Source organism: Talpa europaea, assembly GCF_964194135.1.
Source record: "Talpa europaea genome assembly, chromosome: 2".
In the NCBI taxonomy this organism is placed as follows: Eukaryota; Metazoa; Chordata; class Mammalia; order Eulipotyphla; family Talpidae; genus Talpa; species Talpa europaea.
In genome coordinates this window covers 105,421,377-105,493,465 of record NC_140068.1, presented here as the reverse complement: position 1 = coordinate 105,493,465, position 72,089 = coordinate 105,421,377, and positions in this window count along the sequence as shown.

The following is a 72,089-nucleotide window of genomic DNA, read 5'->3' as shown; positions in this document are numbered from 1 at the left end:
TATGGCCTTTATGATATTGAGGTATGTTCTTTGTATCCCGAGAATTTCAAGGTCCTTTATCATAAATGGGTGTTGTACTTTGTTGAAACCTTTCTTGGCATCCATTGATATTATCATATAGTTTTTATATTTCTTTTTGTTAATGTGTTGGATTATATTGATTGATTTTTGGATGTTGAACCATTCTCGTGTCCCAGGAATAAATCCTACTTGGTCATGGTGGATTATCTTATGGATACATTGCTGGATTCTGTTAGGAAAATTCTATTGAGGATTTCTGCATTAGTGTTCATTAGAGAGATTGGCCTGTATATTTTTGTGTGTGTGTGTTGTCCTTGTTTTGTTTTAGTATTAGTGTAATGTTGGCTTCATCGAATGTGTTTGGTACTATCCTGTCCTTCTCAATTTTTTGAAAAAGTATGCGATGGATAGTCACTAGTTCATTTCTGAATGTTTGGTAGAATTCATTTGTAAATCCATCTGGTACGGGGCTTTTTTTTTTTTTGCAAAGGGTTTTGATTATCATTTCAATTTCACTGCTTATAATTGGTCTGTTTAGGTGTTCTATTTCTTCTTTACCTAGCTTTGGGTGATTGTAAAGTTGTAGGAATTTGTCCATTTCTTCTAGATTGTTGAATTTGTTTGCATATAACTGTTCATAGTAGTTTCTGATTATTCTTTTGATTTCTGCTGTGTCTGTTGTGATTTTTCTTCTTTCATTTGTGATCCTATTTAATTGTGCTTTCTCACGTTTTTCCTTTGTGAGCCTGGCTAGGGATTTGTCTATTTTATTTATTTTTTCAAAGAACCAACTTTTGGTTTCATTAATCTTTGGGATTTTTATTTTTAGTATTTATTTCATTTATTTCTGCTTTGATTTTTATTACTTCCTTTCTTCTACTGGTTTTAGGGATTTTTTTGTTGTTCTTTTTCTAGTTCTTTGAGATGTGAGATTAGATTGTTTCTTTGAGTTCTTTCTTGTTTCTTGATGTGAGCCTGTATTGCTACGGATTTTCCTCTTATTACTGCTTTTGCTGTATCCTATACCCTTAGGAAATTGGTGTTTCCTTGTCATTCATCTCAAAGCATTTTTAAATTTCTTTGATCTCTTCATTAGTCCAGTAGTATTCCAGTAGTGTGGGTTTTAATCTTCATGAAGTAGGAGGGCTCCTTGCCTTCTTTTCATGGTTTATTTCTAGTTTGATGCCTTCATGGTCAGAGAAGATGGTTGGTGTGATTTCAGTCTTGGTTTATCTGTTGATGTTTCTGTCCCAAAATGTGGTGTACCCTGGAGAATGATCCATGTGCACTTGAGAAAAATGTGTACTCAGATTTTGGGGGGGTTAGTGTTCTATAGATGTCTGTTAAGTCCATAAGATCTAGATCCTTATTTAGAGCTTTAGTGTCCTTACTTATTTTTGGTCTCGTTGATCTATCCATTGTTGACAGTGGTGTGTTGAAGTCTCCTACTACATATGTGTTTTCTTGGATGTTTGTTTTCAGAGATGACAATAGTTGTCTGATATATTTCGGTGTTCCTTCGTTTGGTGAGTAGATGTTAAAGAGTGTTATGTCTTCTTGAAGTATTGTCCCCTTGATCATAATGTAGTGACCATCTGGGTCTCTTTTTACCTTTTTGAGTTTGAAATCTGTTTTATCTCATATAGGTAAAGCCATTCCTGCATTCTTTTTTTGTCCATTTGCTTGTAGGATTGTTTTCCATCCTTTTACTATTCTATTTTTATCTTTTGTAGGTAGATGCTTTTCCTGGAGACAGCAAAGGCTGAGTTTTATTTCTTAATCCAGCCTGCGACTCTGAGTCTTTTTATTGAAGAGTTTAGTCCATTTACCTTTAGGGTTAATATTGATATGTTAGCATTTGTATTTGCCATTTTTTTTAAATAATAAATTTTATTTTTATATTCCCCATACAATTGCAGCCCCCCATTCTGACCCCAATCCCTCCCCTCCCACCCCCGCGCCCCAAAAAGTGTCTCTGGTTCATAGTTTTTTGTTGATTTTGATTTTCACTTTCTTATAGTTATTCATTTTCCTGGTCCCTTATTTAAGTTTTCTAGATTCCTGCTATGAGTGAGACCATCTGGTATTTTTCTTTTTCTTTTTGGCTTATTTCGCTGAGCATGATCCCTTCCAGCGCCATCCATGTTGCTGCAAATTGCATGTGTTTATCTTTTTTGAATGCTGAGTAATATTCCATGGTATACATGTACCATATCTTCTTCATCCAGTCATCTATTTTTGGGCATTTGGGTTTTTTCCAAAGCTTAGCTATGGTAAACAGTGCTGCTATAAACATAGGGGTGAAGGTGTTCTTTGGAATTGATGTTTCTGTGTCCTTTGGGTAAATACCTAGGAGTGGAATTGCTGGATCATATGGAAGCTCTATGTTTAGTAGGCCCAGAAATCTCCACACAGCTCCCCATAGTGGTTGGACCAGTTTGCACTCCCACCAACAGTGCTGGAGAGTTCCTGTTTCTCCACACCCTCGCCAACATTTGTTGTTGCTAGTTTTTTTAATATGTGCCATTCTCACTGGTGTAAGATGGTATCTCATGGTAATTTTGATTTGCATTTCCCTGATGACAAGTGATGTTGAACATTTTTTCATATGCCTGTTGGCCATTTGCATTTCCTCTTCAGAGAAGTTTCTTTTTAGCTCTTCTGCCCATTTTTTGACTGGATTATTTTCTTTGTTGTTGTTGAGTCTCATCAGCTCTTTGCAGATTTTTGTGATCAGTCCTTTATCATTAGTGTTGGGTGCAAAAATGTTCTCCCAGTTGGTGGGGTTTCTCTTTGTTTTTGTTATTGTCTCTTTTGCTGTGCAGAAGCTCTTTAATTTGTTGTAGTCCCAGTTGTTTATCTTTGCCTTCACTATCACTGCTTTGGGTGATGTGTCTGTAAAGATGTCTTGGATGTGCAAGTCACGTAGTGTTTCGCCTATATTTCCTTCTATGTATTTTATGGTTTCAGGTCTTATGTCTAGTTCTTTAATCCATTTTGAGTTGATTTTTGTGTATGGTGTGAGGTAGTGGTCAAGCTTCATTCTTTTGCATGTAGCGACCCAGTTTTCCCAGCACCATTTATTGAACAAACTTTCTTTGCTCCAATGCATAGTCTTTGCTCCTTTGTCAAAGATTAGTTGACCATAAATCTGTGGGTTTATTTCTGGATTTTCTATTCGATTCCATTGGTCTGTATGTCTGTTCTTGTTCCAATACCATGCAGTTTTGATGATTATGGCTTTGTAGTAGAGTTTGAAGTCTGGGAGTGTGATGCCTCCATTCCCTTCTTTTTTTTCAGGAGAGCTTTGGCTATTCGGGGTTTTTTGTGATTCCATATGAATTTCATCAATAATTGTTCTATTTCTTTGAAGAATGACATTGAAATTTTGATTGGAATAGCATTGAATCTGTATATTGCTTTTGGAAGGATGGCCATTTTAATAATGTTTATTCTTCCAATCCATGAGCAGGGGATGTCTCTCCATTTCTTTGTGTCTTCTTCTATTTCTTTTAACAGTGTTTTATAGTTTTCTTTGTATAGGTCCTTTACCTCTTTTGTTAGATTTATTCCCAAATATTTGATTTTTTTTTGTTTCAATAAAAAAAGGGATGGTTTTTTTGATTTCTTCTTCTTCAGATTTATTGTTTGTGTATAGGAAGGCTACTGACTTTTGCGTGTTGATTTTGTATCCTGCCACTTTACTGAACTGATTGATGAGTTGAATTAGTTTTTCTGTGGAGTTTTTGGGGTTCTCTATGTATATTATCATATCATCTGCAAATAGTGATAGTTTGACTTCTTCTTTTCCTATTTGGATTCCTTGGATGTCTTTCTCTTGTCTTATTGCTCTGGCTAGGACTTCCAGTATTATATTGAAAAGCAGTGGTGAGAGTGGACATCCTTGTCTTGTTCCAGATCTTAATGGCAATGCATTCAGCTATTTACCATTGAGAATGATACTGGCTGTTGGCTTGTCATAGATGGCCTTTATGATGTTGAGGTATGTTCCTTGTATCCCAAGAATTTCAAGGGCTTTTATCATGAATGGGTGTTGCACTTTGTCGAAAGCTTTCTCAGCATCTATTGATATTATCATATGGTTTTTTTATTTCTTTTTGTTGATGTGTTGGATAACGTTGATTGATTTTCGGATGTTAAACCATCCTTGTGTCCCTGGCATGAATCCTACTTTGTCGTGGTGAATTATCTTATGGATACATTGTTGGATTCTGATAGCTAAAATTTTATTGAGGATTTTTTTTTTAATTTTTTTTTATAAATTTTATTGTTATATTCCCCATACAATTGCAGCCCCCCATTCTGACCCCAATCCCTCCCCTCCCGCCCCCGCCCCCCTAAAAGTGTCTCTGGTTCATAGTTTTTTGTTGATTTTGATTTTCACTTTCTTATAGTTATTCATTTTCCTGGTCCCTTATTTAAGTTTTCTAGATTCCTGCTATGAGTGAGACCATCCGGTATTTTTCTTTTTCTTTTTGGCTTATTTCGCTGAGCATGATCCCTTCCAGCGCCATCCATGTTGCTGCAAATTGCATGTGTTTATCTTTTTTGAATGCTGAGTAATATTCCATGGTATATATGTACCACATCTTCTTGATCCAGTCATCTATTTTTGGGCATTTGGGTTGTTTCCAAAGCTTAGCTATTGTAAACAGTGCTGCTATAAACATAGGGGTGCAGGTGTTCTTTGGAATTGATGTTTCTGTGTCCTTTGGGTAAATACCTAGGAGTGGAATTGCTGGATCATATGGAAGCTCTATGTTTCGTAGGTCCAGAAATCTCCACACAGATTTCCACAGTGGTTGGACCAGTTTGCACTCCCACCAACAGTGCAGAAGAGTTCCTTTTTCTCCACACCCTCGCCAACATTTGTTGTTGCTAGTTTTTTTAATATGTGCCATTCTCACTGGTGTAAGATGGTATCTCATGGTAGTTTTGATTTGCATTTCCCTGATGACAAGTGATGTTGAACATTTTTTCATATGCCTGTTGGCCATTTGCATTTCCTCTTCAGAGAAGTTTCTTTTAAGCTCTTCTGCCCATTTTTTGACTGGATTATTTTCTTTGTTGTTGTTGAGTCTCATCAGCTCTTTGCAGATTTTTGTGATCAGTCCTTTATCATTAGTGTTGGGTGCAAAAATGTTCTCCCAGTTGGTGGGGTTTCTCTTTGTTTTTGTTATTGTCTCTTTTGCTGTACAAAAGCTCTTTAATTTGATGTAGTCCCAGCTGTTTATCTTTGCCTTCACTATCACTGCTTTGGGTGATGTGTCTGTAAAGATGTCTTTGATGTGCAAATCACGTAGTGTTTCGCCTATATTTCCTTCTCTATATTTTATGGTTTCAGGTCTTATGTCTAGTTCTTTAATCCATTTTGAGTTGATTTTTGTGTATGGTGTGAGGTAGTGGTCAAGCTTCATTCTTTTGCATGTAGCGACCCAGTTTTCCCAGCACCATTTATTGAACAAACTTTCTTTGCTCCAATGCATAGTCTTTGCTCCTCTGTCAAAGATTAGTTGACCATAAATCTGTGGGTTTATTTCTGGATTTTCTATTCAATTCCATTGGTCTGTATGTCTGTTCTTGTTCCATTACCATGCAGTTTTGATGATTATGGCTTTGTAGTATAGTTTGAAGTCTGGGAGTGTGATGCCTCCATTCCCTTCTTTTTTTTTCAGGAGAGCTTTGGCTATTCGGGGTTTTTTGTGATTCCATATGAATTTCATCAATAATTGTTCTATTTCTTTGAAGAATGACATTGAAATTTTGATTGGAATAGCATTGAATCTGTATATTGCTTTTGGAAGGATGGCCATTTTAATAATGTTTATTTTTCCAATCCATGAGCAGGGGATGTCTCTCCATTTCTTTGTGTCTTCTTCTATTTCTTTTAACAGTGTTTTATAGTTTTCTTTGTATAGGTCCTTTACCTCTTTTGTTAGATTTATTCCCAAATATTTGATTTTTTTTGTTTCAATAACAAAAGGGATGGTCTTTTTGATTTCTTCTTCTTCAGATTTATTGTTTGTGTATAGGAAGGCTACTGACTTTTGCGTGTTGTTTTGTATCCTGCCACTTTACTGAACTGATTGATAAGTTGAATTAGCTTTTCTGTGGAGTTTTTGGGGTTCTCTATGTATAATATCATATCGTCTGCAAATAGTGATAGTTTGACTTCTTCTTTTCCTATTTGGATTCCTTGGATGTCTTTCTCTTGTCTTATTGCCCTGGCTAGGACTTCCAGTATTATATTGAAAAGCAATGGTGAGAGTGGATATCCTTGTCTTGTTCCAGATCTTAATGGAATTGCTTTCAGCTTTTCACCATTGAGAATGATACTGGCTGTTGGCTTGTCATAGATGGCCTTTATGATGTTGAGGTATGTTCCTTGTATCCCAAGAATTTCAAGGGCTTTTATCATGAATGGGTGTTGCACTTTGTCAAAAGCTTTCTCAGCATCTATTGATATTATCATATGGTTTTTATATTTCTTTTTGTTGATGTGTTGAATAATGTTGATTGATTTTCGGATGTTAAACCATCCTTGTGCCCCTGGAATGAATCCAACTTGGTCGTGGTGAATTATCTTATGGATATATGTTGGATTCTGATAGCTAAAATTTTATTGAGGATTTTTGCATCAGTGTTCATTAGGGAGATTGGCCTGTAGTTTTCCTTTTTTGTGTTGTCCTTGTTCGGTTTTGGTATTAGTGTAATGTTGGCTTCATAGAACGTGTTTGGTATTGTCCCTTCCTTCTCAATTTTTTGGAAGAGTTTGTGAAGGATAGGCACTAATTCGTCTCTGAATGTTTGGTAGAATTCATTTGTAAATCCATCAGGTCCTGGGCTTTTGTTTTTGGGGAGGTTTTTGATTACCATTTCAATTTCGCTAATTGTAATTGGTCTGTTTAGGTGTTCTATTTCTTCTTTATCTAGCTTTGGGTGATTGTAGAGTTGTAGGAATTTGTCCATCTCCTCTAGATTGTTAAACTTGTTTCCATATAACTGTTCATAGTAGTTACTGATTATTCTTTTGATTTCTGCTGTGTCCGTTGTGATTTCTCCTCTTTTATTTATGATCCTGTTTATTTGTGCTTTCTCCCTTTTTTCCTTTGTGAGCCTGGCTAGGGGTTTGTCTATTTTATTGATTTTTTCAAAGAACCAGCTCTTGGTTTCATTGACCTTTTGGATTGTTTTTTTAGTTTCAATTTCATTTATTTCTGCTTTGGTTTTTATTATTTCTTTTCTTCTACTGGTTTTGGGGGTTTTTTTGTTGTTCTTTTTCTAGATCTTTGAGCTTCGAGATTAGGTTGTTTCTTTGCGTTCTTTCTTGTTTCTTGATGTGAGCTTCTATTGCTATATATTTTCCTCTTATTACTGCTTTTGCTGCATCCCATACATTTAGGATATTGGTGTCCTCCTTGTCGTTCAATTCAAAAAATTTTTTAATTTCTTCTTTGATCTCCTCATTAGTCCAATGGTCTTCCAGTAGTGTGGTTTTTAATCTCCATGAGGTAGGAAAGTTCCTTGCCTTCTTTTTATGGTTTATTTCTAGTTTGATGCCTTCATGGTCAGAAAAGATGGTTGATATGATTTCAATCTTGGTGTATCTGTTGATGTTTGTCTTGTGCCCCAGTATGTGATCGATCCTGGAGAATGATCCGTGTGCGCTTGAGAAAAATGTGTACTCTGTTTTTTTGGGGTTTAGTGTTCTATAGATGTCTGTTAAGCCCAATTGCTCTAGGTCTTTATTTAGAGCTTTGGTTTCTTTACTTATTTTTTCTCTTGTTGATCTATCCATTGTTGATAGTGGTGTGTTGAAGTCTCCCACTACGTATGTGTTTTCTCTGATGTCTGTTTTCAGAGAGGACAACAGTTGTCTGATATATTTTGGTGCTCCTTCGTTTGGTGAGTATATGTTAATGAGTGTTATTTCTTCTTGAAGTATTGTCCCCTTGATCATAATGTAGTGACCATTGGGGTCTCTTTTTATCTTTTTGAGTTTGAAATCTGTTTTATCTGATATAAGTATAGCTGTTCCTGCTTTCTTTTTTGGTCCATTTGCTTGTAGGATTGTTTTCCATCCTTTATCTTTGAGCCTATTTTTATCTTTTGTAGCTAAATGTGTTTCCTGGAGACAGCAAAAGGTTGGGATTTGTTTCTTAATCCAGGCTGCAACTCTGTGTCTTTTTATTGAAGAGTTTAGTCCATTTACATTTAGAGTTAATATTGATATGTTAACATCTGTATTTGCCATTGTGTTTGTCTTTCCTTTGATTTTATTTATTTATTCTTTTAATAACTTTTTTTTTGGCCTTCTTTCATTGTTATTCGTCCCTCTGAGGTTCTGGCTTTAGGACTCCTTGTAGTATTTTTTGGAGTGGGGGTTTAGTTGCAATGAAATTCCGGAGTTTCTGTTTGTCTGGGAAGGTCCATATTCTTTCTTCAAAGAGGAAGGAGAGCTTTGCGGGATAGAGTATTCTTGGTTGGCATCTGTTTTCTTGGAGTCTGTTGACTATGTCCCTCCACTCTCTCCTTGCCCGTAGTGTTTCTTCGGAGAAGTCTGATGTCAGCCTGATTGGTTTTCCTTTGAATGTTATCTGTTTCTTCCCTCTTGCCAGCTTCATTATTTTTTCCTTGTCTTGGATTCTTGGGAGCTTTACTATTATGTGTCTTGCTGTATTTTTCCTTTCGTCGTGGAAGTTTGGTGTTCTTCTTGCTTCTTGTATATCAATTTTCAGCTCCTTCTTCACATTTGGGAAGTTCTCTTCAATTATCTCTTTGAATATTTTCTCTGTTCCTACATCTCTCTCCTCTCCTTCTGGTATTCCTATAACTCTTATATTTCCTTTCCTCATGGAGTCAGATATTTCCCGAAGTCTTTCTTCGTTCTTTTTCCTTCGTACTTCTCTTTCCTTTGCTGTTTTGGTTCTTTTTATTTCTGTGTCTTCAAGAGTACCTATTCGTTCTTCCATTTCATCTATTCTGCTTTCATTGCTTTTCCCAGAATTCTTTAGTTCTTCCATTAATTCTTTGATCTCCTGCATTTCTTTTACTTCCCTCTTTAGGGACTCAATTTCTTTCTTCTGACCATTGTTTTCCCTCTCTAGGGACTCAATTGCATTCTTCTGATCGTTGATTATTTTTCCCTTATCATTGTTTTCCTTTATGACTTCTGTCAGTTTTTTAATCACGGCAATTTTAAATTCTCTTTCTGGAAGGCTCAGAAATTCTTCCAAGTTATTGTCGTTGCAATCTGGGGGCTGGCTTTCTTTTTGTGGCGTGCTTTTTCTCTGGAGAGTTGCTAGGTTGCGTGTGGTTCTTCTCCTCCCTACTGTCTGTTTTCTAATTTGCCGTATGCGTTGGGACACTGTGTTGTTGGGACTGGCCGGCATCTTGGGTGGGCTTCTCTGTTCCCCTCTGGTTCTTCCAGGAGTCATCTGTCAGTTTCAAGCAGCCTTTACTGGAGAAAGGTCCCTGTTCTAAAATGCCGATGTGGGGACACACTCCCCTGTGCGCCTGGTCTGCCCCGGCGGTGGGTTCCTGCTCCCCTCTGGGCTTGGACTGCAGGCCAGAGGGGGTCTGGCGTGGGCGAACTTCCCCCGCTCACCTCTGGCTCCTGAGGAAGCCTTCTGCAGGTAGTCTTTACTGAAGAAATGTCCCTGTTCTAAAATGGTGATGTGGGACACACTCCCTGCGCTTCTGGTCTCAGGCACACTCTTCTGCGCGCCTGGTCTGCCCCGGCTGTGGGTGCTCGCTCTCCCTGTGGGCTCAGACTACTTGTTCGGAAGGGGCCCGGTGTGGGCTAACTCCCCAGCTGGCCACTAGCTCCTTCAGTAGCCTGTGCTGGGGTCAAGTCGCTAGGTGGCGCCAGAGATCTCTCCTAGAGCCCTTGGGGAGCTGATTTTCCACCCCGTGGGACAGGGAGCAGAGCGAGGATGGTAGGGTACACCTCAACGGCTTTGGGGTGCTGTGTCTGCCTGTGCCCCACCGTCGTGGGGAACCCACGCCCCTAATTTCGTGCCCCGGGTCTGAGTTCCAAAGCCCTCAGTTCCAGGACGCGGGCTGTAGCCCAGATCAGTGGCGCGGGAATGGCGCCTTTTGAATCCCGCTCCCCTGCCTAGGCACCTTGTTCCTGCTCACTCAGGGAGTGCCTCTGCCGTCTCCCCGCAAGCCTAGGTCGCAGGCGCGGGGACCTGGGCAGCTGCAATCCGAGCGCCGCTTTCTCGCAAGCTTACCGGGAGGCCGGGGCTGTGTGCTGGTGCTGGTCTCCTCCTGGGGGGCGGGGCTCTCTTTAATGGCGCCTGGAGCTCATCTCCGCGGCGGATCCTACAGGGTTCGCCTCAGCTCCCGTTCACGGGGTGTGGTGGCTGCAATAGTTCCTTTCCACTCACAGTCCCGCTTGCTGCGTCCGTTTTTCTTGTTGGGCGTTTTGGTTTGTTGTTTTCCTCCTCTCTGCCGGTCGGAGAGTGCCGCCTCTGTGGGCGGGGGAGGGGAGCAGGGTTCTGAGCTTCCCTCCCTTCTCGTCCTCTTTTATGGCAACTTTCTTCTTTGGGCAGTTTGCTGGAGTCGTCCGTTTATCTTCCGTGTCCCAGTTCTCACTGGGACCTGCCGCTTTTCCTCCCTATTAACTTTTTTTAATGGGAGATCTTACTCGCAGTGTCTCCTCGCCGCCATGTTGCTCCGCCCCAATTTATTGAGGATTTTTGCATCAGTGTTCTTTAGGGAGATTGGCCTGTAGTTTTTCTTTTTTGTGATGTCCTTGTTCGGTTTTGGTATTAGTGTAATGTTGGCTTCATAGAACGTGTTTGGTATTGTCCCTTCCTTCTCAATTTTTTGGAAGAGTTTGTGAAGGATAGGCACTAATTTGTCTCTGAATGTTTGGTAGAATTCATTTGTAAATCTATCAGGTCCTGGGCTTTTGTTTTGGGGGAGGTTTTTGATTACCATTTCAATTTCGCTAATTGTAATTGGTCTGTTTAGGTGTTCTATTTCTTCTTTATCTAGCTTTGGGTGATTGTAGAGTTGTAGGAATTTGTCCCTCTCCTCTAGATTTTTAAACTTGTTTCCATATGACTGTTCATAGTAGTTACTGATTATTCTTTTGATTTCTGCTGTGTCCGTTGTGATTTCTCCACTTTCATTAATGATCCTGTTTATTTGTGCTTTCTCCCTTTTTTCCTTTGTGAGCCTGGCTAGGGGTTTGTCTATTTTATTGATTTTTTCAAAGAACCAGCTCTTGGTTTCATTGATCTTTTGGATTGTTTTTTTAGTTTCAATTTCATTTATTTCTGCTTTGGTTTTTATTATTTCTTTTCTTCTACTGGTTTGGGGGTTTTTTTGTTGTTCTTTTTCTAGATCTTTGAGCTTCGAGATTAGGTTGTTTCTTTGAGTTCTTTCTTGTTTCTTGATGTGAGCTTCTATTGCTATAAATTTTCCTCTTATTACTGCTTTTGCTGCATCCCATACATTTAGGATATTGGTGTCCTCCTTGTTGTTCAATTCAAAGAATTTTTTAATGTCTTCTTTGATCTCCTCATTAGTCCAGTGGTCTTCCAGTAGTGTGGTTTTTAATCTCCATGAGGTACGAAAGTTCCTTGCCTTCTTTTTATGGTTTATTTCTAGTTTGATGCCTTCATGGTCAGAAAAGATGGTTGATATGATTTCAATCTTGGTGTATCTGTTGATGTTTGTCTTGTGCCCCAGTATGTGATTGATCCTGGAGAATGATCCGTGTGCGCTTGAGAAAAATGTGTACTCCGTTTTTTTGGGGTTTAGTGTTCTATAGATGTCTGTTAAGCCCAAATGCTCTAGGTCCTTATTTAGAGCTTTGGTTTCTTTACTTATTTTTTCTCTTGTTGATCTATCCATTGTTGATAGTGGTGTGTTGAAGTCTCCCACTACGTATGTGTTTTCTCTGATGTCTGTTTTCAGAGAGGACAACAGTTGTCTGATATATTTTGGTGCTCCTTCGTTTGGTGAGTATATGTTAATGAGTGTTATTTCTTCTTGAAGTATTGTCCCCTTGGTCATAATGTAGTGACCATTGGGGTCTCTTTTTATTTTTTTGAGTTTGAAATCTGTTTTATCTGATATTAGTATAGCTGTTCCTGCTTTCTTTTTTGGTCCATTTGCTTGTAGGATTGTTTTCCATCCTTTATCTTTGAGCCTATTTTTATCTTTTGTAGCTAAATGTGTTTCCTGGAGACAACAAAAGGTTGGGTTTTGTTTCTTAATCCAGGCTGCAACTCTGTGTCTTTTTATTGAAGAGTTTAGTCCCTTTACATTTAGAGTTAATATTGATATGTTAGCATCTGTATTTGCCATTGTGTTTGTCTTTCCTTTGATTTTATTTATTTATTCTTTTAATAACTTTTTTTTTTTGCCTTCTTTCATTGTTATTCGTCCCTCTGAGGTTCTGGCTTTAGGACTCCTTGTAGTATTTTTTGGAGTGGGGGTTTAGTTGTAATGAAATTCCGGAGTTTCTGTTTGTCTGGGAAGGTCCATATTCTTTCTTCAAAGAGGAAGGAGAGCTTTGCGGGATAGAGTATTCTTGGTTGGCATCTGTTTTCTTGGAGTCTGTTGACTATGTCCCTCCACTCTCTCCTTGCCCGTACTGTTTCTTCGGAGAAGTCTGATGTCAGCCTGATTGGCTTCCCTTTGAATGTTGTCTGTTTCTCCCCTCTTGCCAGCTTCATTATTTTTTCCTTGTCCTGGATTCTTGGGAGCTTTACCATTATGTGTCTTGCTGTATTTTTCCTTTCGTCGTGGAAGTTTGGTGTTCTTCTTGCTTCTTGTATATCAATTTTCAGCTCCTTCTTCACATTTGGGAAGTTCTCTTCAATTATCTCTTTGAATATTTTCTCTGTTCCTACATCTCTCTCCTCTCCTTCTGGTATTCCTATAACTCTTATATTTCCTTTCCTCATGGAGTCAGATATTTCCCGAAGTCTTTCTTCGTTCTTTTTCCTTCGTACTTCTCTTTCCTTTTCTGTTTTGGTTCTTTTTATTTCTGTGTCTTCAAGAGAACTTATTCATTCTTCCATTTCATCTATTCTGCTTTCATTGCTTTTCCCAGAATTCTTTAGTTCTTCCATTAATTCTTTGATCTCCTGCATTTCTTTTACTTCCCTCTTTAGGGACTCAATTTCATTCTTCTGATCGTTGATTATTTTTCCCTTATCATTGTTTTCCTTTATGACTTCTGTCAGTTTTTTAATCACGGCCATTTTAGATTCTCTTTCTGGAAGGCTCAGAAGTTCTTCCAAGTTACTGTCGTTGCAATCTGGGGGCTGGTTTTCTTTTTGTGGTATGCTTTTTCCCTGGGGAGTTGCTAGGTTGCGTGTGGTTCTTCTACTCCCTACTGTCTGTTTTCTAATTTGCCGTATGCATTGGGACACTGTGTGCTGGGACTGGCCGGCATCTAGGGTGAGCTTCTCTGCTCCCCTCTGGTTCCTCCAGGAGCCATCTGTCAGTTTCAAGCAGTCTTTACTGGAGAAAGGTCCCTGTTCTAAAATGCTGATGTGGGGACACACTCCCCTGTGCGCCTGGTCTGCCCCGGCGGTGGGTTCCTGCTCTCCCTCTGGGCTTGGACTGCAGGCCAGAGGGGGTCTGGCGTGGGCGAACTTCCCCCGCTCACCTCTGGCTCCTGAGGAAGCCTTCTGCAGGTAGTCTTTACTGAAGAAATGTCCCTGTTCTAAGATGGTGATGTGGGACACACTCCCTGCACGTCCGGTCTCAGGCACACTCTTCTGCGCGCCTGGTCTGCCCCGGCTATGGGTGCTCGCTCCCCCTGTGGGCTCAGACTACTGGTCGGAATGGGCCCGGCATGGGCTAACTCCCCAGCTGGCCACTGGCTCCTCCAGGAGCCTCTGCTGGTTTCAAGTCGCTAGGTGGCACCAGAGATCTCTCCTAGTGCCCTTGGGGAGCTGATTTTTCCACCCCGTGGGACAGGGAACAGAGCGATAATGGTAGGGTAAACCTCAACGGCTTTGGGGTGCTGTGTCTGCCTTGTGCCCCACCGTCGTGGAGAACCCACGCCCCTAATTTCGTGCCCCGGGTCTCAGTTCCAAAGCCCTCAGTTCCAGGACGCGGGCTGTAGCCCAGTTCAGTGGCGCGGGAATGGCGCCTTTTGAACCCCGCTCCAGTGCCTGGGCGCCTGGTTCCTGCTCACTCAGTGAGGGCCTCCGCGCGTCTCCCTGCAAGCCTAGGTCGCAGGCGCAGGGACCTGGGCAGCTGAGATCCGGATCCGCATTTGCTTTTCAACCGCACTGCTTTTCCACGCAATCCCGATTCCGATCCGTGTTTGCTTTTCCATTGCGCTGCTTTTCCGCGCAAGGTTACCGGGCGGCCCAGGGCTGTGTGCTGGTGCTGGTCTCCTCCTCGGGGGGGGGGGGGGGGGGGGGCTCTCTTTAATGGCGCCTGGAGCTCATCTCCGCGGCGAATCCTGCAGGGTTCTCCACAGCTCCCATTCACAGGGTGTGGTGGCTGCAATAGTTCCTTTCCACTCACAGTCCCGCTTGCTGTGTCGTTTGTTCTTGTTGGCCGTTTTGGTTTGTTGTTTTCCTCCTCTCTGCAGGTCGGAGAGTGCCGCCTCTGTGGGCGGGGGAGGGGAGCAGGGTTCTGCGCTTCCCTCCCTTCTAGTCCTCTTTTATGGCCACTTTCTTCTTCGGGTAGTTTGCTGGAGTCGTCCGCTTATCTTCCGTGTCCCAGTTCTCACTGGGACCTGCCGCTTTTTCTCCCTATTAACTTTTTTTTAATGGGAGATCTTACTCGCAGCGTCTCCTCGCCGCCATGTTGCTCCGCCCCTTGTATTTGCCATTTTGTTTGTCTTTTCTGTGGTTTTATTTTTTTGTCTTGTATTGTTCCTATTAATCCCTCTGTTTGTTCTGGCTTTAGGATTCCTTGTAGTATTTTTTTCAGTGGGGTTTTAGTCGTAATGAAATTCCGGGGTTTCTGTTCGTCTGGGAAGGTTCTTATTCTTTCTTCATACATGAAGGAAAAGTTTGCAGGATAAAGTATTCTTGGTTGGCATTTGTTGTCTTGGAGTTTTTTTGACTATATCCTTCCACTCTCTCCTTGCCCGTAGTATTTCTTTGGAGAAGCCTGATGTCAGACTGACTGGTTTTCCTTTGTATGTTATCTGTTTCTTCCCTCTAGTCAGTTTCACTATTTTGTCTTGGATTCCTGGGAGCTTTACTATTATGTGTCTCGCTGTGTTTTTCCTTTCATCATGGAAGTTTGGTGTTCTTCTTGCTTCTTGTATGTCTATTTTCATCTCCTTCTTCACATTTGGGAAGTTCTCTCCAATTTCCTCCTTGAATATTTTCTCTGTTCTTATGCCTCTCTCCTCTCCTTATGGGATTCTTATAATTCTTATATTTCCTTTCCTCATGGAGTCAGATAGTTCCTGAAGCCTTTCTTCATTCTTTTTCCTTCATCCTTCTCTTTTCTTTTCTGCTTTGGTTCTTTTTATTTCTGTGTCTTCAAGAGTGCTTATTTGTTCTTCCATTTCATCTTTTCTGCTTTCATTGCTTTTCCCAGAGTTCTTTAGCTCCTCCATTAATCCTTTGATCTCCTGAAATGCTTTCTCTTCCCTCTTTAGGGACTCAATGTCATTCTTCTGATCGTGATTATTTTTCCCATATCATTTTCAACTTCTTTTAGTTTTTTAATATGGCAATTTAAAATTCTCTATTGGAAAGACTCATAAGATCTACTAAGTCACTGTTGTTGCAGTCTGGTGGTTGATTTTCTTTTTCTGCTGTGTCTTTGCCCTGGGGATTTGCTTGGTTGCTTGTAATATTTCTTCTCCCTGCTGCTTGTTTTTGAATTTGTCCTGTGCATTGTTACACTCTTTTGCTGGTACTTGCAGGCATCTTTTGGGTGTGATCTTTCTGGGATGTCAGAAACTGGGGCCCAATTGAGTTCAATACTGTTATGCCAGAATTCCAGTAGGGCAATGGTACTATGGATATGTTAATGATCGCTGTCCCTGCAAATGCCCTCCCTCTGTATTTGTTTAATTCCAGAGGTGGGTGTTGAGGTCCCACAGACTACCTTGTTGGTGATTGCATCGCCCTCTGGGCTCCAGATTGCTGGATCCCCCTCTGGGCTCCAAATTGCAACTAGTCTCAGAGCCTGGCTTGTGCCGGCTCTCAGCTCACCACTGACTGTGGGGACAGCCCTCTCTCAATTCCACACAGTCTTGGTGGGTTCCAGACACAAAGTTCCCTATTCTAAAATGGTGATTCAGGAGGGCACTTCCCTGGGCCCACTGTCTGCCCCAGCAGTGGCTGTATCCCCCTGTGGGTTCCAACTTGATTTTGATCTTAATGTATCTGTTGATGTTTGTCTTGTGTCCAATACATGATCGATTCTGGAGAATGATCTGTGTGCACTTGAGAAAAATGTGTACTTGGATTTTGTTTTTGGGTAAAATGTCCTGTAAATGTCTGTAAAACCCATGAGGTCTAGGTCTTTATTTAGAGCTCTAGTGTTCTTGCTCATTTTTTGTCTTGTTAATCTCTCCATTGGTGAGAGTAGGGTGTTGAAGTTTCCTACTATATATGCATTTTCTCTAATATCTGTTTCCAGAGCCGATAGTAATTGTCGTATATATGTTGGTGCTCCTTCATTTGGTGAGTGTACCTGCACCCCTGTGTTTATTGCTGCACTGTTTATAATAGGTATGATTTGGAAACAACACAAATGCCCAAAAATAGATGACTGGATCAAGAAGATGTGGTTTATATACACAATGGAATACTATTCAGCATTCAAAAAAGATAAATGCATATCATTTGCAGCAACATGGATAGAACTAGAAGGGATTATGCTCAGTGAAATAAGTCAGAAGAAAAAAGAAAAATATCACATGGTTTTATTTATAGGAAGAATATAGGGTAACCAAATAAGGGATGAGGGGGAAAATAATAACAATAAAAAACAAACAAATCAAAAAACAAGCAACTATAAATCAGAAACATGCTGCAGGGGAGGGGAGGGCAAGATTCAAAACAAGGGTGGGAAGAGCACGAGGGACAGTGGTGATGGTGCACAGGTGAATTGGTGGTGGGAGATCTATGGGAACCACACCTGAGAAAAGAAAGCAAACATTTTACAAAAATGAATAATGATGTTATATATATATATATATATATATATATATATATATAATTAAAAAAAAAAGCACTAGGGTGGAGGCCTCCCTGGTAGCAAAGGGTTAAAGTCTCAGCACTATCAAGCTATCACCAGCCACTGCAGCATGAGTTCAATCCCTGGCCAGGGTGCTGACCCACATCGCACAGCAGACCTCTCCTGTCTTGCCTGCTGCTTCCATCTGCAGTGTATTTCAATAGATCCACCTGTTCTGTCTGCTCCCTACTCTACCATGGGTGAATCCTCCCGCCCTCCCCACCCCACACCTCTGGCCTACACCCCAGTTCTTGTATGCATGAATTAAATTTAAAAAAACAAACACTATGGTGACTGCAGGCAGAAAAGTCTCAGGGCAGGCTGTGTGGTATAGATACTCCCCGATCTCTTCTGAGGTGGGGAAACTGTCCTCTCTTGCACCACTTTCTATTTCTACTCTGTTCATCTTAACCGCAGGCCCAGGGCTCTGCTACTCCTGACCTCGCTCATCATCTTGGAGGCCATCCTGTAGTCCTAGACCTAAGTAAAGTCCTCAAGTCAGTAAAAACTGCTTATAGTTAAATTAATAAAAGTTCTCCATGTCTTCACAAATAATAACCAATTCAAAATTTAGTAGTTTAATTTAAAACATATTTGCCTTAAAGTTATGATGTTAGGAATTAGTATTTGTTTCTGTGTTTAAATGTGATTATTAAAAAAAAAAAGAGTAATTAACCTGCTCTATTCAACAAAGACAAATTTGCTTCTTGGTGTTAATATCAAAACTTCTCTGAATGAAATTATATTCCAAAAGACAAATCCACTTATCATTACTTAATGTTTTATTGCATTTAATTATAAAAATTTGTTAAATATCTAAAATAATTTTATCCAAAATTACTGAACTTTCAGGTTTACTTTTTGCTCCTTATTTTAAGGAAGCTGAAATTTTGATGTCATGTAACTGAAAGGAAAAAAATAAAACGTGTTTAAATGTAACATTCAGCCCAAAGAGATGATAGTACAGCAATTGCTTCAATATTTTACATTCTAGAAAAAAAATTAGGGTATTATAAATCTGAAGAGAGGTAAAGAAAAATGCATGTTTTTTAAAGGGCTTAATCTCAAATTCAAACTGGTTATCTTTGAAATAAAATACTATAAAACAGAAAAGCAAAAGAAAATATTTAAAGTTAAAGGCATCTTAAAAAATTTTATGTAGTCTTCTAACTCATTATAATAACATTTAAACTAAACTTTAATATTTCTAGTGTGCTTATATGATACATAACTGAAATTTTTGATTTGCAAGAAGAACTGAAGTATTCTTGGACTGTCTTTACTATTTTATAATGTTCCTGTCAGCATTGCTAAGCCTTGTGAGAAAAATTGATTTGCTCTGAAAAATCTTTGTTACTCTGGGTAATGAATATTATAAAAATCAGTACATTTCTTAATCCTATGCAAACTTCCATGATATCAAATTCTAAAATAGTAAAGATTTTGCTTTGAAAGTCTTGAAAGGACTCCTAAGACATCTGATAAAGTTGTTTTTCTTGTGAAAAACAAATCGAGTCAATTTGAGTGTATTAAAACCAGTCGAGAAACATTTTTTGCCATTAAAAAAATGGTTACACCTTTTCAGCGTAAAAATAAACTAATAAGAGTGTTCTCAAATTTATGAGTTCTTAAAATGTCATATATTCTGGTAGGTGGATCCTGGAACTGGCCTTACAACAGTGCCCATGTGATCACCTGTCTCCTTCAGGGCTCGCAAAAAACAACTGTTAAGCTCTTCAACTGTAACACACTGAGGAAGGTCACTCAGGAGCCCAATAAAAATCCTGCATTATTTCAGGCTAGATTTTCTGAGGCCATAAAAAATATACTAGTCTGGACCCAGGGACTGTGAAAAATGAAGTCATTCTAGCAGCCTCTTCATTAGCCAGTTTTGTCCTGGATTAAGAGCCTAAAACCCCTTTCTCACACTTTTGAGTACGACCTTCAAGGTCAACAGTGACAGGGAGACCAGCTGTTACTAGCAATAAAATATAATTGCTAGCCCTGTGCACAGGTGTTTGAGGGAGGCTCGATTCCGTGGGATTCAATGACCACACCGTGTTAAAAGAAAAAGGATTTATTGTGAGCAACAGAGGCGATGTGCGAGCAAAATTATAAACAGTGCCCCAAACCCAACCAAACCGATGAACATGCATACATACTGTACAGTTTCCTCAGAAATCAGCATCACGGAGGCAGAGTCAGCACTCCGGAGAACAGCACGGGAGAGGTATCCAAGTCCAGCAGCTGCGAGCAGCAGCAGCTGGGCGACCACTGTGTTTTTATCTCCCAAGGTCAGATGGGGCTAGTATCCAAGTCCAGGGATTCATGGTGGGCTGGTCACGTTTCTGTGCATGACGCCCCGGAGTTACATAACCAGACATAGTTCTTGGTGGTTCTGGACATCGCGAACAGTTACATAACCAGCCCTATCTTTTGGCTCCTGGTCCGGGCGCTGGCCAGGCTCCTGGGTCAGGGGGGCCAAAAGGTGGTCGCACGTCTTCCAATGTCCCCAGCAAAACGACATTAACACTTTATTTTCCTACTTTATTTCAGCCCTACGGTTTGTCGGGGACATAGGGCTGATTTCGATAGCAAAAATTATGGGCAAGCAAGTGGTAGAGTTGGCGAATGCGGAAAAATAAGTATAAGTTACAACAAGTGAAAAAAGTGATGGTACGGAGAAGCGCCAATAAACTGCCTTGTTGTTCTAGAGTCTGCCCAGTCTCTGGGTTGTTCGCTACAGCTTTCCACCATCATTGAGACCCTACATACCAGCTGTATGTAAGAGCTGTAGATGACAATACAATTTTCATTTTAGGGCTATTAAAAAAGGCATCATACCAATGATGATTTGTATCATCCACTAGGGTGTGTGACAAGTCAATTAATTGTTTTGCATGTATTACTGCCATCACTTGGTGGTCTGTAAGTGTCCGTTGAACATACCAGAGATGTTCTTGGAGGATAGCTGAATTTGCTAGTATTTGTTGTAATGGGAGCATAGTTTTAATATATGGTATTGGCAGTGGGGCTGTAGTCCAATCAAACAATGCACTTTAATGTTCGTCTCTGGCTAGGAAAAAATCTTCACCCTTCCAACGTAAATAACTCAGGTGCTGCAGACACCAGACAAACGGGATTATAGTAATATTCATCACAGCCAGATCACTATAATTATTTGATACAAAGCAAACATATTGTGGAGCAACTTCATATAAAACACTGAAATTCATTACAGGTAGAAAGGTTAAGGGGCATAGATTCACTGCATGTTGTAGCAAGGAGGGGTCAATAGCACATTGAAGGGCATTACAAGAGGGACCATAGTCAGTACCGTCACAATCATTAACATTATAAGTAATATTATTGTGAGATATATAATGTCCACACAGCTGTGGGAGTATGTAATATAAAGTGCAGGAGCTGGGTGAACAGAGTATATTATGAGTATTAGAAATACGGTGATGTACGGGCAACAATTGCCGCCATAATGAGCTAACCCCTTCTGCAATTCGGTCTGTGCGTTAGTTTTTTGTATCATGATATATAACATTTGCAAAGAGCATTTAATCAATTGCCAAGGAGATACATCATAATGCTGGCAACAGGTAATATTAACCTTAGATTCTATAGATATGTTCACCTCCTTTTGATATGACAGGATTCGATATAGCAAAGCAGGGCGGTGGGGGACTTCTCCCACCCAATATGTTATATTGTCCTCAGGGGTTATACTCATGTTGGTGATGGTGCAGGGTTGGTTTGCCTCAAGGTAAAGTTGTCTTGTCGCCATGGCAGTGATGTGTTTTTCCAACCCATTTGCAGGAAACGCTCCTTTTCCCAAGTCATACTGGGAACCCTGGTGTCCAGGCAAAACTTAGATACAACTATTAATTGCGAAAAAGCAAATGGTTAGTGGGGTGCATTTCAGGATAATCTTGCATGGGGAACATTACTGCTACTACATTGTTTTGTCCTTGTGAAACCACCTCTCCGGCCCTAGGAGTCTTTGAGGGAGTTTTTCTTTTAATAATCCATTGATTTGTTTTATCAGCCCAGCAGCTTGGGGATAAGGATTGTGGTACATCCATTCTATATTATTTTTTAAAAAATAGCTCTCAATTTTTTAACCTTTAAAATGGGAACCATTATTGCTTTGAATTTGGGATGGGGTACCATAGTATAGGGTCAACAGATTAAGAGTTTTAATAGTATTGGCTTGGGTGGCTCGCTGGTATGCACAGGCAACTAGCACTCCAGAGTAGGTATCAACACAGGTGCAAATATACTGACATCTCTTGATAGGGGCAATGGGCCAATATAATCTACTTGCCAAATCTCAGCAGGCTGTTTGCCTCGGAGAAGTTCTCTTGTTACTATTTTTGGCATTATTCTTTGTCGTTCTAATTGGCAGACTGTACATTGATCAACTATAGTTTTGCAAACATCAAGGGGAAGACTAATGTCCCTCCCTTGTGCCCACCTGTGCATAGCAGTCGCCGACCCATGTCCAGTAACACAATGGACCCATCAGGTTAACAGGGTCGTATCTTCTTGCGCTACTGTTTTGATCTGGGCTAATTGATCCACTTGGTTGTTATACTCATGTTCAGCAGTCCCAGTGGAATGGGCATCTACATGAAAAACAGATACATTAGTTACCTGTATAATTTCCCAAATTTTTTGCCAGAGGTCTGCTCCCCATAATTTCTTTTCATGTATTTGCCAATGTTGCTTTTCCCAGGTAGTAATCCATGTTAAAAGACCCTTATAGATGGCTCAGGAATCTGTATAGAAGTGGCATTCAGGTCCTCTCTCCTGTTGCAAAGCTAAAAACACAGCCATCAACTTGGCATACTAGCTGCTTTGACCTCTAACTTGTTGTTCTAGAGTCTGCCCAGTCTCTGGGTTGTTGGCTACAGCTTTCCACCATCATTTAGACCCTACATACCAGGCAGACCCATCTGTAAACCATGCGTGCTTTTGTTGTGTAGGGGTCAAGGTATCATAAGCGTGTCCTTCCTGTACTGGGCTCTGTGGTCCAGTGTTTGGAGCTTCAACGGGTATATCTCCATCTCCTGGAATCATTGCTACTTGTTCATGAAGGACCGGTACTCCACTAGGGTCCGCCTTGGCTCTTTTTTGCAAATACCACTTCCATTTAATAATACTGGATTCTTGAGCATGTCCTACCTTGTGTGAAGCTGAGTCTGAAAGAATCCAGGACATAATGGGAATTCCTGGCCTAAGGAGTACTGAATGGTTGAGAGTAAGGTGTTCAGTTTCAGTTAAAGCCCAATAGGCTGCTAATAATTGTTGCTCAAAAGGAGTATATCATTGTCCAGCTTCTGGCAATTTTCCTGTCCAGAACCCGAGAGGCACCCGTTTCCCTTTCTGTTTTTGCCAGAGACTCCAATTAGCATATAGTTGGTCTACAGTGACAACTAATTCTACCTCCCCGGGTTGAAGAGGCCACAACTCCAAGGCTGTTGTAATGGCTGCTTTAGCTTTCTGGAAAGCTTCCAACTGTTCTGGACCCCATTCAAATTCATATTCTTTCCTGGTCACTTTGTATAAGGGTTGCAGAATTTGTGGAAGATGTGGTATATGTTGCCTCCAGTACCCGAATAGGCCAATAAATTTCTGTGCTTCCTTTTTTGACCGGGGCACAGAAAAATCTAGGATTTTCTGTCTAGCTTTTGGAAGTATCTCCCTATGCCCAGCATCCCATAATATTCCCAAGAATTTTACCTGTTGGCTGGGTCCTTGTATTTTATTGGGGTTAATTTTCCATTTTTTACTCTTTAACAAGGTCAGTACGACTGTGCTCCACACAGTCTCGATCTGGGCCCTGAATCAATACATCATCTATGTAATGGACAATTTGAATCCCTGGTGGGGCTTGATATTGATCTAAATGTTCGGCCACTATCCGAGGGCACATAGTGGGGCTATGTTTATATCCTTGTGGCAACCGGGTGAACGTGTATTGTCGGCCTTTCCATGAAAAGCAAACTGCTCCCACCTATCTTGTGAGATTGGGATGGTGAAAAAGGCATTGGCTAAGTCTAGCACTGCGTACCACTGTCCAGGGTGTCCTTGAATATTTTCAATAAGGGTAACAGTATCAGGGACTGCAGCAGTCAACAGTGGAGTTACCTGATTTAATTGTCTATAATCCACCGTCATTCTCCATGATCCGTCAGCTTTTTGGACTGGCCAAATTGGATTATTCCAAGCAGTGGTGGTGGTTATCAACACTCCAGCATTGACAAAATCTTTAATAGTCTGTTCAATCTCGTCCTGCCCACTCGGAATCCAATATTGTTTAGCAGTTATCAACCGGGCGGGGGCTGGAAGATCAACGGGAGGCTGCTTCAACTTTCCCACCACCACATTATGTATTTTTAAAGTTCTAATTGCAAAATGATAATTCCCATCTTTCAAGTGTAATGGCATTCCCTTTAGGATGTCAATCTTTGTGATATATTCTGGAATTGGAATGATTACTACTGGATAGGATTTTGGGGGTCACCCACCAATACTCATACGTACAGTTCTGGGTGGCTCGAATATCTTTTCCTCCCAGACCCTGTATGGTGGTAGCTGTTCCTTTAAATTTTCTAGGATTCCCATAAATCAGGGTGGCCTCCACTCCCATATCCACTAAGGGCTGTGCTTGACTCACATTTTTCATCAATTAAATCATCCAATCTGTGGCATAAGCGGCGATAAGCAGATAACAACAACCAGCCCCACCAGGATATTGCTCCTGGTTCTTTCCCCTTCTCAACCGGGACCTTCTGAGGGACCGGGATTAATTGCGGCGGGGCGGCATCCTGGAGCAAACCGTCCCAAGACTCACTGAGGCTGCTCCCCGCCGCCCATTCTTTAGCCAAAGCAGCAAAGTTGGCTCTTCCCCCCCAGGAATATCCTGGGCAGCAACAGCCACCTGAGGTACACGTTTAGCAAAGAAAGGCATGGTCCTTATCGTCACATGAAATCCTGCCAACTACACCCATTATGTTACTAGCAATAAAATATAATTGCTAGGCTTGTGCACAGGTGTTTGAAGGAGGCTTGATTCCGTGGGATTTAATGACCATACTGTATTAAAAGAAAAAGGATTTATTGTGAGCAACAGGGCGATGTGTGAGCAAAATTATAAACAGTGCCCCAAACCCAACCACACTGATGAACATGCATACATACTGTACAGTTTCCTCAGAAATCAGCATCACGGAGGCAGAGTCAGCACTCCGGAGAACAGCATCACAGAGGCAAAAAGTCAGCGCTCCGGAGAACAGCACGGGGGACATATCCAAGTCCAGCAGCTGCGAGCAGCAGCAGCCAGGCGACCACTGTGTTTTTTATCTCCCAAGGTGGGATGTGGCCAGCATCCAAGCCCAGGGATTCGTGGCAGGCTGGTCACGTTTCTGCACACGATGCCCCGGAGTTACATAACCAGCCATTTTCTTGGTGGTTCCAGACATCGTCAACAGTTACACAACCAGCCCTATCTTTTGGCTCCTGGTCCAGGTGCTGGCCAGGCTCCCAGATCAGGGAGCCAAAAGGTGGTTGCACGTCTTCCAATGTCCCCGGCAAAACGATATTAACATTTTATTTCCCTACAGCCACATATTAGACATAGCCATCCTATATTTATATTTCTCCTTACCATTATTTTCCCTAGCATAATCCCTTCCAGTGACATCCATTTTGCCTCAAATGACATTAGTCTGTCATTTTTGATTGCTGAGTAGTATTCCATTGGGTATATATACCATACCTTTTTGATCCATTCGTCTGCCTGGGGCATTTGAATTGTTTCCGTAGCTTGGTAATTTTAATTAGACTGTAATAAACATAGAAATGCAGGTTTCCTTTCAAATGAGCATGCCCTAGGTATTAGGATAAATTCTTAAGAGTGGAATTGCTGGATCATATTGTAGATCCATTTTTATTTAGGAGGAAACTCCACACAGCTCTCTGTAGTTGCTGCACCACTTTGCATTCCCATATTTGTTGAACCTCTCCACCCTGCCATCAGCAGTCCAACCTGACAGAAGATTTGGGGGAGAAGGTTACAGCCCCTGATTTGATCATGTGAGACTAATGTGCATCCAGGCACCAGGATCCATGCTCAGGTTCTCAAACTGACATGAGACTAGACCAGGGACGGGGAAGCACAGAACCCCCTCAGGAACCCCTGACCATGCACAGCCATCACGACAACGGAGGACAGTCTTTCTGGCCTCACTGTAGTTTAGAGGAAGCACCTGTAGACTGAGGATGCTCCTGCATTGTCTAAGTCACCAGAAATAGTCAAATTTGAAAGAAGCCCTGGAAGTGATTAGCTCACTGTAGGGGCTGGACTGGACACTGTGCAGGTTTTCTGATCACATGCAGACCGGGTAAAGGAGGAGTCAGAGTCCTTAGCGGCTTTTTGCAGGTCTTTTATTGGGGTTCACCAGGCACATGGCAGGCAGGGGTGCTGGGGGGCCAGGAGGCTGGCAGTCTTCCCAGCCCCCAGCAAGTCTTCACTCTTATCTGGGCTCTCCAGCCTTCTCTGCTTCTCTCTCAGGTTCTGCTACTTCTTTCTCAGCTTCTGCTGCTGCTGGCGTCCCTGTGATGCTGCCCCTAAAAGTCCAGTCTCTCAGCCCAGGTGTACTTCAGGTACCCACCATCAGGCATGCATTCAGGACCACAGGGTTCCCTCATCTATCCTGATGGCGGGAGGGCAGAAAAGCCTGATACCTTTTACCTTACCCTACAGTCCACCCCCTCAGGGTTTTCTGCCATACAATCTACATATATACAATTTTCTTAGCAATCATAAACAATGCAGCCATGGCCCACAAAAGCAAATACATCACAATATAACAACAAAATACAAATAAGTCCAGGCAGGGTCCCAACCTAGTGGCAAAAGACAATTATTGGTACCAGCAGATGAGCCACCAAATCTGCTGCCAAAGGCACTGCTCATGCGAGGGAGGGGAATCACTCACAGCATCTACTGTAACACGCCAGGAGCCATCAGGCTTCCTGGCCTTCTCTGGCTGTAGTCTCGGCTACAAGCCACACACAGCGTCCACCCCCAGGATGCACTCACTCTGGGATTGGCGATTCTCTTCTGTTGGGGGTAATCACCAACCCTCAGGGTTTCTGTCTGCAGTCACTCCAACATTCGGCTGTCATAGCCACCAATGCGACTCGCAGACCCCTGCACTCAGGCCAACCCACTGCACAAGCACATGGGTCGGGGATCCAAACTCTACATTTAGCTTGGGCTCCACCCCAAGCCACGTTCCCCACCCGTCCCCCAAGGACAGATTCCTCAGCTCCTCACCCTCACTCGACAACAAGCAGGGCATCACCCACAGGTGATTTTACGAGACTCAAAGGTCTTCAGCATACTCAGGCTGCTTAACAGTCGCTCAAGGCTTCCCAAACTTAGCATCAGCACCAGATTTTGCCATCTCAGTTGGCTTTTCTCCTCTGCCTAGCTGCTGGGCATACACAGGCTGCTTTTGGCCATCAAGGTCCACTGGTCATCCCCAGATTCTCAAAAAAAAAAAAACAACCTGCCAAGGTCCTCCACCTTCTGGCGGGATTGTCAGTCCAAGTTCATCTGTCTGAGTCCATCAGTTCAAGTCCATTAGGCCAAGTTCGTTGGCCTCTCCCTGCATCAGCACTGGCGAGCTCTGAATCGTGGTCCTCTCTTTGCTGATCATTCTTGCTGCCTCAGGGGTTGTTGGCTGGTCCTCTCGGGCAACTCTTCTACAAGAGGTCTCATCCTGCAGCTCCTGGACCTCGCCCATCTCCTGTGCCGCCATGACACCTCCAGCATCGTCACAAGGAAACAGTCTGTTACTCCTTAGTCCCTCCAGGTCTTCGGTGGGCTCCATACCCGTCTGCATGGATCATCCTGCTGACTACGCCAATTGTAGGGGCTGGACTGGACACGGTGCAGGTTTTCCGATCCCATGCAGACCGGGTAAAGGAGGAGTCAGAGTCCTTAGAGGTTTTTTGCAGGTATTTTATTTGGGTTCACCAGGAACATGGCAGGCAAGGGTGCTGGGGGGCCAGGAGGCTGGCAGTCCTCCCATCTCCCAGCAAGTCTTCACTCTATCTGGGCTCTCCAGCCTTCTCTGCTTCTCTCTCGGTTTCTGCTACTTCTTTCTTGGCTTCTCTTTCGTCTTCTGCTGCTGCTGGTGTCAGTCCAGTCTCTAAAAGTCCAGTCTCTCAGCCCAGGTGTACCCACTTCAGGTGCCTGCCATCAGGCATGCATTCAGGACCACAGCATTCCCTCGTCTATCCTGATGGCAAGAGGGCAGAAAAGTCTGATACTTTTTACCTTACCCTACACTCACATCTGAAACAGTCTCTGCATTTGTCTCATCCTCCCTAAACCATGAAATACACAGGCATCTCATCAATCTGACAGATGCTGCTGGGCCTGACAGAGAGAACCCCCATTACTCATGGGCTTGGGGCTCTTGAATAGGGATCCCTCCGCCTCCGAGGAGTAAAGGCATTTTCAGAAGTGACTGCCTAATCACATGGGTCAGGATCCTAATGAATACTGTAGCGCCAGGAAGGTACCCAGCAGTTTTTCTATGACCCGGGCAGATGGGTAGAGGAGGAGACTTGAGCCCTCGGTGCCTTTCTCAGGCTTTTACTGATCTTTCTACACCATTTGTAGTGAGGTGATCAGGTGCAGGGCAGGCAGGGAAGCCCGTGGAGGCTGGCAGGTGTCCCAGCCTCAGGTGAATCTTCACTCTTTCTGGGCTCTCTGGTGTTCTCTTGTGGATTCTCTGCTGGTCTCTACTGCATGGCCCTCTGTGACACGGCCCCTATATGCCCAGTCTTGGCTCAGGCACTCAAGTAAGCCCACAAGTGTTGATCATGGATGCTAATGGCAGGAGGGTGGGGGAAAAAAAACCTGATCACTTCCATTCACCCTACAATCCACCCCCTCAGGTGTTTTCCCCGAATAATCTACACAATGGTTTCCTTGGCGAATATGCACCCTGCAGCCATGACCCACAAAAGTAAACAATACAACTGAACATAGCAATGCACCAACATAGCAACAGAATGCAACTAAGCCCAGAGAGGGCACCAATCTAGGGGTAAAAAGACAAGATTATTGTCGCAGCAGAAGATCCACCAATTCTGCTGCGGAAGGCACTGCTTATAAGAGGGGGAACCACTCCTCATTTATGGCATCTGCCCTTACACTCCAGGAGCTGTCAGGCTTCCTGGCCTCCTCTGACTGTGGTCTTATTGCAGGCGTGATTAATTGGCTTCAGTCAGAAGTTCGCTCTCAAAGAAAATTTTATTACTGCACACACTTACATTCATGTAGGCAGCCAACCCCAAATTCCCAGAGGACCTCTGCCTGGAGATAGTAGAGCGGAGTGTCTTAGCCGGGTCTTCCCCCCAGGTGGAAGTCCTCTGGCCTTGGGAGTCTCTAGGCTCGAGGGCCTGAAGTCCAATGGTCCGCTTCATGAACCTGCTCCTTTTATACATCCTTACCAGGCTTAGGCTCATGCACTATCCGTTTTTATGAGTCGTTAACACTCAGGATGTGGACGCGGCCACTTTCACTCATGGCGCTTGCAGGCACCTTAATATATTTTTAGTTTCACTTTTAGCCAATGTATTAATATTGCTTGTAAACTTTATATGTTCATTGCAGGTCTCAGCCACAAGTGCACACATCGCATCTACCCTGTAGGATAAGGAAAAATGTCAGGCTTTTCTGCCCTCCCGCCATCAGGGTAGATGATGGATCCTTGCAGTCCTGAATGCATGCCTGATGGCCAGCACCTGGAGTAGGGTGTGGGCATAGGTAGATGGGATTCACCTGGGCTGAGACTGTGCTTTTAAGGGCAGCGTCACAGGGATGCCAGCAGAAGCAGAAGCAGCAGAGAAGCTGAGAGAGAAGCAGAGAAGGCCGGAGAGCCCAGATAGAGTGAAGACTTGCTGGGGGCTGGGAGGCCTGTCAGCCTCCCGGCCCCTCAGCAACTCTGCCTGCTGTGTACCGGGTCAATCCCAATAAAAACCTGAAAAGCCACTCAGGACTCTCCTTCCTTTACCCCAGTTTGCTGGATCAGAAAACCTGCTCCATGTCCAGTCCTGTCCCTTACATACCCCCAGGATGATTCATGGTTCTCTTTCTTCCCTGATGATTCTGCTGCCTCGGAGGTTGTGGTCCTCGCGGGGCCTTCTCCTCCTCCACTCAAGGTCTCATCCCAGAGCTCCCAGACCTTGTTCACCGCCTGTGCTCCTGCAGCATCTTTAACTCTTCCCATACCTTCTGTACTTTGGTCACCTCCTGTGCTGCCACGGCGCCTCCAGCGCTGTCACAGGCTCATGGTCTGCACCCCTCAGTCCCTCCAGGTCTTCAGAGGGCTCCGTACCCGTCCGCATCCAGTCATCCTGCCAACTATACCATTGTAATGCCAGTAAGGCATAGCAGGAGGGCCTGGCAGCTGGCAGGCATCCCCAGCCTTTACTGTTTCTTGGCTCTCTGGTGTCCTCTTGCGGTCTCCCCATTGGTCTCTACAGGACCCCTGCAGACCCCGTAAATACCCCGTCCTCTGCCACCTCCCTTATATGCTCCTCTCTGGCTCAGGTGCGCCCACTCATGCCTCACGCACGCCCACACCACACTCCAGGTGCCGTCAGGCACATATGTAAGGCCATAGGTGTGGATCATGGATGCTAATGGCGCGAGGATGGAAAAACCTGATCACTCCCATTTACCCTACAAAACCAGTATCATTCGAAAGAAAAAAGATGTGAATTCTCATACAGGGGTCTCTGTGAGTCAAAATCTGATAGAGGGAAAGTGCAAAAAATAACCTCCACCTGAAATGTAAATGGCGGTTGCACTTGAGGGCCAGGCCAGGGCCTCACAACTTGCAGGAAGACTGGCTAAGGCATGTTCGTCTGCTCTTTGCTCAAACCAGTTTGCTCTCAGCCTGAACTCAGATGTGCCACCTAATAATGAAGCTGAGATATGTCAGGACAGCTCACTGGTTTAACCCTGGCACATGCAAGAAGCATGGCAGCCCCCCCTGACCTGACGGGAACCTGCCCACAGCCCGTGGTGCTGAAACGGCGCAGGCAGGGGAGCAGGGCTAGGCCCGGAGCACACACTGACACTGACAGAGCTCAGACTCAGGCCTCGTGATGTACCTGCTTTTTTTTTTTTTTGAAGATTTATTTATTTATGGGCCTCCCTGGTGGCGCAAGGGGTTAAACACAGCACTGTGAGGCTATCCTAAGCCTCTGCAGCACAAGGTCGATCCCTTGCTGGCCACTGAGCTGACCCACATGGCACGGCAGACCTCTCCTCTCTCGCCCGCTGCTCCCCTCAGCAGTGTCTTTTGTCCATCTGCCTATTCTGCTCCCTGCTGTCTCTGGTGAATCCTCTCACCCTCCTGTTCCTCCTCTGTCGACAGAGATGAGGAGGCATGGGGTAGCCGGGTGTCAGATCTAGGGTGTGGACCCTTTCTTGGCACCAATACTGGGAAGAGTGCCTGACAGAGGATGGGATCCCAGAGATGGGCATCAGTCCACTCCAGGCCTGGGGGCGGGGAGACGCTCACACCTGCTCTCAGGTCGGCCTGGCCCTGCTGTTGGAGGTGACATCAGGGCACCAGGAGTGAGCCCTGGCATTGGGCCCCTCTTCCTCCCTGCTGAGGAAACAGAAACCCTAGGGTGGGCCTGGGGGCACCTGTGCTCTTAGTCCCAGTAGTCCATGTGCAGATCCACACCTTGGAGTGTTGTGTAAACAGTGAGAGGTTCTTTCCACCTCCATGTGATTTTCTTCAAAAATTAAGTTTCACAGCCTCCCTGGTGGAGCAGGGGTTAAAGTTTCAGCATGATGAAGCTATCAGCAGCCACTGTGCCTGAGTTCAATCATCAGCCAGGGAGCTGACCCATATGGCACAGCAGACCTCTCCTGTCTCCCCTGCTACTCCCCTCAGCAGTGTATCTCAGTACATCTGCCTGTTCTGCTCCCTCCTCTGTGTCTGGTGAATTCTCTCACCAGCCCCAACACTGCACCCCTGGTCTACACCCCAGTTCTTGTATGCATAAATAAATAAAATTAATCTTTTTTAAAAACACAGTTTATAAAAACCTGAGAAATAGGAATTAGAAGAAATGTTTTTAATTTTCTGGGGTATTGCCTTTAAAGAACCGGGGGGGGGGAGGGGCTGGGGAGCACATGGAATCCTCAGAGATGGCACAAGGGCTTCTAAGCCCTCTTCTTCTTCAGTCCCTGTCCCACCCCTCACTCTGACACAAGCAGTCCAAGACTCCCCAGAATCCTCATTTGGGGTGCCCATCCTCCAGGTCAGCCCCCTCCCACCTGCTCAATCAGAATCGCAGCGCAGTGCAGCAGCGCCCCCGTGTGGCCACAGGGCTGAGCACAAGCGACTAGAGCTGCCCTTTCTCCTGCTCAGCCAGGCCCTCCCCAGGCTCCCTGGACTCCCAGCAGCACAAAAAGGGCTTGAACACAAGAGGAGCCCCCACTCCGTGTCAGGTATGAAGTAGAAAGTGTTTCCCAAAACCCCACATTTACACCAGTGTTTCCTCCCCGCTGAGTCACCATGGACTGCCTCGGGGCAGTAAGATCTCCTGTCATTACAGCTGGGTCCCAGGTGGGGAACCCCACAAACAAACTGGGTGCCCTCAGTCACCCGGGATGGAACATGAGACACCTGAGTCCCTGTTCCTTGTTCCTGCCGCTACTTTGGAGTTGGACTCAGTCTAGTGTGTCTCTAACTATGGGGTGGGGAGGGGAGGAGCCGCCTGGGGTGTTAGGCACTGAGGTAACCTGGGGACACTCCAGAAAAGTAAGGATAGAACAGAAATCAGGACATGAAAGGAGCAGAGGTTACAGGAGGGGAGAGGAGGAGCCAGGGAAGAGAACAGCCCGGCCTGGGAGACAGCTGTGGGCAGTCTGGAGAGGGTCTCCAGATTCTGGGCCCTAGAGAGTAAAGGGGAGATGCTGTGCCACCCTGTAGGGACCAGCCCCAGCCCCAAATTCCAGGGGCTCCCATCCCCTGGGGATAACCTCCCCAGTAACTAGTTGTCATGGTCTCAGTTGTCCCTTCCTCCCCTGTTACAACCAGGCCAGGGACCCAAGGGCCTGTGCTGACCTGCAGCAGCCACTGACCCCACTGAGGCTACAGCATCAGCGACAGACACTGGCAGGTGCCCCACAGCTGCTTCCCAGCAGTGGCTCCAACACCATCCTCAGCTGGGCTCAAGGGGTTCCCTCTTGTCTTGGGGACCTACACCCAGACCCACAGGCTGGGTCCTCAAGCCCAACTCTTTGCCACCCTGAACCCCTGAGCTTAGGAGCTCAGCAGCTCCCACCCCAATGTCTTTTTACCTTAATGAACCACCCAGGGCTTGGGGGTGCTAGAGAGTAAGTGTGTTCATCAAATTCATATGCTGAATTCTAAACCCCAATGTGATGGTATTTGGGACCTTGGGGGATGATTAGGTGATGAGGCCTCATGAACGGGATTATGTTCCTGTGAGACACTCCAGAGAGCTCCTCACCACATCCACCATGTGAGGACACAGTGGGAGGGCAGCCAGCTATGAATCAGGAAGAGAGTGCTGGAATTTGCTGGCACCTTGATCTTGGACTTCTCAGACTCTAGGATACTTAACTTTCTGTGCTCTCCTCCAGTGTGGCCGTGAATACATGGAGATTCATCTTGAACTCTATAGTGGGGAGAGACTTGGGGAAACCAGTCTGGGTTTATCTGAGATCCTTTCCCTGATGCACATCAAGGGTTACCCTGGGAGAATGGAGAGACCCAGAATGAGAAAGAAACATCAATTCACCCCCTCGAATGTTATACCTTCCTCCAGGTGAGGGGAGTGTGCATGTGAGGTTGGCCCTGCTCCATCTCTCCCTCCCTTCCTGGACTGTGGACAAAGGCTCAGCTCAGTAACTGGGGTGACCTGGGCTAATCCTGCCCCTGGGCCAGGCCTGCAGGGCACACATTCCTCCCTCCGCCTGTGAACTCCCTCCAGCTCTGGTCTAGAGAGAAAGAAGCTGCAACCCATGGTGCTCCCTGACTCTGAGGCCTGTGGGTTTTCTATGGTGACTCCAAAGGAGAAGAATGTTGGGTACTGGGGGAGGGAGCTGTCAGGAGTCAAGTTGTCACCACATCCTAGCAGGGGCCTAGAGGGGGTGTCCTGCCCAGCTCCTTACACCTCAAGCCAACCATGAGCTATTTCTAAACCTCCTCCTCTTCTTCAGGTCCAATGCTTTTTCAGTCCTGCTTGAAAACTGCTTCTCCGTGGAATTGTATTTCCTGAGGTGTTGTTCTGACACTCTGTGTGAGATTTGAATTCATTTATTCTGGGGCTTCATGTTACTTGACTTCCCATTCTTATGTTGTGTATCTGTCATTCCTGTTACACACACACACACACACACACACACACACACACACACACTCCCCTCTCCTTGGGAACCAGACCCTCACTCAGCACTGGGGTTACTCTGACCCTCTGTCTCTGGTCCCCTCAGAGCCGCCCTCTCTGCAGTGTCTCTACTCAGCGGGGTCTGAGCAGCCCCAGGAGTCCCTGCACCTCCTGCCTCTGCCCTAGTGGGAAACCAGCCCCTCACCCTGCATGACAGTGAGGAGGTGAAGGCAAAGTCCTGAGGTCAGTGACCTCATTTTCCCCTCATTGTATTATTCAGTTGAGTTAACATTGGTTTACACACTGTATGTGTTAGAGGCACAGGGTCACACCTCTTCAGATGTTCATTATCACTTCCCACCCACGTAAGGGTGCCCATAGTCCTTCACCATAGCCCATTGGGCCCTCTTCTTACCTTGTTTTCTGCTCTTACCCCCACCCCATAGCTTCAATCCTGCAATTTCTAGAGTTTGTTTTGGTTTAGTTTACATGATTTGTCTTGATGCAGCAGATGGCAGAGTATGGGGATGATGCCCTCCTTACTCAGAACATCTCCCTCAGTTCCCCAATGCTGGGGTGTCAGGGAGATTCAGGGGGCCAAGAGGAGGGCAGCGCAAGGCTTGCGCAGCCCTGGAGGACCAGCCCCAGGGGCTGATTCTGGGACTCCAGGGCCCCACTCCCTGCAGGCAGGTCAGACCCAGCCCTGCTCACAGCTCCAGGCCACTGACAGCCCCTCTGTGCTGTGACCCTGCAGACACAGCTCTGAGATAGCGTGAAGAAAAAGAAATGAACAGCAAAATTAAATGAAATCTAAAAAAGGTAGAAATAATTTTTTTAAAATCATGTTTATTTTGAAAGACACTTCAAGGGACATGGAATCCTTGTCTGACAGCTCATTGTTATCACGACCTTGACTGTCATGGAGTTACTCCGGCACACCTGTTTATTGTGAGAAAACAGCCACTGATCAATTTATCGCCTAAATTTATTAATGGTTTGTACAAAATCACTTCCTACTTTGCACCAAAAACAAAGATCTGGCATCTGGCTATGCATTCCACCCACCAGACAACTCTACCTGGCCCCTCAAGGGGGCATGAGAAGTGACTAGGCTCTCCTTCAGTCCCTTGGGACGGGCTGAACTAGAACCAGGGAACCAAAAATGTTATGGCAGCCCAAAAGGAATTGCCATGTCTGGGTCACAGGGAAGTTTCTAGAACTGTGACTGAATCCAGGGTAGGACTGGGATATATGAAGAATGGATATGAAAGGGAATTGGAGTCTTTCCACAGCAAAGTCTGTCCCTTACATTTACTGGGTAACAGATCCACATCACCACATTGATAAGATTTACAATTGGTGATTCATTTTCATAAGTGCTTTACAAAAGAGTGAGTGTTCGCAATCAGCTCCAGACTGGGCAACACATGTGTGTGGATCATACTCCCTACTAACCAGGAAGGGCAAGTTCTCCCTGGGACATGAAAGCCCCCAGTGGACAAGACCCCCCACTCCCTTCCCTACCTGAGTGCTTCTTCCTCCACATCACAGCTGCAGCCACCGCAGCTCCAGTAAGCACAGCTCAAAGGAGAGCCAGGCCAGCAATGATGCTCCTGGTGGAGTCGGTGTAGTTGGTAGGGACAGTGGGCTGAGGAGTGGGCACTGGAATAGAAGGGAAGGGGAGACCCTGAGCCTCAGGACCCATCCTGACCCTCTCAAGGGCTCCAGAAGGGCTCCTGATGCCCCTGAGAAGCTCAGTGCCCATGTTCCCTCCTTACCCCATCTCAGGACTCGGGTATCCAGCAGCCCCTCATGCTGCACATGGCACGTGTATCTCTGCTCCTCTCCAGAAGGCACCACCACAGCCACCCACTTCTGGAAGGTTCCGTCCCCCCAGGCCTGGTCTCCACCAGCTCTATGTCCTGGGTTAGGTCCTCCCCATCTCGCTGCCAGGTCAGTGTGATGTCCACAGGGTAGAAGCCCAGGGCCCAGCACCTCAGGGTGACCTCATGGTCAGAGGTTGGGTAGAGGGTCATGTGTGTCTTTGGGGGATCTGAGGAGAAGGGACAAAAAGTTCACACTTTGGGTTTTTCCTTCCTAGACACTGAAGCAGCCTCACTGACCATCCTCAGAATGGAGGAAGCACAAAACCGCGAAAACCAGCCTAGTCTGGGGAATCTGGGATAATCAGGTGAGAGCCCAGGGTGGAGGATGCAGGTCTCTGAGGAGAACACAGACTTTTGCTCCTGACTTGGCTGGAGGGTGAATGACACAGAAAGGCAGGAGTCAGATCCACAAATGTTCTCAGACCAAAAACAGGACCTTGGAAGGGAAACTCAGGGTTCCCAGGATGGCTGCCGGGTCACCAGGATCCAGGGAAGAGTTATTTCAGGATGGCCTCCCTCCCTCAGGAGAGACTGGATTCCTTAACCGTCCAGAAAAGTGGTGTCTTCTGGGTGAGTCTCTCTCTAGCACAGACCGTGAAACCCAGGGGGACTCTCCCTCTCTGCCCAGAAAGCAGCTGCTGTTCTGCCCATTATTCCATTTTCCCTGTGGGGCGCCGGGAGAGGGGAGGCCTGAGGCCTTGTGTCCCCTCTTACCTGTGCGCTGCTGCACCTCCTTCCCCAACTCCAGGAATCTGAGTAGCCATAGAAAGCACCTGCTCTGCACACTGTGCCTGACGCGCTCGGCCCTCCCCTGCGCCTCCCACTCGTGCTGGGTGATCTGAGCCCCCGAGTCCGTGGGGGTCCAGGAGCGCAGGTCCTCGCTCAGGGAGATGAAATCCGTGCCATCTTAGGCGAACTTTTCATACCCGCCGAGGAGACTCAGGTCTGGCTCCACTTCACAGCCACACATCCTCTGGAGGGTGTGAGACCTTGAAACACATTCCTGTGGTCAGCCCTGAGGTCACCCTGCGGTCAACCCCCCCACCCTGAATAAACCTAAACTGAAATGAAAGGGCCGACAGGACAGTCCCTTCCCGGGGGATGGTCCTGGCAGACCCACCAGCATCGAAGGGTCAGTGGACCCTGAGACTCGGGACACCCCGGCCTTAGGGTGGGAATGGGGGGTGACCTGACCCTGGCCCCGCTCCGCGAAGCTCACCGTCCTCGCTCTGGTTGTAGCGGCTGCGCAGGTCCCTCAGGAGCGCTGTGAACCACTGCGCGTTGTTCCTTTGGATCAGAGTCTCCTCGTCCAGGTCCTCCTGCCCCACCTGCCCTGCCCAGGGCGCCCGCGGCTCCGCACTCTGACCCGGGGAGTCGCTGTCGAACCGCCCGAACTGTGTGTCGTCCACGAAGGCCACGGTGAAGAAGCGGGGCTCCTTGGGGCCCCGGGCGGGACATCCCGGTCGAGAAACACCTCAGGGAGTGGGAGCCTGGGGGCGGGAGGGGAGACCCGGGCTGACCCTCCTCTCAGCGCGGGCCCAGGGCCCAGGGAGATGGGCCTGGAGGGAAGAAAGGGGCGGGGCCGTGAGAGTGAAAAGGGGGGTGGGCCAAGAAGGGCCCAGACTCAGGGGACCAGAGCACTCAGGAGAGGCGGGAGGGACAGAAGGGGCCAGAACACAATGGGCCTGAAGGGGGTCCAAGAGGTTTGTGGGAGATGAGCCTTTCCTGGGGTCCTGCCCCCGCAGGGGGCTCCTTGCTCCTCCCTCCTGGAGCAACAGTGTCCAGCTGGACACGCACTCACCCGCCCGGGTCTCCATCAGGGCCAGGGGCCCCCAGAGCAGCAGCAGGAGGGGGAGGGGCATCACACCCCATCCAGGGGCCTGGAGAGAAGGAGTCCAGGAGGGTCCTTGGAGACTGTGTAACTGGAGCAGGATGATGCTGATTGTCTTCCCTGGACACCCCCAGGAAATGGGGAGAGAGAGTGGGGGTGAGTGTGGGGTCATCAAGGCTGCACCACCCCACAGAGCCTGTGAGAGGGAGACATGATGCTGTGACAGTGTGACACCCACAGAAAGGGGAGGCTCCAAATTCCCTTCCCCACCTTAGGGAGGAGTGGATTTGGGCTGGGAGAAGCAGCAGCCTGGAGAAATGAAGAAACCAGTACTATTTTCAGATAATTGTGACTACTGATACTAAATTAAAACTGTACATGTGGTACTTTCTTAAAGGTTATTTGCTAAGTGAAACCTGAAATAATATCAGGAATATTTCCTATTCTGTTCCATTTCCATAGGCCTCTCTTGCATATTGGTTGGAACTTGTGCTAATATATGATTGTTTAAGGTGATACATTGTTTCACTAAGTTACATAGATTTTTAGTGTTAATTACACTGGAATCAAATGATCCAAAAAAGTTGTTTTTCTTTTTAAAGATTTATTTATTTATACAAGAACTGGGGTATAGGCCAAATTCCCGGGAGAGTGAGAGGATTCACCAGAGACAGAGTGGGAAGCAGAACAGGCAGAATAATGAAATACACTGCTGAGGGGAGCAGTGGGCACGACAGGAGAGGTCTGCCGCACCATGTCAGACCCTCGCTGGTGGCCGGGATAGAACCAGCGCTACAGAGGCTGCAGACAGCTTCACAGCGCTGTGCTCAACCGCCTGCGCCACCAGGGGTGGTCCAGTTTTATTTTTTAATCACAAATCCCAAAAGAAAAATTTGCACTGTAAATTGTCAAGTAGTGATGCATTCAATTTTTCATAATTCTGGTTTTATCTGAGAGCTTATATTTTATCAGGCAAAATTACTGTCATTTGCCAATTGTTGATTTTCTTCAAGAAACAGACATGCATTTTAAGGACAGTGTCTGCTAATTACCAAATTTAAATGAACTTAGTTTTTGTCATTCATCCCTTCTGGTTAGATTGGTGTTGCCCACAAATAAAGAGTTTAATTCATCTCATACAAATCTTTTCCTCGGGACATGTGCTTGGGAATGTCATAGAGGTGCTCTGTGTGTCCTTCCAGGTCAGCACACCAGATTTTTTAAAATGTAGAGTTGAGGATGATGCAATAATGAAGATAACTTTTAATGCTTTTACCAGGACATTTTCAAGTGAAACTGGCTTTAATGTTTGTCTCTGCAGGTAACTGCTGGTGAAGAATCACTACTTCTGCATTACTACTTCTACTACTACTTCTACTTTTTTTTTTTTTTAAAGATTTATTTTTATTTATTTATACAAGCACTGGGTACAGTCAGAAGCGCGGGAGGGTGAGAGAATTCACCAGAGCCAGAGCGGGGAGCAGAGCAGGCAGAAGGACCGAAGTACACCGCTGAGGGGAGCAGCGGGTGGCAGGAGAGGTCTGCGCGCCATGTGGGACCCGCCTCTGGTGGCCCGGGAGCAGCCGGGGATCGAACCGGCGCTGCAGAGGCTGCGGGCAGCTTCGCAACCCAGCGCTCAACCGCTGCGCCACTGGGGAGGCCCCTACTACTTCTACTTAAGCTCCACTCTTACTAAGTTTTAGCTCAGCAAATGCCAAAATAGTAAAAAGACAAATGGTATCTAAGTGATGTTTTGTAAATAGTTTTACTTTATGGATTCCATGAAAGGTTCTGGGTGACTTCAAGGGTTCCACAGACCACACTTTGAGAAATGCTTTTCTCAGGAAACCGGGGAGCATCTCTCAAGTGTTCTCTGCCTTTGCCTCCTCTTCACTTCCCAGAATCCCTCTCCCTGGCTGGCTCCTTCCTCCCCAAGCTGCCTCCCCTGCAGATACAATGGGGAGCAGAGAGAGGACCCTAGAGACGTGGAGCTTCCACTGTCAGGAGAGATGGACACTGAGTAAAGGTGACAAAGATACGTGTAAACCCGACCTGAGCCCCATGCTGGGAGGAAGGAGCGGGTTTATTGTGAAAGCAGAGAAGCAGGAGCCCTAACTCTATTATCAATAGTATCTAGAGATGAAAAAAATATTGAAAACAAATTAAGCATGAGGAAAACAGATTTTATCTCTTCCCATAGCTGTCACCCCCACTCCTGACTCACGTACTCTGGCCCCATAGACCAGCTTGTCCCCTCTTTCCTCAGCCTCCCTCCAAGTCTGCCCCAAGACCTAACCATATTGAGGAGGCCTATAGCCTCATCTGCTCCTGGTCTGGTCCCATGCTCACCTTCATATGCTTTTCCCATCATTTATTATGCTCTGAAGGACAGGCCTCCCCCAGGTATTCAGAAAGGTGTCCCCAAGACAGGCCACCTTGGCATGTGAATTATTTCCATCTGAGATTCATCAGGGGTTCATCTTAAGAAACATTTACTACTTCTATAACTACCTGGTATGAAAATTTGTGGTCTTACACAAAGTAAGGTTTATTACCAGAAACGAGCTCTGTACCTGAGAAACCTACCTATATGTCAGGGTAAACATAACTGTAGAACATTTGGTCTTCGTCATATGAGCCACCCTTTCCTTGCCATATGACCCCTCCTCTCTCCTGGGGTCCCAGGCCCCATCTCACTCCTTCGCTCAGGAGACACACCCTCGTTTCCCACATGGATTTCAGACACTCATTTGGATGTAGATTCCCTATGCATATATAGGGAAAGTTGGTTACTTTCCAGTAATGAAAAAGGAAAAAAGAAAAACAGATGTTATATAATTTCATGCGCTCAGAAAGAGTTCTTGAAAATTAGAGATTTAATCACAGAAATGAATAAATGAGTAGATGAACTGGAATATTAAAGTCTCACTCCCACTAAATAATGTAAATGGAAAAGAAATGACAAGCAGAGAGAAGACCTACTAAAAACTAAGTCTATTAACCAGGAGATTCCAACAAGTTAATACAAGTGTCAAAAAGAATGGACAGTGGAAAGGATGAAAAAAAAAACAAGAAAATCCCTGAGCACTCACGGATAAAATGTGCACCTGAGTGTCCTACTCGGTTCCTCCTACAGAGGATGAGCAGCCCCACACCATGACCCGCCCCAGGGACTTTCAGAAAGAGGCTGGAGAAGGACAGACCTTGGGGCCTCAAGAGACAACTCAGGCCCAGAGGTCAGAAGACCCTGGAGCCAGGCCTGCCCAGTCCTCAGGGGAATCCAGCCCAGACTCCATGTCAGGCCCAGGTGAGGGAAGCCCTGGGAGCACAGACATTCACTTCAGCTGTGCGTGGTCTCAGGGGTTACTGTCCACGTCCCTCCTCTAGTGGGCAAAGGACACTGGTGGGCAAAGGGGAGACAAAGATGATGGACACAGAGAACAGGACACAGGAAAATCAACCGCAGGGGAGCGGGGACAGGAGAGAGGCCAAGGATGAGGTGAGGGATCGTGGCCTTCAGCTTTGCCCAGGTGAGCAGGCCCCAGGCTTGGGAGGCAGGACTGAGGCTGTGGGGCAGGGGTCTGCCCAGGATGAAGCAGGCAGAAAAGCTGGTGTGTGTGACATGTCCATGGAGATTCTGACCCTGGGGTGGTCTTGGGGGTGATTAGGAATGAGCACAACAGGAACTAAGCTCACAAGGGAACAAGATAATTATAACTCCAGGGCTAATAAAAAAATCAATCCAAGAAGGAAAGCATCCTGGTCTACTCACTGCTCAGCTGTGACTGGCTCTCAGGAGGTCATAATGATGCAAACTCTGGATCCTGGTGTGTATCTCAACAAGCTGCCAGAGGGGGCTCCAGGGGCAAATGCCTGTGCTGTGGATTCCGAAGGATCACCTCCCAGGCCTCTTTGCCACTTAGAGCCAGCTCTCAAGGCCTGGGCAAGAGGCCTGGGTTGTGTGGGCAGGGACTTCTCCAAGACACTTGCTGAAAACTTCAGTGTCAAGGAGCAGAGAGCAGGGCAACCATCAGGGGCCTTAGAGAGGCTGAAGACAGTGACAAGCCTCCCTGGGGAGGAGGCTGCACCTGTTCACCCAAGAGCTAAAGCACAAAGGAGGAAGCAAGTCCCCAGGACCTTCAAAACATGCCCCCATACTCTGTGGTGCACAAGCCCTGACACAGGAGACAACTTTTCTGAAAGAACACATGATTCTCGTCAAGGAGCACATTAAAAAATTCTAACAGGACACACCTCAATCGATGCAGGTGTTGGTAGAGACGGACCAGGCCAAGTCCAGAGAGCAGCTATTGCAGAACCTCCTAGAAGCAGATGCGTGAGCATGTTGGGAGCTGACACTGAGAAGACACTGAAAACTCAGACAGAGCCGTGATTTCTGCCAAGCTGACAGCCTCGCGGAACAGATTAGTGGTGGTCTCCATCCTCCAGATTACTCAGAAAAATGAGTGCACTCAAAGGCTTTGAAGGACAGGCTGAAGGCCTTGACCTGCCCCCAGAGTGTGGCCACATTCACCCCTCAGTCTGTGGTATTTTATGAACATTTTCAAGCACACAGAATAATTGAAATAGTACAGAACACACCATCTTGATTCCAGCATTGGCATTTGCCACATTTGCTTTATCACTCAACTTTATTGGATCCATCTCTTCATCCATCTTATTTTTCTGATGCATTTCAAAGTTAGCTGCAGATGTCAGTACAGGTCTTTCTTTTATTTTTTTTAAAGATTTGTTTTATTTATTTATGTATACAAGAGCTGGGGTGCAGGCCAGAGATGTGTGAGTGAGAGGATTCACCAGAGACATAGTAGGGAACAGAGCAAGTGGATCTACCAAAATGCACTGCTGAGGGGAGCAGCGGGCGAAACAGGAGAGGTCTGCTGTGACACGTGGGTCACCTCCAGGCTGGGGTTAGAACTCTTACTGCAATGGCTGCCAATAGCTTCTCATGGCTGAGACTTAACCCCTTGTGTCACTAGGGACTCCCCACATTTCGTTTCTCAACGCTTGGGTCAAGAATATTTTTTCAGGACCTCCCTGGTGGCACAGCGGTTTGATCACTGTGCTATAAAGATGTCTGCAGCCTCTGCAGTGCGGGTTTGATTCTTGGCCGGCCAGGGAGAAATCCACATGGCATGGCAGACCTCTCCTGCCTCGCCCACTGCTCCTCTCAGCAGTTTCTTCAGTCCACCTGTCTGTTCTGCTCCCCGCTCTGTCTATGGCGAATCCTCTCACCCTCCCACGCCTCTGACTTGTATCCAAATTCTTGTATAAATAAATAAAATCTTTAAAAAAATAGTATTTTTTGAGATAAAACTCTATCTGGAGAAATGCACAAATCTTTAAGTATACTACTGGAGGAGCTGTGACCCTTGTCAAGAACATTATGAATATTGTTCTTTTCTTCTCCTGAAAACAATGAACATTTAAATAATTTAATGATGTGTCTCACTTAACAATACAATTTATCTGCACTCCCTCCTTTTGAGTAACTACCACAGTCCAGTCTGAAGCCTCCCTGGCCCCTCCATTCTCAGCATGTTCCTGTGACCACACTCTCCTTGAACAGAGCCCAGGCCTGAGTCATCTTCATAGTTATTTATTATATTTACTCTGATAACTGATTTTTCAACCATATTTTTCGGGGGGAGGGTTATAGGTGCAAAACTCCAAAATATATCTTATTGTCCCATATAAATGTGATGTATCAATATATAACAGGTTATTCATCTTTGACCTTTCAACAAATAAGTTTATCTAACTCTCCCTTTTCCTTTCATCCACAAGGCTATTAGTCAATCATAAGCAGCAGCTTAGCTCTTTTCATACCTCCACATCCATATATTACCATTTATATCTGTGGTAAATACCTTAATTATCAGTTTTATTAGACAAACTTTTATTTACACGCAATGTCTAAAGCATATTTCATTAGAGCAATAGATGATCATTTCTTCTAGAAAAACAAATGTCTGAAGTTAGATGAAAGACAAGGAAATAGGGCACACCTGATAGCACAGGGTTTAAGTCACAGCACTATCAAGCTATCGCCAGCCACAACGGCATGAGTTTGATCCCCAACCAGCAAACTGGTCCACATGGCACAGCAGACCTCTCATGTCTCGCCCAGACATCCCTTGCTCCCCTCAGCAATGTATTTCAGTAGATCTGCCTGTTCTGCTCCCTACTCTGTCTCTGATGAATCCTCATCCCCTGCACCTCTGGCCTACACCCCAGTTCTTGTTGCATAAATAAATAAAAATAAATCTTAAAAAATAATTATAAAAATGGCATATCCTGGGTGCCAGAGGAGAAACTGAGGCACAGATCGCTGATATGATCTGCTCTGAGTCTACCCAGGGACAGGGACTGGGGCTCCTGTTTCCATCAGTGACTCTCTGACCTCAGTCTTGTCTCTAGCAGGGGGAGAGGTCCTGGAGGGACACACCTCATTCAAAGCTCTGGGTCCTCACAAATGGGAACTATGGGAGTCTCTCTACTGAGTCACATGCTGCTCCTGAGAGAGGCTACTCCTCGGACACACCACCGATGGTGACACTGTCTTATGTACCCTGGGGTGACTGGAGAGTCCTTAAGTCAAAGCGAAGAACCGCTCTCTGCAGGAGGAGGGCACCTGGGCCCTGGGGGTCACCTTCCTGTGAGCCACTTCTGGGATCTAACACTCCAGAAACCAAAATGCCCTTGCAGAAAAATCCCAAATTTAGAGATGAGCTTGGATTTTGAAATGGACAGATGACCATCACTAGTGCAGAATAACAGGCCATGATATTTTTTCTTTTAAGAAATTTAAAGAGGAAAGAGCCCCAATTGTTGGTTTCTAGGGACACGGGCACACCTGACCTTGTTTCCCGCCAGAGACACAGCTTTCCCACAGTCGCTCATTAGAACCTGCTCAGAATTGGGAGTCAGGGGTCCTATTATATTAGTCCAATGTTGGTATCAGTGAAGGGACAGGGGTCTGCCCAGGATGAAGCAGCAGAATAGCTGGTGTAAGTGATAGGTCCATGGAGATTCTGACCCTGGGGTGGTCTTGGGGGTGATTAGGAATGAGCACAAAAGGAACTAAGCTAGTGAGGTAACAAGATAATTATAACTCCAGGGCCAACAGAAAAATTAATCCAAGAAGGAAAAGTATCCTGGTCTACTCACTGCTCAGTTGTGACTGATTCTCACTGTTCTAACATCACAAAAGACACTGTTCTAGTTTGTTCTATGGGTACAAAATTCTACTTTCCTGTGTTTTCCAAATCTTAAAATCTGACTGATTAAGGTAAAAATTGCTAAGTTACTTTGGAATTGCTAATAAACTATATAGGACACTTAATGACCTCAGCAGTGTACTTCAGTCAATCTACCTGTTCTGTTCCCCACTCTCTCTGGTGAATCCTCTCACCCCCCACACCTCTGGCTTGTACCCAGTTCTTGTATGCATAAATAAATATATTTTTTTATTTTTTAATTTAAATTTTATTTTTATATTCCCCATACAATTTATAACCCCCTTATTTTGACCCCAAGCCCTCATTTCCCCGCCCCCCACCCACCATAGAGTGTCTCTGGTTCATAGTAGTTTGTTGATTTTGATATTTTCTTTCTTATAGTTATTCTTTTTCCTGGTCCCTTATTTAAGTTTTCTAGATTCCTGCTATGAGTGAGACCATCCGGTATTTTTCTTTTTCTTTCTGGCTTATTTCGCTGAGCATGATCCCTTCTAGTTCCATCCATGTTGCTGCAAATTGCATGTGTTTATCTTTTTTGAATGCTGAGTAATATTCCATGATGTATATGTACCACATCTTCTTGATCCAGTCATCTATTTTTGGACATTTGGGTTGTTTCCAAAGCTTAGCTATTGTAAACAGTGCTGCTATAAACATAGGGGTGCAGGTGCTCTTTGGAATTGATGTTTCTGTGTCCTTTGGGTAAATACCTAGGAGTGGAATTGCTGGGTCATATGGAAGCTCTATGTTTAGTAGGTCAAGAAATCTCCACACAGCTCTCCATAGTGGTTGGACCAGTTTGCACTCCCACCAACAGTGCAGGAGAGTTCCTTTTTCTCCACAACCTCACCAACATTTGTTGTTGCTAGTTTTTTTAATATGTGCCATTCTCACTGGTGTAAGATGGTATCTCATTGTTGTTTTGATTTGCATTTCCCTGATTACAAGTGATGCTGAACATTTTTTCATATGCCTGTTGGCCATTTGCATTTCCTCTTCAGATAAGTTTCTTTTTAACTCTTCTGCCCATTTTTTTTTATAATAAATTTTATTTTTATATTCCCCCATACAATTGCAAACGCCCCATTCTGACCCCAATCCCTCCCCTCCCGCCCCCCACCCCCCAAAAAGTGTCTCTGGTTCATAGTTTTTTGTTGATTTTGATTTTCACTTTCTTATATTCATTTTCTTGGTCCCTTATTTAAGTTTTCTAGATTCCTGCTATGAGTGAGACCATCCGGTATTTTGACTGGATTATTTTCTTTGTTTTTGTTGAGTCTCATCAGCTCTTTATAGATTTTTGTGATCAGTCCTTTATCATTAGTATTGTGTGCAAAAATGTTCTCCCAGTCAGTGGGGTTTCCCTTTGATTTTGTTATTGTCTCTTTTGCTGTGCAGAAGCTCTTTAATTTGATATAGTCCAAGCTGTTGATCTTTGCCTTCACTATCACTGCTTTGTGTGATGTGTCTTTAAAGATGTAACTGAGGTGCATTTCATGGCATGTTTCGCCTATATTTCCTTCTATGTATCGTATGGTTTCAGGTCTTATGTCTAGTTCTTTAATCCATTTTGAGTTGGTTTTGTCCATGGTGTTACGTAGTAGTCAAGCTTCATTCTTTTGCATGTAGCGACCGTTTTCCCAGCACCATTTATTGAACAAACTTTCTTTGCTCCAATGCATATTCTTTGCTCCTTTGTCAAAGATTAGTTGATCATAAATCTGTGGGTTTATTTCTGGATTTTCTATTCAATTCCATTGGTCTGTGTGTCTGTTCTTGTTCCAAAACCATGCAGTTTTGATGATTATGGCTTTATAGTATAGTTTGAAGTCTGGGAGTGTGATGCCTCCATTCCCTTCTCTTTTTTTTTTTTTCAGGAGAGCTTTGGCTATTTGGCATTTTTGATGGTTCCATATGAATTTCATCAATAATTGTTCTATTTCTTTGAAGAATGTCATTGAAATTTTGATTGGAATGGCATTGAATCTGTATATTGCTTTTGGTAGGATGGCCATTTTAATAATGTTAATTCTTCCAATCCATGAGCAGGGGATATCTTTCCATTTCTTTGTGTCTTCTTCTATTTCTTTTAACAGTGTTTTATAGTTTTCTTTGTATAGGTCCTTTACCTCTTTTGTTAGATTTATTCCCATGTATTTGATTTTTTGTTTCAATAATAAAAGGGATGGTTTTTTTATTTCTTCTTCAGATTTATTGTTTGTGTATAGGAAGGCTACTGACTTTTGCATGTTGATTTTGTATCCTGCCACTTTACTGAACTGATTGATGAGTTGAATTAGTTTTTCAGTGGAGTTTTGGGGTTCTCTATGTATATTATCATATCATCTACAAATAGTGATAACTTGACTTCTTCTTTTCCTATTTGGATTCCTTGTATGTCTTTCTCTTGTCTTATTGCTCTGGCTAGGACTTCCAGTATTATATTGAAAAGCAGTGGTGAGAGTGGACATCCTTGTCTTGTTCCAGATCTTAATGGAATTGCTTTCAGCTTTTCGCCATTGAGAATGATACTGGCTGTTGGCTTGTCATATATGGCCTTTATGATGTTGAGGTATGTTCCTTGTATCCCAAGAATTTCAAGGGCTTTCATCATGAATGGGTGTTGCACTTTGTCTGAAGCTTTCTCAGCGTCTATTGATATTATCATATGGTTTTTATATTTCTTTTTGTTGATGTGTTGGATAACATTGATTGATTTTCGGATGTTGAACCATCCTTGTGTCCCTGAAATGAATCCTACTTGGTCGTGGTGAATTATCTTATGGATACATTGCTGGGTTCTGATAGCTAAAATTTTATTGAGGATTTTTGTATCAGTGTTCATTAGGGAGATTGGCCTATAGTTTTCTTTTTTTGTGTTGTCCTTGTTTGGTTTTGGTATTAGTGTATTGGAGGCTTCATAGAACGTGTTTGGTATTATCCCTTCCTTCTCAATTTTTTGGAAGAGTTTGTAAGGATAGGCACTAATTCGTTTCTGAACATTTGGTAGAATTCATTTGTAAATCCATCAGGTCCTGGACTTTTGTTTTTGGGGAGGTTTTTGATTACCATTTCAAAAGAACACCATTTAGGTGTTCTATTTCTTCTTTATCTAGCTTTGGGTGATTGGAGAGTTGTAGGAATTTGTCCATCTCCTCTAGATTGTTGAACTTTTTTCCATGTAACTGTTCATAGTAGTTTGATTTCTGCTGTGTCCATTGTGATTTCTCCTCTTTCATTTATGATCCTGTTTGTTTGTGCTTTCTCCCTTTTTTCCTCCCTGAACCTGGCTAAGAGTTTGTCTATTTTATTTATTATTTCGAAGAACCAGCTCTTGGTTTCACTGATCTTTTGGATTGTTTTCTTAGTTTCGATTTCATTTATTTCTGCTTTGGTTTTTATTATTTCTTTTCTTCTACTAGTTTTGGGTGTTTTTTTGTTGTTCTTTTTCGAGATCTTTGAGCTTTGAGATTAGGTTGTTTCTTTGAGTTCTTTCTTGTTTCTTGATGTGAGCCTCTATTGCTATATATTTTCCTCTCATTACTGCTTTTGCTGTATCACATACATTTAGGAAATTGGTGTCCTCCTTGTCATTCAATTCAAAGAATTTTTTAATTTCTTCTTTGATCTCCTCATTAGTCCAGTGGTCTTCCAGTAGTGTGGGTTTCAATCTCCATGAGGTAGGAGAGTTCCTTGCCTTCTATTTATGGTTTATTTCTAGTTTGATGCCTTCATGGTCAGAAAAGATGGTTAGTATGATTTCAATCTTGGTGTATCTGTTGATGTTTGTCTTGGATCCCAGTATGTGATTGATCCTGGAGAATGATCCATGTGCACGTGAGAAAAATGTGCACTCAGATTTTTTGGGGGTTCAGTGTTGTATAGATGTCTGTTAAGCCCAAGTGCTCTAGATCCTTATTTCGAGCTTTAGTGTCTTTACTTAATTTTTGTCTTGTTGATCTATCCATTGTTGATAGTGGAGTGTTGAAGTCTCCCACTATGTATGTGTTTTCTCTGATGTCTGTTTTCAAAGATGATAATATTGTCTGATATATTTTGGTGCTCCTTCATTTGGTGAGTATATGTTAATGAGTGTTATTTCTTCTTGAAGTATTGTCCCCTTGATCACAATGTAGTGACCATTGGGGTCTCTTTTTACCTTTTTGAGTTTGAAATCTGTTTTATCTGATATAACTGTAGCTGTTCCTGCTTCCTTTTTTGGTCCATTTGCTTGTAGGATTGTTTTTCATCCTTTAACTTTGAGTCTATTTTTATCTTTTGTAGCTAAATGTGTTTCCAGGAGACAGCAAAGGGTTGGGTTTTGTTTCTTAATCCAGCCTGCGATTCTGTGTCTTTTTATTGAAGAGTTTAGTCCATTTACATTTAGAGTTAATATTGATATGTTAGCATCTGTATTTGCCATTGTGTTTGTCTTTCCTTTGATTTTATTTATTCTTTTAAATAATAACTTTTTTTTTGGACTTCTTTCGTTGTTATTCATCCCTCTGTTGGTTATTCATCCCTCTGGCTTTAGGACTCCTTGCAGTATTTTTTGGATTGGGGGGTTAGTCATAATGAAATTCCAGAGTTTCTGTTTGTCTGAGAAGGTCCTTATTCTTTCTTCATAGAGGAAGGAGAGCTTTATGGGATAGAGTATTCTTGGTTGGCATCTGTTTTCTTGGAGTCTGTTGACTATGTCCCTCCCCTCTCTCCTTGCCCGTAGTGTTTCTTTAGAGAAGTCTGATGTCAGTGTGATTGGTTTTCCTTTGAATGTTATCTGTTTCTTCCCTCTTGTCAGCTTCATTATTTTTTCCTTGTCTTGGATTCTTGGGAGCTTTACTGTTATGTGTCTTGCTGTATTTTTCCTTTCGTCATGGAAGTTTGGTGTTCTTCTTGCTTCTTGTATATCAATTTTCAGCTCCTTCTTCGCATTCGGGAAGTTCTCTTCAATTATTTCCTTGAATATTTTATCTGTTCCTACATCTCTCTCCTCTCCTTCTGGGATTCCTGTAACGCTTATATTTCCTTTCCTCATGGAGTCAGATAGTTCCTGAAGTCTTTCTTCGGTCTTTTTCCTTTGTATTTCGCTTTCCTTTTCTATTTTGGTTCTTTTTATTTCTGTGTCTTCAAGAGTACTTATTCATTCTTCCATTTCATCTATCTGCTTTCATTGCTTTTCCCAGAGTTCTTTAGCACCTCCATTAATTCTTTGATCTCTTGCATTTCTTTTACTTCCCTCATTAGGGACTCAATTTTATTCTTCTGAGCATTGTTTTCCTTAATGACTTCTATCAGTTTTTTCATCACGGCAATTTTAAATTCTTTTTCTGGAAGGCTCAGAAGTTCTTCCAAGTCACCGTAGTTGCAAGCTGGTGGGTGGTTTTTTTTTTTTTTTTTGGTGGTGTGTCTTTTTTCTGAGGTGTTTCTACTTTGCTTGTAATTTTTTTCCCCTGCTGCCTGTCTTCTAATTTGCCTTATGTGTTGGGACACTGTGCTGCTGGTACTGGCCAGCATCTTTTTGGTGTGTTCTTTTGGGAGTTTCAGAAACTGGCAATCCAAATGAGTCAAAAACTGTTATGCCAGAAGTCTAGTGAGGCAGTGGTACTTTGAGTATGTTAATGGTCACTGTCACAGAATCTCTCCTCCTCCTGTGTTTAGTTACAAATGTGCACCTTGAAGTCCCACAGACTTCCCTGGAGGTGGGGCAGCTGGAGTGCACTTGGGGCTCCAAATCTCTGGATCCTCCTCTGGGCTCCGACTTCCTGCCAGATGGGACCGGGCTTGTGGGGGCCTTCAGCTCACCTCTGACTGAGCAGGGAACCTTCTCCCTCTGGCTCCATGGGAGCCTTCTGCCAGATTCAAGCAGTCTTTATTGAAGAAAGGTCCCTGTTCTAAAATGGTACTTTGGAAACAGGCACACTCTTCCGCGCACCCAGTCTGCCCCGGCCGTGGGTGCCTGCTTCCTCTCAGGGTTCGGACTGCTGGCCTGAAGGGGCCTGGTGTGGGCAAACTTCCCAGCTCACCTCTGGCTCCTCTGGGCGCCTTCTGCCAGTTTCAATCAGTCTTTACTGAAGAAAGGCCCCTATTCTAAAATGGCAAAATGGCGATTCGGATAGAGGCACACTCTCCGCACGTCCATTCTGCCCCAGCCGTGGGTGCCTGCTCCTCCTCTGGGTTTGGACTGCTGGCCAGAAGGGGCTTGGCCTGGGTGAACTTCCCAGCTCACCTCTGGCTCCTCTGGGAGCCTTCTGCCAGTTTCAAGCAGTCTTTATTGAATAACAGTCCCTATTCTAAAATGGCGATTCAGAGAGATGCACACTCTTCCAAGTGCCCGGTCTGCCCCGGCTGTGTTGCCTGCTCCCCCTCTGGGCTCGGACTGCTGGTCAGAAAGGGCCTGGCTTGGTCAAACTTCCCAGCTCCCTTCTGACTCCTCTGGGAGCCTTCTGCATGTTTCAAGCAGAATTTACTGAAGAAAGGTCCCTATTCTATGTGGTGTTGGTGATTTTTTTTCTGGTCGCTAGGTGGCGCCAGAGATCTCTCCTAGTGTCCTTGGGGAGCTGTTTTTTTTAACCCCTTGGGACTGGGGAACAGAGTGGGAGTGGTGGGGAAAGCCTCAACGGCTTTGGGGTGCTGTGTCTGCCTTGTGCCCCACCGTCATGGGGATCCCAGGCCCCGAATTTCATGCCCCGGGTCTCAGTTCCAAAGCCCTCAGGTCCAGGGCGTGGGCTATAGCCCTGTTCAGTGTCCGCAGAAATGGCGCCTTTTGGACCCCGCTCCCGTGTCCGGGCGCCTGATTTCTGATTACTCAGTGAGGGACATTCACCTCAGTGAGGGCCCCCACGCGTCTCCCCGCAAGCCTAGGTCGCAGGCGCGGGGACCTGGGCAGCTGCGTTCTGCGGATGCTTTTCAAGCGCACCGCTGCTTTTCCACACAAGCTTACTGGCTGGCCTGGGGCTGTTTGTAGGTCTCCAGGAGTCTTTGTTTTTCTCTAATGGCGCCTGGAGACGTTCGCTCACCTCCACGCTGAATCCTGCAGGGTTCTCCACAGCTCCAGTTCACGGGGTATGGTGGCTGAAATAGTTCCTTTCCTCTCACAGTCCCGATTGATGTGTAGTTTGTTCTTGTTTGTTGTTTTAGCTTTTTTGTTTTTTCCTCCTTTCTGTTGGTCGGAGAGTGCCGACTTTGTGGGTGAGGGAGGGTAGCAGGGTTCTGAGCTTTCCTCCCTTCTAGCCCTCTTTTATGGCAACTTTCTTCTTCAGGTAGTTTGCTGGAGTTGCCCGTTTATCATCCATGTCCCAGTCTCACTGGGACCTACCACTTTTCCTCCCTATTAACTTTTTTTTTAATGGGAGATCTTACTCGCAGCGTTTCGTCGCTGCCATGTTGATCCACCTCTTCCATAAATAAATATTTTAAAAAAATAATACAATAGGGACCTCCCTGGTGGTGCAAGGTGTTAAGCACCGCACTATGAAGCAGCACTATGAAGCAAACCACAGCCTCTGCAGCACAAGTTCGATCCCCGGCCAGCCAGAGAGCAACCCACATGGCGAAGCAGACCTCTCCTATCTCGCTTGCTGCTCCCCTCATCAGTGTGTTTCAGTCAGTCTGCCTGTTCTGTTCCCCACTCTGTCTCTAATGAATCCTCTCACCCCTGTGTCTCTGGCCTGTACCCCAGCTCTTGTATGGATAAATAAATAAATCTTTAAAAAAATAATACAATAACATGAGAATCAAAAAAATCTCTGTGTTTTCACTGTCTTATACCTCCAGATGGTTAATTATAAATGGCGCCTATATAAATTCTAATAAAAATTCCCCAATTACTGGGCTGTCATAACCCTAAATGTAATAAAGTGAGTTGTGTTAAGAAATGTATTTGAAATGGATATGGTGAAGGTATTGGGAAACACTGAGTGTGAAAATAAAATGGCTCTTTAAAAAGAAATGGTATAAAAATAGGAAGGCAAAAGAAAGTGTTGAAGGTGTGAGAGAGGTATTTGAAAAAAACGTTAGGTGCTCAAATGACTTGCTATAGAAATATTTAAGATTAGTATCAATAGCGTACTTATGTAAAACCAAACTTTAATTTTCATGTGTAATAAGGACTCAAGTATCCTTAAACTGCTCTCACTAGTTTTGGTAACAAATTAAGGACTGTTTAGGTAATCTAAAATCTTGGTGCTTTTTTTAATTAATATTTTATTTTATATAATTCTTACATCATTTTTCATTTTTGCACAATGTATGCATTTTCATTTTGGTTATATTCCCTATACAATTGCACCCCCACCCCCTTATCTGGACCCTAGTCCTTCCTCTCCTGCCCCCTACCCAGGGTGTCTCTGGTTTATAGTTGCTTGTTGATTTTGATTTTTACTTTGTACTAATCAGTTTTTTCCCTGGTCCCTATTTAGGTTTTCTAAATTCCTGCTATGAGTGAGACCATCAGGTATTTTTCTTTTTCTTTCTGACTTATTTCGCTGAGCATGATCCCTTCTAGCTCCATCCATGTTGCTGCAAACTGCATGAGTTTATCTTTTTTGATTGCTGAATAATATTCCACTGTGTATATGTACCATATCTTCTTGATCCAGTCATCTATTTTTGGGCATCTGGGCTGTTTCCAAAGCTTAGCTATTGTAAATAGTGCTGCTATAAACATAGGGATGCAGGTGCCCTTTGAAATTAATGTTTCTGTGTCATTTGGGTAAACACCTAGGAATCTAGTATCCTTAAACTGCTCTCACTAGTTTTGGTGACAAACTACATGAGAAAAAATCTTTTCCTAATAGCATTGCTGAGCCTTGACAAAGAAATAGCTCTAGTCTTAAAAATCCTTATCACTCTGCATAATTAACTATTTTGTAAAAATCTGTAAGTTTGTTAATCCTATGACAACTTCTTTGATACCAAAAATTCTAAAATATCACAGTCTTTAGACATCCTGCAGGGGAGGAGGAGGGAGAGGCATCAGAGGGAGGGAGGGAGGGAGGAGCACAGGGGACTGTGGTGATGATGCACGGGTGCATTGGGGAAGGAAATTCTATGGAGACTACACCTGAGGGGTTGGGGGAAGCAAATATTGTTTAAAAATGAACAATGATGTGAAAAATAAAAAAAAAACTAATATAAAAATTTTTTTAAATAAATTAAATTTAAAAAATATTAAAGTCTTTGTCCTAAAAGGACTCCTAAGACAGACGATAAGTGTTTTCCTTGTAAAAACAAATTGGGTCAATCTGGGTATATAGATAAAAATACATTACACATTAAATTTTAGTCTTCCTGAGTATTTCCTCTATGGGGACAGGACATCATAACCAAATTCCAAACTAGCAGTCCATTGGCTCTTCTCGCCACTGCTACAAAAGGTAGAAATAATACAGAAGCCCCAGGTCTGAAACATAATGATATTTGACAAATAGACGTTACATTCGTGTCTCTAAAGATACCTATTCTGCATTAATTCAAGCCTCTGCCCCAACAAAGTAAATTGGTAAACATGTTAAAAAACACCTTTTATGTTGCCATTACAGTGATGGCAATCCCATCACAAATAAAAGCTGATAATGGACCTGCTTACATCTCCAAAGTCTTTAGCTCTTTCCTGCTAGTTTGGAATATTCAACAGGACAAACTACAGTTAAAAGAGCCAAAAGGTTCCTTAAAACACAACTTATAAAACAAAAAAAGGGAATCGAGAGAGCAAGTTTCCCCACAGGAACAAATGCATAAAGCTCCATTTGCTTTAAACTTCCTAAATCGCAACCCCTCCGCCCTAACAGCTGTGCAGGCATCTCACTCCTGCTGAGTCTGGACGAGACCTGAGGTTTGCACCGACCCCGCTGCCAGGACCAGACTGGCCGGACCGGTCCCATCCCTGACCCGGGATGGGGGCGCTGCTGTCTGTCCCCGCAGGCACGGGCTGTGCGCCTTGACCAGGAGTTGGGTCCAACAGGGGTGAACCCCGCTCCGGAGACTCACCCCAGTGCCGGTCCCGCTTCTCCCCACAGCCCCAGGGCGCGGGCGCGGGGACCTGGGCAGCCGCATTCACCTGTGCTTCCCGCGCTCCCGGCTGCCCTTGGCGGTTTGCGGGTCTCTCCTCTGCCTTGCTTTGTTTGTGGGGTCCCTGCCTTGCTCGGGTGGCTCTGAGTCTGTTATTACCCAGTGCCGGGTGCTCACCACCTAGGTGGTTTGGGTGTGGTTCCTCACAGTTCCTGGCCACAGGGCATGGAGCCTGCAGCAGTTCCCTCCTGCTCACCATCCTGCTGCTCCCTAGTTTGTGTTTTTTTTCTCCTTTCTATAGGTCAGGGTGAGCCGGCTTTGTGGGTGGGGAGGGCCGCAGGGATCTGCTGCTTTCCTCCCTTCTCAGTCTCTGTTATTGCAACTTTCCGGGCAGTTTGCTGGCTTTTGTGTCCTGTTTCTCGCAGGGACCTGCCACTTTTTTTCCTTATTAATTGTTTTTATGGGAGAGCGTTTTACTCAGAGCATTTCATCCTGGCCATGTTGATCAGCTGACTGTTCCCGAGATTGAAATGCTTGCCCTACGCTCCCCGTCCTGTTACAGGGCAGGGAGAGGGGCAGCCCAAACCCTGCAAACCTGCCTATTCTAAATGGGTTCTGCCATCTGCCACATCAACAGAAAACATATGAGACTTTAACGGGAAGGAACTTTAATACAATTAGGAAACTATACAGAAAAGGCAAAGAGTATAGTTTCTAAATCAAGCACCCAATGTTACCAGTCCCCTGATAGGTAAAACTCCATCCAAATGGGATTGGCCCAGAGCAAGGCCCCAAAGCCTGCCACAAGTCTAAAGCATCTTCCAGTGGGGACCCGTTAGGGGGAAAGGATGTTCTGAGCTAATCCCATACAGGCTTTGTGGACCCCACCCCCACTCCAGGCCAAAGCCATCAGGACATTGGAAAAGACAAATCCATCACCGCCAAAGGGAAGGTGGCTGGGACCTGAGGGTGGAGTTAAGCAGCCAGGTTAGGTATAAAAACCAAACACTTGGGCCTTGGGGTCTCTTGCTCTGTCGCTTGCCTCCTGGCTTCACGGCTCCTGGCTTGTGGCCAGCTCTCAGAGTGCCATTTGGGATTCCCGATTGGTGGATCAGATAGGACACGTTTAAAAACTTTGTCTCCCACTTTTCTCCCTGAGTTGTACATTTCCTCATTTGCCCTTCCCTTGTAAAGAAACCTTTTATGAACCTTTCGTGTGTGCCTGCAGTAGTATTGATAAGTTCTTTTAAGTGTGCAGGTGAGGACCCACAGTCAGGCACCCCGTTTTGTATCAGGGGTGCCCTATAACAGTTTGGCACCCAGCGTGGTTTCCAAGTTACACCCACAGTTGACCAGCCCAAAGTAACATTCCTTGAGTTGGTCACCATAAGCGCACTAGTTCTGCAGGACTCGCAGTGTAATATTTGTCTCAGGTCCTGAAAAGTCTGGTTTTTTTTTCCCTGTGCGTACAGCCCTTGTGGGTGCATTTTTGACTCAAAAATGGCCTCAACCATGAGCTTATACAGTTTCATCCCAAGCTTGAGTTCTTTCAGATTCCTTCCAGCCTTGAATTTAAGTAGCCTTCTTCCTTAAATATCACCACCAGTTTCATTAATGTAAATAATTTGATGAAGCCTGGTGTATGGCAAGTGATTTTACTATTGTATACATACATGGGTGGTTTACAAGCCATCCCTTTACAGTCTGTGCTTCTGGGTGTTTTTTTGGTAATATGTGTAAGCACCATTTGCTACATTCTTGTTTCTATGAGAGCAGATGTTCTACTTCACATACTGAGAATGTGCAACAACACATTCAGGCTCTTAACTTAGCCACGCAATAACAACTTCAGGCTTTTAACGTGGCCATACAACAACAAAATCAGGCCTTTGATTTAACTATTAAGTGTATGAGGGATGAGAACCGTAACATCTTTGAGTCAGTTTATAAAAGCATACAAGATCAAGCCTTTAAAAGTATGCAGGACCTGATAGAGGTCACCCTCCATAAATTGGATTGGTGGAGGTTCGGCTTATAGCACAGAGAAAGGATAAACCTTTCTCTTCCCATGAGGACTGCCAGCGGGCAGAGTTAGAAGAGGAGGAGCATCATATTTTAAATACTTTAAATACAGCAGGACAAAATCCTCTTCTATGTGACAAGGCCCCTTCCGTGCAGACTCCTGAGGCTTCACAGCCTCCACTGCCCTCTGGGGAGGAAACTAAAATGGTGTCTCCTCCCCACACTAGACACAGCACCCATTTTGGCAGGAAGGATCACCCTGAGGCAGGACAGTTTCCCCTTCGCCAGATGCCAATGGGTGGCTTGAATGAACATGGGCGACCTGCTGGGTACTTTGGGTCGCACCATCCGTTCAGTACTGCAGACCTCCTAAATTGGAGGAGCTCTGTTCCCTCGTACCGGCAGGCTCCTAAGAGGATGGCAAACTTATTTGCCTCTATCTTTGTCTCCCACCGCCCTAACTGGGCAGATATACAGTCCATGCTGCATACTTTATTAACGCTGGATGAGCAGAGGATGGTATTCAGGAAAGCCAGGGAGGAGGCTGACCTTCTCCACCAACAGGATAGGCAGTCCCCAGAGCCAGAGGTTGTTGTCCCAGAGAAAGATCCTGGATGGGACCCTAACAATGGAGGTACGGTGATGTTGGATCTGTATAAAAAATGTTTATTGGTAGGACTGCAGCAGGGAATCCCCAAACAAAAAAAACTTTAACAAAATATTACAACTCGAACAAGGAGCTAATGAGGATCCGTCAGAGTTCCTTGACAGGATTATTCAAACGTACACTAACCACATGGATATAAACCCAGATGCCCCAGAAAATGCTCGTCTGATCACTATGGCGTTCATTACCCATAGTGCCCCAGACATAAAGAAAAAGTTAGCTAAGGTGGATGGCGTCACAGGGATGAGTCCGTCCCAGGCAGTGGAGTTAGCATTTAGGATTTATAATAATACAGAGGACAGGAGACCGAAACCTGCAACTGTTTTCCTACAAAGAGAGCACAGAACAGGGTTTCAAGGAAACAGTAATGGACAGAGACGTGAACCCCTAGGAAGAAATCAGTGTGCTTTCTGTAGGGAAGAGGGACATTGGAAGTACAGTTGTCCCAGGTTACAGGGAAGTGGCAGACGCAATAATTACAGAAGGCAGGATAGAAGACAGAGAACACCATGATATGATGATTCACGCAGGGGTTACAGGAGGGAATATAGAAGGAGTACACAGAACCAGGAATCAAGAAGAGAGGAAAGAAGACAAATGTTAGCACAGAGTAGAAGCTCAGATGATGACAGGGAATACAGACAGAGAAGGAATCGAGAGCCCAGTACAGAGGAAAGGATTCAAATGACAGCACAGGGTACAGCCTCAGGTGAAGATAGGAGGGAATATAGACAGAGTAGAAGGAATCTAGAGCCAAGTGCAGAGGAAAGGAGACAAATGATAGTTCATGGAGAAAGTTCAGATGCAGAATAGGGGTGCCCGGGGGCTCCACTAGATCTAGAGAAGCCCATTAGAATCACCTCCTCAGAGCCCCAGGTAACACTCGCTGGGGGGGATCGTCTCATTGATTTCTTGGTGGACACTGGAACGACATACTCAGTTTTGAATTCAAAATTAACTAAAATGAGCTAAGAGACTGTAGCAGTCACTGGGATTACGGGAAGGCCACAACAGAAAGCCTTCCTACAACCTTTGGAGTGCCGGCTGGGCACCACACAGCTCCAGGACAGCTTCCTATACATGGAAGAGTGTCCAATCCCTCTACTTGGTCGTGACCTTTTAAGTAAGCTCAACGCACGAGTTATATTCTCACCAAAACATCAGAGGCTTCACCTACAGGTGCCTCCAGAGCATGCTCTGCAGTTCCAGATGTTACTTACTCAAGATGTTCCACCTAAAGGTGAAATTTTACCTCCAGAAATTGTTGAAAGAGTAAGTAAATGGGTATGGGCTGATGGAACCCCAGGACGTGCAAAAAATGCAGAGCCTGTAAAGATAGAAGTGATAGAGGGGAGCAGAACCCCGAGGAGGAAAAAATACCCCTTAAAGGAGGAGGCCTTGAGGGGAATTGAGCCAGTATTGAAAAGGTTCTTTCAATCTGGACTCATTCGGCCCTACCGCTCACTGTACAACACTCCGATTCTGCCAGTGAAGAAACCCCATACAGGCGAGTACCGTTTTGTCCAAGATTTAAGGGCTATTAATGATATTGTTCGAGATTTACATCCCACTGTGCCTAATCCCTACACCTTATTAACTGCCATACCTGGTGACTTTGGGTGGTTTTCTGTATTAGACCTGAAGGATGCCTTTTTCTGTATCCCAAGATCAACTGCTTTTTGCCTTTGAGTGGCAAGACCCTAAGTCCAAGAGCACTCTCCAGTGTTGCTGGACTGTGCTTCCACAGGGGTTTAAGAACTCCCCAACTATTTTTGGGGAAATACTGGCCAGGGATCTCAGGAAGGTTCAATTAAACCAGGGCGTCTTGTTGCAATATGTAGATGATTTATTGATTGCTAGTCCAGACTACAAATCTTGTCTGGAAAATACCATATGGTACTGAACCACCTGGCAGAATGTGGCTATAAGGTGTCACCTCAAAAGGCACAGATCTGTAAACAAACGGTGACATATTTGGGGTTTGAAATTAAGAAAGGCAGACGGAACTTGATGATGGAAAGGAAACAGGTAATTTCAGCCCTTAAAGTCCCCAGCAACCGGCAACAGTTGTGCAGATTTTTGGGTATGGCTGGGTTTTGCAGGATTTGGATTCCTAACTTTGGATTAATAGCAAAACCCTTGTACGATGCTCTCAAAGGCCTGGACTCTGAACATTTGTCTTGGACCCCAGAATGTCAAAAGGCCTTTGATGAAATAAAAGTAAAGTTGATCTCAGCACCAGCATTAGGGCTTCCAGATCTTAGGAAGCCATTCAAACTTTATGTACATGAGAGACAGGGGATTGGCCTAGGAGTGCTGATCCAATTGTTGGGACCAGAAATGCAGCCTGTTGCATATCTGTCCAAACAATTGGACCACACCACTAAGGGATGGCCTCCATGTTTGCGTGCTGTGGCTGCCACTTGTGACCTCCTACATGAGGCAGAGAAGTTTACATTGGGTCAGCCCATCACTGCGTGTGTGCCACATCAGGTCTTGACATTGCTGGAGCAGAACGGTGGACTTTGGTTGACTGGTGAGCGAATGGGAAAATATCAAGCAGCTCTGTTGGACAATCCTAATGTGAAGCTGCAGGTTTCTAATTCCCTGAATCCCACCACACTGCTTCCAAGCAATGCAGATGGACCTGAGGATGACACTTTAATCCATAACTGTTTAGAAACCATAGACACAGTGTATGCCAGCCGACCAGATCTAACTGACCAGCCTCTGCCAGACCCAGAGTGGGACCTATTTACAGATGGCAGCAGCTTCATGGACCAAGGCCGTCGATGTGCGGGATACGCAGTGGTGACGCTCCAGAACACAGTGGAGGCCAAGGCTCTTCTGGCAGGTACATCAGCGCAAAAAGCCAAATTAATAGCCCTGACCCGTGCATTGGAACTCTCGAAAGGTAAAAGAGTCAATATATTTACTGACTCCAAGTACTCTTTTATGATTCTCCACATGCATGGGGCCATTTGGAAGGAGTGGGGACTCCTTACTGCCAGTAACAAGGATGTCAAACACCCATTAGAAATCCTGGCCTTGTTAAAGGCAGTAGCTTTACCATCAGCTGTCGCTGTGATGCACTGTCCTGGCCACCAAAAGGGTGGGTCTGACATGGCAAAGGGCAACAGGGCAGCTGATCGGGTGGCTAAGGCCGCTGCCCGTTCTGCCCTCCAGGGTGCACCCATCCCTCTTGTGGACCTGACTCAGTATGCTCCTGAATACACCGAGCGGGATGAGGAGAGAGCTCGTGCATGGGGATTTACTGAGTTTGACCCCAGCTCTACTTGGAGAGTAAACTCCCATGGGATGATACTCCTCCCGGAGGCCCTGGTATATCCGGTGCTAAAACATCTTCACGAAGGATCCCACTATGGGAGAGATGCCTTATTAGAAACTGCCCCCATATTTGAAGGGCCCGTATTTACACAAAATAGCACATGAATCACCCGAGGTTGTGAATTATGTGCCAGGAATAACCCCAAGACTGACTCCCACCTTAAAGCCATTGGGGTTCAATATCGGGGCAAGTGTCCTTTTGAGGACTGGCAGGTGGACTTTACACAAATGCCTAGAACAACAGGCAACTTCAAATACCTCTTGGTTTTTGTGGACACATTCTCGGGATGGGTGGAAGCATTTCCCACAAAGAGGGAAAAAGCTTCCGAGGTTGCAAAACAGCTGCTAAAAGAGATAATCCCTCGCTTTGGGTTGCCCGACTCCATCCAGAGTGATAATGGGCCGGCATTTGTCTCTGTCGTCACTCATGCAGTAAGCAGTGCGTTACAGATCAATTGGAAATTGCATGCTGCATGGAGACCACAGTTTTCTGGGCAAACAGAAACGATAAACCACACCTTGAAGAAAACCTTGGCAAAACTGTGCCAAGAAACACAACTTCGTTGGAACCAGGTACTATCCCTTGCCCTCCTCCGCATAAGAGTGGCACCTAGAAGTGGGCTACAATGAAGCCCCTTTGAGATTGTGTTTGGAAGACCTTTTCAGGCCTCAGTTCTGAAAGCCAGTCCGGAAATAACACAAGATTGCCGGATCACACAATATGTGAAACACATCCAGGAGGTTCTGGCAGTAATTCATAACTTTGCAGTCTCGAGGATCTCTGTGCCTCCAGATCAGCCATTGCATCCCTTCAGACCCGGAGATCAGGTCTTTTTTTTTTTTTTTTTTTTTGGGGGGGGAAGCAAATACTGTTTATTTTTTTATTTTTTTTTTTTTATAAATTTTATTGTTATATTCCCCATACAATAGCAGCCCCCCCATTCTGACCCCAATCCCTCCCCTCCCACCCCCGCCCCCCGGAGATCAGGTCTTACTGAAGACTTGGCAGAGCGGGGATGCTCAAAACCAGCTGTCAGAAAAATGGACTGGTCCCTATGATGTCTTGTTGAGCACACATACTTCTCCGAAACTTGCAGGCATAAAACCCTGGGTACATCATTCCAGAGTTAAGAAAGCCCCAGGAGGAACTGACCCAGAGACGAAGTCCCATTGGTCTTGTGAACCCATTGAGGACTTGAGATATTTGTTTAAGAAACAGACAAAAACTTAAATGCTACTGACTTCTTTTCCAGTTATTGTTGCAGGATACCCGAGGACTCACTTTTGCTGAAGAAACCCTGAGAAAACTAACATGCTCTAACCAATCTTCTTCCTTTCAAAGTTTAGGAGACGTGAAATAACATCTAGGATCACACATATGCTGCCAGTATTTTTTTATTTACACAGAAAGGCTTTCAATCTTGATTTTGGTATTTCCTTTTAACTTTTTGTTTTTAACTTTGAGATTTTTTTTTCTTTTCTCTGCTTGTTTTTTTTTTTTTTTTTTTGTGTGTTACTTTGGCCTATGAGTGAAACTGCAATTGTATGAGATATCCCACACGTGATAAATGGTAACTAAAGAGCTCTTTGTGTCTATATGTTGTCTGTCTGTATGTCCTTTCCTTGTGTCCTTGTCTTGACCTCCAGTGGTTGACAAATTGGTACACATGGTGCCCATAGACGTTGGGGGAAAAAAAAGAGTCTCCAGTTATGAGGAAACACACAGGTTATGGTTTCATTGTCAACATTGTATTACTGAACTAAGCCGGTGCCTTCATAGAGATTGAACATTGTTGTTTCTGTTATTTTTCTGATATTTATGGCAAAGCTTCCCAGAAATCTAAATTTAAGTAAAAATTTGGTAGCCTGTCATTTGGCTGATGCAAGGAAATTTTGTGGAACCTCAGTAGAGCTCCTGAGACACTCCACAAAGTTTCTCCCTTTCCTCCTGGGAAAGACGTTAGATGAATTTGTTCTATTTGGCTCACCTAGTAGAGTAAAACTAGAAGGGAAGCATTGTCACTTGGGAAAACGGGTAACACCTTGACCTGATATGGATGTAAATTGTCAATGGTGATTTTCGCCTTGTAATATTGTATACTTCAATTGTTTAATATCTACAGAAATTGCTTCTGGAAATATAGGGAGAGAAGGTCTCAACAGATTCCTATTGATGGAACTGTTGAGACTAAAACTTTCCTACAAAGGACTGAATAGACTTGGAAATACACCTGATATTTACTAAGTTTTCTTTGACATAATACTGGTAATTTTTTTGCATTTTGTTCTGAATCCACAAAGTTTTCTTGTTTTGGTGACCAGGATCTGCAGCAAAGTTGCAATTTTTCTTTTCCAGCAAAGCTAACTTGTGTTTGCATTTTCTCTCCCCTTGCTACCAACACAGCATAAAAATAGTGGTAGTAATCTTTTACTACTTATCTCAGAGTCTGTTTTTGCATAACTTCCATAGGGATTTTGTTTGCTTAAACTGAAAAAATTGGACATAAGTTTCATTGTGTGGCTTTGAGTGGAGTTCTTCCAGAAAGTTGAAACAGAGCTGAACCAAGAAGAGGAGAACCTGTTTGCTTTGTTCGTAGGGTTCCAGAGACCTCCAAAGAAGGTGAGGAAGCTTGCCTCCATTGGCAGGACTGGACAGCCCAGCCAATGAAAAGTCCCTGGCACCCTCAAGAAGAGGAAAGCCCAGGTGGAGTCTGATGAGACCAACTTGTTCCAGAAGCCTACACGGACCGGATGTCAACAGTTCGCTCTGAATCCTATATGGAGTATTCCAACAAAGCCAGCTAAAATTGCTGCTTAGTTATTCTGCCCTGTGATTTTATGCAAAAATAGGCAATATGGTTTAAAAGTACCTTTAGTTTGCAAACTTTTGCTATGCTGTTCAAAAATTTGGGATCAAGGTTGAGAGAATTTGTTTTTACATAAGTTGAACCATTTTAAGATTTTTTTTTTCCTGTGATTTTGACATATCTGCTGTCTTGTTCTGGCTAATGCCTCCAGATGTTTTCTTTCGGCTTGGACTGATGAACTGTTTTTCCAGGAAGGGAGGACTTTTGCTTTCCACAAATGGACAATACCTGGAGGGACTGGTTTTCTTTCACTGAAACCCTGGAAAATTTTCATCTGAGACAATATCCCAGCATCCATATATTTGATCTTCATCACCGTGGAAATGGTGGCAAAAAGTGAAAGGGGGGAATTTTTATGGGGAAATGATGTTCTGAGCTAATCCCATACAGGCTTTGTGGACCCCACCCCCACTCCAGACCAAAGCCATCAGAACACTGGGAAAGACAAATCCCATCACCACCAAAGGGAGGGTGGCTGGGACCTGAGGGTAGAGTTAAGCAGCCAGGTTGGGTATAAAAACCAAACACGTGGGCCTTGGGGTCTCTTGCTCTGTTGCTCGCCTCCTGGCTTCACGGCTCCTGGCTTGTGGCCAGCTCTCAGAGTGCCATTTGGGGTTCCAGATCGGTGGATTGGGTAGGACACGTTTAAAAACTTTGTCTCCCACTTTTCTCCCTGAGTTGTACATTTCCTCATTTGCCCTTCCCTTGTAAAGAAAGCTTTTATTAACCTTTCGTGTGTGCCTGCAGTAAAGTATTGATAAGTCCTTTTAAGCGTACGCGGGTGAGTCAGGCACCCCGTTTTGTATCAGGGGTGCCCTATAACAGACCCACAGAAAAGGGTCAGAAACAACTAGACAACCCTGGAAGGAAAAGAGCAAAATCAAAATCAAGATAAAAGCTGCCATTGTCACCTCCCCACGGGTCTCACCCACATCTGTGTCATCCAGTCCACAACCAAAAGACAAGCGTAGTTTCTTCACGTGTCTCTAGGTTCCATGCACCTCCTCCAGGTCTCCTTCTGGCTCCATCCTGCTTCCTTCCTTCCTCAGTCTCCTCTGCAGCTTCTTCTCTTCCTGCTCAGCAGCACCCTCCCTTGGGTGGGGCAGGGAACCTGGAACCTCCCCCTTTCCTGTGGACCACCCTGTTACAGTCCCAGGAGGGGACAGAAAAGGAGGAAGTTGGATCTTGTGGGCTCCATGCAGCATCCGCTCCACCGACCTGGGCTGATTTAAAAAAGTCAAGGAGTGAAGCAGAAAAGACTTAAAGGTCATGGGGACACCTGAGACCCCAGAAAATCTGTTCCTCTCAATGCTAGCTCACATCCCCTTAAAATCTAAAGGCCTTAAGGTAATGATACGGGAATTGCAGTTTCTCAGGCCTGGTCTCCCAGCCAGGAATGATCCCAGGCTGCAGGGCAGCGCTGAGCCCCAGCCTCTAGACCCCCACGGGTTGGGGTCTCACGAAGCCGCAGCAGGAACTTTGCAGACACTCAGGCAAGCAAGGAGAAGAGGCAGGTTTGTTTAGAGAAAGAAAAAGTTTATTAAGGAAAAAAGGAACAGAAATGAAGTGGGACTCCCAGGCCATGGAGGCAGGCCAGGGAGGGGGAAGGGAGCTCAGTGGGTCTTGCTTCGGGGAATATATACCTTCTTTCCTTTATTACTCTAAAGCCCCACCAGGCTCTTTGTGATTGCTTAGTTCTCGGTGTCTAACTCACTGCCTGAATGTCTCCGTGACCAGAACTGAGTGTCTGTGTCCCAGTCCTTGCCTTTTTTCTTTATTCTCCTTGTCCAGAAATGTCCTGTTGCCCCTAGTCCTGGGGTGTTTGATGATGCCCTTTGGAATCTGTTGCCCTTGTCTCTGGAGCCTTCCTTAACCCCCCTGATGTCCCTGCACTGCCTTGAGGCTGACTAATTATCCCTAACTTGCCCTGGGACTCACTCCCCCTCTATGGATGGAGCCCCTAATTGCCTTCAACTCTAGGGTTGAAGGTTCCTTCCCCAGGGAATCAAGTCTAAACTCTTCACCCTTGGGATGTGCTGGAAGAGGGGCAGGCAGGAGGAGAGACCCCCCAAGGTCATGGGCTAGCAAGAGGGGAGACTCCTGGAGGAGTGAGGAGAGGGAGGAGATAGGGCCTTTAGGGGAGGGAGGCCAGAAGGAGGGGAGGGAGAGGGGCCAGAGAGGACAGGGCAGGGACGGGTCAGCTCAGGGGACACTGGGTGGGATGGGTGGTCTGTGTGGAGAGAGGCTCAGGGGCTCTGGCTGTAGAGTCTGTGTTATCATCCAGCAGTGACTCCCTGGGGGACGTGAGTGTGGGGGTACAGGATCTGCTGACAGCTGGTTCTGTGCTGACAGCTCTGTAATTGACCAGTAACTGTACTGAAGTTAAAGGATCTCTGCACTGCAGGTGTGGGGTGACTCACATCCAAGGTGAAGACAGGAAAGGAAGAAGGGAGTGGTGATAAAGGGATTCCCCTCTTCAGAGCAAAGCTCCCTTATGCTGGGGAGACAGGGAGAATCCAGGAGCCTAGAGAGGAGGAGCACAAGGCCTGTGTCACCTGGAGGGGGCAGCCCTAGGCCCTGACATGGGTTCCAGAGTCCCTCCCTGTGCTGGGACCTCACAGCCCAGTCTGAGTCCATCTCAGTTCACAGCTCTCAGCCCCTGGACACCGTCTCAGGCACCAGGAGCCCCTGCACTAGGAGGAGTGTCCCAGGCCTTGGATTCCATGATCTTGAAGCACAGAGGGCAGGGGTGGGAGGAGCTGGAGTCTGAGGCGGCCACAAGATCAGCCAGGAGTCGGGGCCTAGATTACTGACTAACTTTTCCCCAGAATAAAATTTGTACCCCCTCCAGGGCCAGGTGTCTGCACTTCATAATCAAATGCCAAGGATGGAATCTCCTGCCCAGGGTGAGACCACCCACCCCTGGAGCCTGGAGCGTGACCCTTCCTCCCTCCCTAGCCCTGGAAGGCCAGGTCTGGGGTCCGGTCTTTTCTCCCTCCTGGACAAAGAGGCAGGGACCTGCTGTCTGGGTCCCTCAGGCCTCGCCCCTGTCACCTCCTGCAATGAAAGTGAAGATTTGTGGTTCTACTTTCTATTTCCTTGGCATATCCTTTCACCCTTTAATTTTTAACCTATTATTTGTTTGTATAGAAGGTCTTTCAGGCACACATAGACTACAAGTCTCCTTGATATTATCCAGTCTGAGACTCTCAGGCTTTTGATTGGAATTTTAGGTAATTTATTCTAACATGATTTTTGATAGGGTTAGATTTGAGTCTATCATTCTGATCTTTACTTTTTCATTGCCTCACATCTTTTTTATTCCATTTCATCATTTTCTACCTTTCTTTGAGTCAAGCAAATATTTTTTCTGTAAAATTAATTCTTCATGTGGGTATAGGTACATTTATTTCAGTACTTTCTATTGTATTTAAATCTGTATTTTTAATTTTTCAAAATCTACTTAATTGAGCTACATCCCATAACATAGAAGAAATTTACACAGAGGAAGTGACCCCCTGGGAAACAGAGGGGCTGCCAGGCTGGAGCTCCCTGACACCAAAGGAGATGAGCTTGGAGTGAGCATTACAGGAGGAGAGAAGGAGCTGTCAGGGGGAGCTGCCCCCACAGCCCAGCAGGGTCCCACCCAGGCTCCTTACATCTAGCCATGGGAATAGTCCCAAACCCCCTCCTGTCTCCAGATCCTCTGCTGCCTCAAGTCCTGCTCCAAACCTGCTTCTCCATGGAACTGTACTTATTTGGGTGTTGCCTGACACTCTTCACGCTGTGGGATTTGAATTCATTTATGCTGGAGCCTGATGTGCAACTGTCCTCCCATTGCCTTGTGTTGTGTGCCCTGTCTCTCCTGTCTCACACACACACACACACACACACACACACACACACACACACCTCTACTTGGAAACCAGATCCTCACTCAGCACTGGGGGTTACTCTGACCCTCTGTCTCTGGTCCCCTCAGAGCCGCCCTCTCTGCAGTGTCTCTACTCAGTGGTGTCTGAGCAGCCCCAGGAGTCCCTGCCCCTCCTGCCTCTGCCCTTGTGGGAAACCAGCCCCTCACCCTGCATGACAGTGAGGAGGCGAAGGCAAAGTCCTGAGGTCAGTGATGGATAAAGAAGACAAGTTACTTTTTTCTTTTGCTTTAAAATAGATTTTTTATTACTGTATTTTTGAGGTAACACTCATTTACACACTGCACATGACTCAAAGTCGGAGACTCACCTCCTCAGATGCAGGTTCCTTCATCCCCCACTTCCAATGCTCCCAGAGTCCTCCCCTGTATTCCTCTGGGCCTTGATACTCCTTTTGCTCCCCACCCTCAACCGCCTCTGGTGCCTTAGTTCTGCAGCCAGACTCCAAGGGCAGGTTAGGTTTTCTCTGTTCCTTTGTTGAGTTTCTGTGTATTACACATATGAGCCCTGTCATCTGGTATTTGTGGTTCTCCTGATTTATTTCACTTAGCATAATTTTACCCATTTCCATCCATGTTGTTGTAAACTAAAGATTCCATATCCTTTGGCATATCTTTTTTCACAGCTGAGTAGTATTCCACTGTGTACATGCCACAATAGTTCCACTCATCTATTTTATGCGCATAGATTGTTTACAAATTTGGCTCTTGTAACTATTGTTGCAATGAACACAAGAGTGCACATAGCCCTTGAAATGAGCTTTTGCATTCTTTGAATAATTCCCAAGGAGTGGATGCTGGGACCTATGTTTAATATTTTGAGGAAACTCCATACTGTTTCCGTAGGGGCTGGACCAGTTCCCACTTAATAGCGTATTAAGTTTCCTTTCCCCCCACACTTTGCCAACACTTGTTGTCTCTGGTCTTGTTAATATGAGTCACTTCACAGGGATCAGAAAATGTCCTTAGATCAATAACATGACACTGAGAGAAAAACTGATGGTTCCCAAGAGGGCTGCCTGGTCAAAAGGATCCCGTGAAGGGTGATTCCAGGGTTGGTCTCCCCTCAGGCTCAGGAGACACTGGATTCCTTAACTGTTCTGAGGAAAAGTGGGGTCCTCTGGGGAATTAGGAAACCCGGGGGGCTCCTCCTCCCCTGACCAGAGAGAGGGCACTGCTGTGACCTTCACTCCATCCTCCCCTAGGGTGCCAACCTGAAGGGTGTTGGGAGACCTCGAGGCTCCTCTTACCTCTTACCTTACCTCTTACCGCCCCACCTTCCCATTCTCCAGGTATCTGTGCAGCCCCTCCAAGCAAGTACCTTCCAGGTAGTTTCTGTCTGGCTCAACTGCTCTGGCCACCTCCCACTTGTTCCCTGGTGATCTGAGCCACTAGGTCCACCTTGGTCCAGGAGCGCAGGTGATACCGAATGCTGGCCTCAGTTTCCCTCAGCCAATAAAAGGAAACAGAGTTTGAAGAAAAGGAAAGTGGTTTAATTTGTGGACGAAAGAGGAGGGCAGCAGACTCATGTCTGAAAGACAGCCATCCTCTTTGGCAGAGGGCAGGGATATTTATATAAAGGAAATAAAAGGGGGAGGTGGGCGAGGGTCTGCAAAGGGGAGGGGCAGGGGTGGGACCCGGAGAAAAGTGGGCACCAGCTTGCTTTTCTTCCATAGCTGATGTTTCATTCCCTCTTCCTTGAAACGCAGGAGGACTTGGTAATGCTCCTCTGGTAGGCCTGTCCATAAAGACAAGCCTGTCAAACAAGGGGGAATTACAAGAAATACAGGAAAGACAAATTTGTTAGGTCTTATCTGGGAGACCAGTCATTTGTAACTGCAGCACAGGTCCTCCTCCAAGGCATGTAATCTGTGCCTTTGTAGGCGGACTGATGGTACCCAGTGAGGAGGCGCCCATCAGGCCCCACTTCGAAGCCAGACATCTTCTGGAGGGTGTGAGACCCTGTCCCTGCCCCGTGTCAGCCTTGCCATCTCCGCCGCACCTGCCCTCCCGCCGGAATAAACCTCAACTGAAACTGAAGCCTGGCATTTCAAGGTCTTGTGGCCTGTCCCTGGTCGGGCGCATCCACCTGACTGGGGTGACGCCCTGACCGAAATTGGGGTTACCCGCCCATCTGTGGGGATGGGGGCCGTGACTGTGTCCCAGATCTGCCTTTCTCACTGGCATCGCTCTGGTTGTAGCAGCCGCACAAAATGTGCAGGTTCACTTGGAACATCTATACGTTGGCCTCTGGACACCGGATTTTGAAGGACACATTGTAAAGTGAACCCCTTTATAAAGAAAGTTAAATGGGGCCTCTCTGATGGCACAAGGGGTTAAGCCTCAGCCCTACGAAGCAATCCAAAGCCACTGCAGCCACTGCAGCATTAGTTCGATTCCTGGCCAGGGAGCTACCCACATGGCGCAGCAGACCTCTCCTGTCTCGCCCGCTGCTCCCCTCAGCAGTGTATTTCAGTGGATCTACCTGTTCTGCTCCCCACTCTGTCTCTGGTGAATCCTCTCACCCTGCTCCCCACATCTCTTTATTTATGAATAAATAAATAAATCTTTAAAAAAAGGTTAAATGAACTAGAATAAAATGTAATATTTATGATACACCTTTAATGCAATGAAAATGGATTTCAGGACCATCCGCAGAATGACAGGATCAGGGTTTGCATTTTAGCAAGATCCTTCTTATTTGCTTACCTGCTAGGATTTCAGAAGCTCTGCTCTAGGACCCTGATTCTCTAAAGTGGGATCCCCAGATGCATGGAGCTCATCTCAGAGAGAAGATTCTCAAGCTCTGTCCAGAGGTGCTACATCTGGTTGGGTAAGCCTAGGAATCTGCATTTTGACAATCACTTTAGATGGGTGGGGAATCTGGGTAAGATCTCTGGTTAGAAATGGACGACGTGGATCCTACTCTCATCAGTGGGCAGATCCAGTGACATTGGACAACATAGACTTTCCATCCTCATGAACCACACAGATGTGATGCAGGGAGGATGATACACCTGTTCCTACACTGATCCAATGTGGGATGAACATGATAGGAGCTCTGAGCTGGTAGTTAATTAACTCTGAGCAGGTTCTCATGAGTGGCCATGGGAAAGCCGTGTCCCTGCCAGGATCACAGGGCAGCTGTGCCCCGGTCCACAGAGGCCAAAAATGGCTGTTTTCCATGTGAAAAGTCCTGAAAAGTAAAAATGATGGTCTGTTCTTTCTGCACTAGTGATGGTCACTTGTCCTTTTTGAATCCTAGGTCACCGCTGTCATTGGGATTTTCATATAGGATCAGTTTGGTTTCTGGGGTGTGAGAGCCCAGACTTGTCCCCTGGTGACTCTCACAGCGCAGATGCCCTCTTCCTGCAGAGGGACAGTCATCCCTTTATTCTCAATGACTCTCCAGCCACCCCAGCTGCAGTGCTCTCTTATGTCACTGTCACTATCAGCAGTGGGTTCCTGGCAGGGAGGGACCCACACACCCAGCACTAGGGCTGGTGTCCTATCTCTGGGGATGAGCATGGGCCCTGGCAGAGAGACTGTCACAGTGGCGTGTCCCATGCTCAGAGAGCAGGCTCTCTAGATGTGCAGTGTCCTGGGCCAGGACCACTTCCTGCTACAGAATGAGACTGAGGGTCAGGGTCATGGATGAAAAGAGAGGACCCAGATACTGACCCGGGGTAGACTCAGGACAGATTGTGGGAGCAACCTGTGGCTCAGTTTTTCTCCAATGTAACTAGGAGATGTCATTATTAGTGACTTACAGAAACAGCTTGAATTTAGTATCACCTTACAGTATACAAAGAGCACTTTCACAGTGACTCTGGAAGCAAAGGCAGACGAGTTGCTTCTTCACAGGAGAGAAATGAGTCTCAGGAGAAAGGAGTCTACACCCCACTGATGCCATAGAGGCCTCAGCAGTGTCCAGTTCCTTCTATCCTGCTCCCTCGGGTAGAGGAGCAGCTCTAATAGGGCCCTGGAGGTGACCTTACCCCCGTGTCTGCAGTATCCACATGGGGAGAGGGGGGTCTCTGGGCATCTCTTCCCTTGATGTCCATCCTCACTGTCTATGGTTGCAGAAGCCACAGGGTCTGCCTGATGTGGACACACAACCTGAAGCTCACAAATCCTGCTTGTCCTTGGCTCCTCTCTGGGTTGACAGTCATGACTGCTGTTTACTAAAAGGAACTCTTCATTTATTTTAAACAATTAAGTCATTTCCTGAACCAAAGATGGTGAAATTTTCCTATGATGCTTTTTAAGCCATTTGCTCCCAACACAATCTTCAACCTTTAGTCTTTCATGGTTTCATTCACAAATATTTAATAACCATCTATAGATTAGAATCATCTGCGTTGACTGTGGACCCTAAATAAATCTCTCACATTTTTGTTTACAGGTCTCACCCTGGAGACCTTCCTCCTGTACCTGTGCCTGCATCCACAGAGCATCTGTCCTGAAACCTACCCCATCCTATAATAACAGTGTGTTACGTCACTTCACCATCCAGGATACCACCAACTCCAAAATTTAGTGTCCTTTTGATATCA